This window comes from Heterodontus francisci, unplaced genomic scaffold (genome assembly GCF_036365525.1).
Source record: "Heterodontus francisci isolate sHetFra1 unplaced genomic scaffold, sHetFra1.hap1 HAP1_SCAFFOLD_278, whole genome shotgun sequence".
Classification (NCBI taxonomy): domain Eukaryota; kingdom Metazoa; phylum Chordata; class Chondrichthyes; order Heterodontiformes; family Heterodontidae; genus Heterodontus; species Heterodontus francisci.
The window spans coordinates 1,516,685-1,588,773 of NW_027141343.1; the positions used below are offsets into that span (position 1 = coordinate 1,516,685).

The 72,089-nt window shown below is 44.7% G+C and overlaps 4 non-coding genes across 4 annotated transcripts; 3 read left to right on the top strand and 1 right to left on the bottom strand.

The window, feature by feature from the left end:
- Window positions 1–6,586: 6,586 nt before the first annotated feature.
- trnar-ucu (transfer RNA arginine (anticodon UCU)) lies at window positions 6,587–6,679 on the bottom strand. Its single transcript has 2 exons — window positions 6,643–6,679; window positions 6,587–6,622 (listed from the first exon to the last, which is right to left on the bottom strand). It is a non-coding gene; the product is annotated as a tRNA-Arg (tRNA).
- A 6,351-nt stretch (window positions 6,680–13,030) lies between these two features.
- On the top strand, window positions 13,031–13,104 carry trnas-gga (transfer RNA serine (anticodon GGA)). Its single transcript has one exon. It is a non-coding gene; the product is annotated as a tRNA-Ser (tRNA).
- A 5,150-nt stretch (window positions 13,105–18,254) lies between these two features.
- On the top strand, window positions 18,255–18,327 carry trnac-gca (transfer RNA cysteine (anticodon GCA)). Its single transcript has one exon. It is a non-coding gene; the product is annotated as a tRNA-Cys (tRNA).
- Window positions 18,328–41,179: 22,852 nt separating this feature from the next.
- Window positions 41,180–41,261, top strand: trnas-gcu (transfer RNA serine (anticodon GCU)). The gene has a single exon. It is a non-coding gene; the product is annotated as a tRNA-Ser (tRNA).
- Window positions 41,262–72,089: the final 30,828 nt, after the last annotated feature.

Sequence of the window (72,089 nt, forward strand, 5' to 3'; positions counted from 1 at the left end):
TAAGACAAATGTTAAGCTAACTGGCCTGTCGTTTCCTGCTTTTTGTCTCCCTCCCTTTTTGAATAAATGAGTTACATTCACTCTTTTCCAATCTAACGGAACCTTCTCGAATCTAGGGAATTTTGGAATATTAAAACCAGCGCATCAACTATCTCACTAGCCAATTCAGGACCTGGCGACTTGTCAACCCGCAGCTCCAACAATTTGTTTAGTACCACTTCCCTGGTGATTGTAATTTTCTTGAGTTCCTCCATCCCTTCAATTTCCTGATCGCCGGCGAATACTCGGATGTTATTTGTATACTCAATAGTGAAGACCGATGCAAAGTATCTGTTCAATTCATCTGCCATCTCTTCATTATCCATTATTAATTCCCCAGACACACTTTCTATTGGACCAACAGTCGCTTTGTTAACTCTTTTCTTTTTAAAATATCTATCGAAACTCTTACTAGTTGTCTTGAAATTCCTTGCGAGCTTTCTCTCATACTCTAATTTTACCTTCCTTATCAATCTTTTAGTAATTCTTTGCTTTTTTTTTTATATTCTGTCCAATCTTCTGACCTGCCTCCCACCTTTGCACAATTACAGGCTTTTCCTTTAAGTTTGATAGTATCTTTAACTGTTTTCGTGAACCATGGATGGTGAGTCCCACCTTTGGAACTTTTCTTTCTCGTTGAAATGTATCTATTCTGTGTATTCTGAAATATCCCCTTAAATGGCTGCCACTGCATCTCTATTGACTTATCCCTTAACCTAATTTGCCAGTTCACTTTAGCTAGCTCTGCTTTCATGACATTATAATTGCCCTTATTTACATTTAAAATACTAGTCTGGGACCCACTCTCCTCTCCCTCAAACTGAATGTAAAATTCAATCATATTATAATTGCTACTACCTAGGGGCACCTTAACTATGAGGTCATTAATTAATCCTATCTCGTTGCACAATGCCAGGTCTAGTATAGCCTGCTCTCTGGTTGGCTCCAGAATGTATTGTTCCAAGAAATTATCCCCAAAACATTCTATGTACTCCTCATCTAGGCTACCTCTGCCCATCTGAATTTTCCAATCTATATGTAGATTAAAATCCCCCATAATTATCACAGTACCTTTCTGACAAGCTGCCATTATTCTTCCTTTATATCCCATCCGACAGTGTGGTTAATGTTAGGTGGCCTGTACACCACTCCCACAAGTGACTTCTTGCCTTTATGATTTCTCATTTGTACCCAAACTGCTTCTACATCCTGATCTCCAGAACTCAGGTCATCCCTCTCTATTACGCTAATACCATCATTAATTAACAGAGCTACCCCGCCACCTTTTCCAAGCTTCCTGTCCTTCCAAAATGCCATGTCACCTCCAATATTCACATCCCAATCTATGTCGCCCTGCAGCCATGTCTCTGTAATGACTATCAGATCGTACTTATTTATTCTATTTGTGCTCCCAGTTCATCTGTTTTGTTTCAAATGCTCCATGCGTTCAGATACAGAGCATTTAGTTTTGTCCTTTTATTATTTTTGTCACCTCCAGCCTTATCTGTCGATATACTCTTAGATTTGTACATTCTGTCCCTTCCTGACACAGTCTGTTTATCATTTCCCATATTTATACCTTTCTCTCTTGCCTTGTCTCTCCTCCTTGATTCACCATATCTTCCCAAATTTGATCCCTTGCCCCCACTATTCGGTTTAAAACCGTCTCTACTTCCCTCGTTATGTGGCTCGCAAGAACACCGGCACCAGCACGGTTCAGGTGTAGACCGTCCCAATGGTACAGCCACCTCTTTCCCCAGTACTGGTGCCAACGCCCCATGAACCAGAACCCACTACTACCACACCAGTCTTTCAGCCGCACATTACTTTCTCTAATCTTATTTGTCCTATGCCAATTTGCACATGGCTCAGGTAATAATCCAGAGATGATTAACTTTGAGGTTCTGCTTCTTAATTTGGTACCTAGTTCCTCATACTGACTTTGCAGAACCTCTATCCTTGTCCTGCCTATGTCGCTGGTACCGACATGGAACACGACGACTGGATCCTCCCCCTCCCATTGTATGTTTCGCTCCAGCCCTGAGCAGATGTCCTGAATCCTGGCACCGGCAGGCAACACAGCCGTCTGGACTCTTGCTTTTGCTGCAGAGAACAGAGTCAATCCACCTGACTATACTGTCCCCTACTACCACTACATTCCTTTTTTCTCCCTCTTTGAGCTGCAAACACTTACTGCAGACGTGTTTGCCCTGGATCACACTGGCATCCAGGAACTCCCAGATGCTGCAGCTGTGACACATCACCTGTCCTGTCATCCTTAACGTGTTTCAATTAACTACTTAAATATTTTATTCAATTATTCATTTTATTGCATATTTTATTAAACTTACCACTAGTTTGTTTACTATTTTAAACGTTAGGACTGAAATGGATCTTAATCACTTACCAGATGCGCATCAAACATGCAGCTTTTTCCAAACCAATCAACTACCTGCTTGCCTGTGATGTCACAGCTCAACAGATCCTCACCAAACAGCTCCTTCCACTGCACCGAAGCAAGAACCAAATTCTGTAAGACCGCAATTGTTGACAACGCGATCGGTAGGTGGCGCTGTTTTGGCACATGCGCAGATGCAGCATGTGCCACGAAAACGTCATAGCCAGCGACTGTTGCAGCTGCCAGGACCAAAGATGGCGCTATTCAAAAAATCACAGAGATGAAACCTAACAAACACGTGGCAGAATACAATGGCCGGAGTGAGAGAGTGGAGCGGGCCGGGGAGATCAGCGCGGGGGCCGGGGAGATCAGCGCGGGGGCCGGGAAAGGCAGCGCGGGGGCCGGGGAGATCAGCGCGGGGGCCGGGAAAGGCAGCACGGGGGCCGGGGAGATCAGCGCGGGGGCCGGGAAAGGCAGCACGGGGGCCGTGGAGAGCAGCGCGGGGGCCGGGGAGATCAGCGCGGGGGCCGGGAAAGGCAGCACGGGGGCCGGGGAGATCAGCACGAGGGCCGGGAAAGGCAGCACGGGGGCCGTGGAGAGCAGCGCGGGGGCCGGGGAGAGCAGCGCGGGGGCCGGGGAGAGCAGCGCGGGGAGACCAGCGGTAGCGGTGCCGGGGAGGTGGGGGGGAGAAAGAGGGAGAGGGAGGGGGGGAGAAAGAGGGAGAGGGAGGGGGGGAGAAAGAGGGAGAGGGAGGGGGGGAGAAAGAGGGAGGGGGGAGGGAGAGGGAGGGGGGAGAAAGAGGGAGAGGGAGGGGGGAGAAAGAGGGAGAGGGGGAGAGGGAGGGGGGAGGGGGAGAAAGAGGGAGGGGGGGTGAAAGAGGGAGAGGGAGGGGTAAGGAAGGGGGAGGGGGAGAGCTGGGGGGAGAGGGAGGAAGGGGAGAGAGTGGGGGGGGGAGCAGCGGAACGGAAGAGGAGTGCAGCAAAAGACTTACTGGCCAGTCCCTGGACCCGGTGACACCAAGGTCTTCGCACGCTCGCTCCCCGCGGCTCTCTACGGCCTCTCGCTTCCGGCCCTCTCCATTCAGCCGTTCCCTCCAGCTGCGGATGCGCAATCCAGTTGCTTTCTCCCCTACCCAGTTGCTTTCTCTAAATCTCCTCAGTACTTCAGGCATTGCAACTGTTTGGTCCCTGCATTTTGCATGCTCCCTCTCCCCACCCCTCCCCGCACTCCCCACCCCTCCCCCTCTTCAAACACCCCTCCCTATGCCCCCCCCCCACCATAGTTGAATATCTGAAGTGCAGTTGCAAAGTCGGGGAAATAGCATGCAAAACAAAACCTCAACAATTCTGGGTTTAATTATTGAAAAGTTTTATTAAGTTCATTAAGTATCTGAGGAACTGCTGTGCATGGATACATGAGTGTTGTGTCCAGCATTCCCGTTAGACAGACAGGCCGATTCTCTGCTATGCACAGCTGAAGAGATTGTTCCTGGAGAGCCTTGTGGTGAATAAAAGCTTGGCTCTCTATTCCACTACTGTATTGTCCATGTGAAGAAGGCAAAGTCACAAGAGTCTGAGCTCAATCTATTCTTGGTGAATGTTCCCCAAGTGCATCCCAATGTTCATTCCCAATTCATCCATAAATGCAATGTTCCTTTTCACATCGTGATGAGCTCCGCAGCATGATCCAGTTGCCTTCGTTGCTTGAATGCTGACCGTAAGTCTCGAGGATTGTTTTCTCGACGGCATGTTTTACATGAAAACAAGAAAAGCAAATCAGAGTCAGAGCTTGCCTCCCTCCATCCACTGAAATTACTGTTGCGCACACCTTTTTAAGTTCTGCAGTGAAGGCACCAATTGATAACGTCGCCAATGAAGCACTTATTACCCACCTCAGATGCAGGAATCATCACATCCTTGCGTCCTCTCCCGCACTGCCTCCTTTGCTTGAATGCCGTCCTTAAGTGTCAAGGATTGTTTTCTCAAGGGCACGTTTTACATGAAAGAAAATAAGGAAAGAACATCAGTGTCAGAGCTTCCCTCCCTCCAATGAAATTACTGTTGAGCATGCTTTGTGTTCTGCGGTTAAGGCATGTACTGATAACACCGCCAATGAATCACTTAGTACCCACCTCAGCTGCAGGAGGCAGGATGATGTTACTGCCCCTATCTCGTGATGGTTCAATGCTGCTCTCAGGGAAAACATAAATGATGTGAGGGTGCTGGAAAAGAAGCACATTTCTTTTGGGCTATGAACATAAAGCTGGCCATTTAGCCCAGCAGTTCCCTGCCAGTGGTTATGTTACTCGTGCGTCTTTCCATCCATTCCCATTTAATCCTGCCTACTACTATCACCAGTTGTGTTCACAGCAAGAGCATTCACATTTCTGCTACCACTGGACACGGCATGCTTGTTTCTTTTAGTGCTCAGTCTCTTCTTGCTGAATGTTCCCCAAGTGCTTGACCCCTTTGGACGCCCTCTCTGCTTGACAGGCAGCAACTGGCAATTGCGGAGACTCACAAGGCTCTGCATGGTTGTTTCAACGTCGGATGGGGTAACAGGTGGCTGTGTGTCCATGAGCACTGCCCTGATGGGTGTAGGAGCAGGTAACTGTGTGCCCATGAGCACTGCCCTGATGGGTGTAGGAGCAGGTAACTGTGTGCCCATGAGCACTGCCCTGATGGGTGTAGGAGCAGGTAACTGTGTGTCCATGTGCACTGCCCTGATGGTTGTAGGAGCAGGTGGCTGTGTAACTGAGCAGCAAGGAGAGGGTACCGCAGGTAGGGGAAGTGGAGATTTGAACAGGTAGGCATATGTATGGTCCATCAGATCATTAGGCCAGGGGGTGAGACGCTCAGGATCCAGGGTTTGTGACACGTGACTGATGTCCAGCGCGCGGCCACCTCCATCCGAAGGTGCTTCCGGGCAATTGTTGGGCATAGTAAATGGCTCCATCTCATCAGCCAGTCCTTGCTGCCAGCGGAGAGTCTGTTGCCGCAGCCAGTCCAGTCTCCTCATGAATGCTGCCGTTCCACTCTGCAGAACGGCCTGTTGCAGCTGGTACAATTGATCTGAAAGCAAGCGGTATTTTTCATTGTGGCTGAGGGGCCTTGGCTGTTCCTCTGTAATCACAATGGCAGCAGCCATGCCTGTCGTCGTTGGTGTCTAAGATGCACGCCAGCGACAATTGGGGGCGAGCCTGTCCAAAGGCAGACCCAGATGCCTCTGCACAACAACAGCACGTTTGCAGGGCAACAAAGTCTGAATGGAGAAGATGCAGCTGCAGGTAGCCTGGCCATCATGTATCTGCAGTGTGTACTGTTTGGCGCCAGAAATCACAGTCACTGTGCCTTCATCCTGCTACCTGCAGTGGCCCAGACAATGGAAATGTTTTCAGAGCAACTCTCAACAAGGGCTGGAGAACATGCGGTGGCCCAGACAATGGAAATGTTTTCAGAGCAACTCACAACAGGGACTGGAGAACATGCGGTGGCCCAGACAATGGAAATGTTTTCAGAGCAACTTACAAAGGCAGAGTAACTTACCTTGGAACAATCTCCTGTGTCAAATAAAAATGAAGCAAGTCTCCAAAACGAATAAATAATTCAGATAAGATGCCCGACGAAACCTCCGCTCCTTCCACTTTCAAAAAGTCGCGCCGAAGCTTTGACGCATGCGCAGAGGCCAAACTGGCGCGTCAGGAGGAAGACGAAATAACGCGATGACGTCATCTGCGCATGCGCACAACCTTACCGGCAGGTTGGTCCGCAGCGCATGCGCAGAGATGAATAGACTGTGTGCGCATGCGCGTACCGCGTCCTTTGCGCATGCGCAAATCAGTCCTGGAGAGTCGGACCGCAGCGCATGCGCAAGGGGCATGACACCGTCTGCGCATGTGCGCAACGCGGCGCATCCTGATGACGTTATCCGATGAAGTAGCGTTGTCATGAATTACTTTGATTCTGTAAACTCACCCCAGCGGCTCTCTGTTTCCCTGCTCTCACTCTCCATTGTGATGTCACTCCTTGATTTTTTTACCCCAGCACTGCTCCTGCTGTGCTCCTCTCTCTCTCTGTCTCTGAGTCAGTGCTTTTGACACACTTGTTAACTCTCTGTTCCGTCGTGCTCTTCTGCCTCTGGTCCAAAATCTGACCCTGGTGGGATTTGAACCCACAACCTGTGAATGGCTTTTTTTTATCATTATTTAGAAGTCCAACACGCTATCCATTGCGCCACAGAGCCTCACCCATTTTTATCAACATCACTAAGGCCTTTGATCTTGTCAGCAGAGACGGCCTCTTCAAACTGCAATGGAACACAGGCTGCCCTCCTGACCTCTTGGGCATCATCTCTTCTTTCCACGAGAACATGCACAGTTCCATCAGTTACAATGGAGCAACATCAGACGCTTTCAAGATCAGCAGTGAGGTAAAGCAGGGCTGCGCGCTGGCGCCAACTCTCTTAGGAATAGAGGAACATAGGAGTAAGGTATTCAGCCCGTCGAGCCTGCTCTGTCATTCAATTCGATCATGGCAGATCACCTACCTCAAAGCCCCTTTCCCATGCTATCCCCATATCCCTTGATGTCATGAGTATCAAGATTTCTATCAATTTCTGTCTTGAACATGCTCAATGATTGAGCTGCTGCAGCCCTCTGGGGCACAGTATTCCAATGATTCACCACCGTCTGAGTGAAGAAATTCCACCCATCTCAGTTTTAAATGGCCTACTCCTTATTCTGAGACGATGTCCTTTGGTTTTAGACTCACCAACCAGGGCAAACATCCTATCTACATCCACACTGTCACGCCCTGTAAGAATTTTGTCAGTTTCAATCAGATCACCTCTCATTCTTCGAAACTTTAAGGAATACAGGCCCAGTTTCCTCATAAGACAATCCCACCATCCCAGGGATTAGTCTGGTGACATAAAAACAAGAAATGCTGGAACCACTGAGCAGGTCTGGCAGCATCTGTGAAAAGAGAAGCAGAGTTAACGTTTCAGGTCAGTGACCCATCTTCGGAACTGACATATATTAGAAAGGTCACAGGTTAGAAGCAAGTGGGGTGGGGGTGGGGCAAGAGATAACAAAGGAGAAGGTGTAGATTGGACAAGGCCACATAGCTGACCAAAAGGTCATGCAGCAAAGGCAAACAATATGTTAATGGTGTGTTGAAAGACAAAGCATGAGTACAGATTAGGTGTTAATGGACTGAATATTGAACAGCAGGAAGTACAAACCTGAAAAAAAACAGTAGGTAAGCAAACTGAACAAACTGAGATGAAATGAAATAAATGCAAAAAAAAGATTAGTCTGTTGACCCTCTGTTTCACCCCCTCTATGGCAAGTGTATCCTTCATAAGATGAGGAGACTAAACTGTACACAATACTCCAGTGCGGATTCACCAAGGCTCTAGACAATTGCAGCAAGACATCTTTACTCCTGTACTCATGACCCCTCGTGTGGGTACAACATACCATTTGCCTTCCTAATTGATTGCTGCACCTGCACAAGAGCTTTTAGTGTCTCAGGAACAAGGGCACCCAGGTCCCTTTGGACATCGACACTTCCCAACCTCTCACCATTTAAGAAATACTCTGTCTTTCTGTTTATTCTACCAAAGTGAATAACTTCACACTTATTCACATTATATTCCATGTTCTTGCCCATTCACTTAGCCTCTCCAGGTCCCCTGGAAGCCTCTCTGCATCCTCCTCACAACTCACACTTCACCGAGCTTTGTGTCATCTGCAAACTTGGAAATATTACATTTAATCCCCACATCCAAATCATTTATATAGGTTGTTAACAGCTGTGGCTCCAACACTGATCCTTGCAGTACCCCAATAGTAACAGCCTGCCATCCTGAGAAGGACCCGTTATTCCTGCTCTCTGTTTTCGGTCTGTTAACCAATTCTCAATCCATATCAGTATATTATCCCCAAGCCGATGTGCTCTAATTTTGTTTACTCACCTCCTGTGTGGGACCTTACCAAAGGAAAATACAAATACCACACATCTACTGGTTCTCCTTTATCTGTTTTATAGGTAACATCCTCAAAAATCTCAACAGGTTTTTCAAACCTGTTTTCCTTTTCATAAATCTCTCTTGACTCTGCCCAATCATGTCATCATTTTCGAACTGTCTAGTTATCACATCCTTTATAATTGGCATATTCTTCTCCATGCTGCTATTGTCCACTTTCAATTACTCAGATATAGGTGTTCACCTGCACATCAGAGCTGACGACAAGCTGTTCAAATTGGCAAGACTGTGCGCCAAGACCAAAGTGGGTAAATTCCTAGTCTGTGAGTTGCTATTTGCTGATGATGCTGTGCTGACATCCCATAATGAAGTTCAGTCACAGCAGCTTGTAGATCGGTTCTCCCTGGCCTGCAAAGAGTTTGGACTGACAATCAGCATCAGAAAGATGAAAGTTACGGGCCAGGACGAAGAGACTCCACTTTCCATCAACATCGACAACCTCACTTTGGAGGTTGTCAACAGCTTCACATACCTTGGATCAACAATCACCAGCAATCTGTCCCTTGATGCTGAAATCAGCACCAGGATTGTCAATGCTGCAGCTGTCATGTCAAAGTTGAGAAGAAAAGTGTGAACCGACAGCAAACTGACCGAAAATACAAAGCTCCACGTGTTCCAGGCTTGTGTTCTCAGCACCCTCCTTTATAGTAGAGAAGCATCAACAACTTATACAAGCCAAAAAAAGCGGCTGAACAGCTTCCACCTCCACTGCCGCAGATGGATACTGGGCATCTCCTGGCAGGACAGAGTGCCGAATGCGGAAGTACACCAGAGTGCAGGGATCCGCAGCATGTTTGCCCTCTTGAGTCAGCGGTGACTCTGTTGACTGGGCCAAATGGATGACGGTCACATTGCCAAAAACATGCTCTGTGGTGAACTTGCTATCAGCATGAGATCAACAGGTCAGGGAAAAAAATCAAGTCCTTTGGAGAGGTTTGAGTTAATTCAGGAGAGTGGGCATGGATTTATCAATGGGAGTTCATGCTTGACGAATCTAACTGCATTTGTTGATAAACTATCTGAGAATACTGATGAAGGGAATGCAGTGGATGTTGTTTATATGGATATTACGAAAGCATTTTATAAAGTACCACATAAAAGGGTGGTTAACAAAATTGGGGTTCATGGATTAGGAGGGTCAGTGTCCATTTGGATAGTAAATTGTTTTAAAGACTGAAAACAGCGAGTCTTATTAAATGGTTCTTGGTCAGACCGGAGGATAGTCGACAGTGGTGTTCCCCAAGGGTCAGTGCCAGAACCACTGTTTTTTTTGCTAAAGGTAAGTGACTTGGATCTTGGAATACAGAGTAGAATTTCAAAATAAGCCGATGACACCAAACTTGGAGGAGTGGCAAACAGTGAGGATGATATGAACTGCCTGCAACAGGACAGTGATAGGCTAGCAGAATGGGCAGACAGGTGGCAGATGGAATTTAATAGTGACAAGTGTGAGGTGATGTATTTTGGCATAAGGAATAGGGAGAGGCAATATATACTTAATGGCACAGTTATAAAGAGTGTGCTGGAATAGAGGGACTTGGGGTTCATGTGCACCGATTTTTGAAGGTGGCAAGACATATTGCGAGAGTGGTTCGCAAAGCATATGGGATCTTGGGCTTTATAAATAGAGACATTGAGTACAAAAGCAGGGAAGTTATGCTGAACCATTCTAAAACTCTGGTTAGGCCCCAATTGGAGTGTTGCTTCCAGTTCTGCTCAGCAGACTTTCGAAAGAATGTGAGGGTCCTTGAGAGGATGCAGAGGCGATTTACCAGAATGGATCCAGGGATGGGGGATTTTAGTTACAAGGTTAGGTTGGAAAAGCTAGGATTATTCTGCCTATATCAAAGGAGATTGAGTGGAGAATTGATAGAGGTGTATAACACCTCTAGAGAACAGGCCATCCTGGACTGGGTATTGTGTAATGAGAAAGGATTAGTTAACAATCTTGTTGTGTGGGGTCCCTTGGGGAAGTGCGCCCATAATATGATAAAATTCTTGATTAAGATGGAGAGTGAGAGAGTTGATTCCGAGACTCGGGTCCTGAATCTAAACAAAGAAAACTATGAAGGTATGAGGCGGGAGTTGGCTATGATAGATTGGGGAACGTTACTTAAAGGGTTGACAATGGATAGGCAATGGCTAGCATTTAAAGAGCGCATGGATGAATTACAACGATTGTTCATTCCTGTCTGTGCAAAAGTAAAACAGGAAGGGTGGCTCAACTGTGGCTTACAAAAGAAATTAAGGAAAGTATTAGATCCAAGGAGGAGAAATATAAAATGGCCAGAACAAGCAGCAAACCTGAAGATTGTGAGCAGTTTGGAATTTAGCAGAGGAGGACAAAAGGATTGATTAAGAAGGGGGAAATAGAGTATGAGAGTAAGCTAGCAGAGAACATAAAAACTGACTGTAAAAGCTTCTCTAGATATGTGTCGAGAAAAAGATTAGTGAAGACAAATGTGGGTCCCTTAAAGTCAGAAACGGGGGAATTTATAATGGGGAACAAAGAAATGGCAGACCAATTAAATACATACTTTGGTTCAGTCTTCACAAAGGACGATACAAATTACCTCCCAGAAATGTTGGGGAACATAGGGTCTAATGAGAAGGAGGAACTGTATGAAATCTGTATTCGTAGGGAATGTTTGGGAAATTGATGGGAATGAAGGCCGATAAATCCCCAAGGCCTGATAATCTGCATCCCAGAGTACTTCAGAAGGTGGCCCTTGAAATAGCAGATGCATTTCTGGTCTTTTTTCAAAATTCTATCGACTCTGGAACAGTTCCAATGGATTGGACGGTAGTTAATGTAACTCCACTATTTAAAAAAAGAGGCAGAAAGAAAACAGCGAATTATATACCGGTTAGCCTGACATCAGTCGTGGGGAAAATGCTGGAGTCCATTATAAAAGATGTAATAGCAGAGTGCAATAATAACTCGTCTCCACTCCTAGTATTTCTAAATCCCACACATTCACTATAATGTGAACAATTATTTCCTGTTGTGTCTCTCTCAGATTTGTAAACTTCACTGTATTGGAGTGAGGTGACATCTACTGGCGGGAAGCAAGAACTGCAATCAAGCAGCAGAAACTCCACAGTCTGTCAGGGTTAAAGAAACATTGCAATGTGAGGATCCAGCAAAGTGGTTTGATTGGGTAGATGGAGACATGATTCCACTTCTGGTGGTGTCTGAAGCAAAGGCCAGAAATACAAAATTGTCATTAATAAAAGAAATGAGGAATTCATGAAAAATGTAGCAACGTAGTGAATGGTTAGAATGTGGATAGAATAGAAAGTGAGATTGGATGGACAGAAGCAGTCTGAAAGGATGGCTGAAACAAAAGGTGAGTGCCCAGAAACGTTAACTGTGTTTCTCACAGCACAGATGCTGCCAGAGCTGCTGAACATTTCCAGCACTTTCTGTTTTTATTTCAGCATTTGCAGGATGTTGCTTTGATCTGAAAAAAAAAATGGATGATTGGCTGGGGGGTTCCAGTGAAATTCCACAGCAGCTAAAACAACCTGACTGGTCAGTGGCTCGTTGGTCTAGGGGTATGATTCTCGCTTGGAGAATGTGGTTGATTAACATTTAAGAAATCCAGGGTTCTTATCGCAGATGAGCCCTGGCCTGCTGGCATTTTTAGATTCAGGTTATCTATTGATTTCAGCCTTGCAGAAGGTGGATTTGACTTCCAAACAGAGCTGGCATGAGGACCAGACAACTGGATTCAAAGAGCTTGTCGACAAAATTGCAATAAACTAAATGTACAGATAGCCAAGTGGGAATATCAAGTTGTTGCTGGAATTGTGACCTGACTCCAAAAACAACAGGACTGGGTTCTGGACTGGAATGGAATGGAATTCTTCAGTGTTTCTGTTGTTTGGCTTGCATTGAATCATCGATTTTCTTGTTTTTCACTTTGTCCATGCCTTTGAATAATTGTGGATCCTTCTTCAGGGTGTCTTCTTTCACCAGGTAGTTCTGACCTCTGATGATGTTGATTGTAATCAGCTTCAATTCGCTGATAGTTTTGGAAGTGAGCAGATTTCCTTTGCTTGAGTCTACAACATGGAACTCAGTCTGACATGTGGACCCATGGGAGGATTTGAATGCCATCCCTGCGTTGGAGTTGCATCCATCCAATAAGAGACCGAGTAGAAGTGACACTTCTGTCAGTCGAATATGAGACTTTTAATGGCAGGGTTGTGAGTTTGAGTGCCATTCTGTTATTCCCTTTTTTAAGGCTTCATGAGCAGAGAGTACAGGGAGTGTTTGACATGAGCAAGTCTCGCTTTGATTCAGGACTCTAACCTCTCAGCAGCATCTCACTATGAAAGATTGAATTTGATCTCATTTCATTCTCAGCTCGGGGTCTGTGCGGCTCAGTGGTACTTCTGGCTGTCTCCCGCTTCACAATCCATCAGTAATGAGAAAGCAATGGGAAATATTACTCACATGTTGTGTTCTTTAATTTTTTGGAAAACTTGAATGTATGCATTTTCTTCCAAAACAAGGACACCAAGCTGCTGTTAATGCAGGTTTGAAATAGCTCAGTTTGGAGAGCGTTAGACTGGAAATCTAAAGGTCCCTGGTTCAATCCCGGGTTTGAGCAATTTTGCTTCCTTATGCGTCCCTTGCCTTGGTTCTGATTTTCCAGTTGCACAATTTACTTTGAGATTATTTCCCAAGCACCAGTGGATTGAATTTGAGAAACAACACAGAGTCATTTACAACATAGAAGGTGGTCATTTGGCCTATCACGTCCATGCTGGCTCTCCCCGGAGCAATCTAGTCAGTTCCACTCACCAGCTCGATCCCTTTCCTCCTGCAAGTTTCTTTCCTTCAAGTATCCATCCAATTTCCTTTTCAAATCATTGATTGTCTCTGCTTCCACCACACTCGTGGGCCAAGACATTACCACCCACAACATAAAAAATTCCAACTCATCAAGGATGGGAAATACTTACATCTTCTATATTTGCTTATTCTCTATTTCTATGAGAATAGACTGGCAGTCAACATGAAAGGAAACCCAAAAATCTTCGAGCAGCATGTAAATGATAAGTGGGTAGTAAGAGGTTGAGTCGGGCCTATTAGGGACAAAAAGGATAATATAAGCTGAGAGGTGCAGGGCAATGTTAATCTACTTAATGAGTACTTTGTATCAGTGATCACTAAGGAAGTGGAATTTGACAAAATATCAGTCGAAGTGAAGAGAGTAGAGTCAATGGAGAGGGTACAAATTGAGAGAGGGAGGTACTAAAAAGGCTGGCTGTGCTTAGGGAAGATAAATCACCTGGTCTGGATGGCTGGCATCCCAGGTTGCGAAAGGAAATGCGGATGCAGATAATGGAAGAGTTTGCCATAATCTTCCAATCTTCCCTGGATACGGGGGAGGTGCCAGAGGATTAAACAGCAGCAAATGCGACACCCTTATTCAAGAAAGGGTGTAAGGACAGTCCAGGTAACTACAGGCCAGTTAGATTAACAGCAGCGGTGGGTAAGGTTTTAGAAAGAATAATCAGGGTAAAAAATCAACAGTCACTTGGAGAGGTTCGAGTTAATTAAGGAGAGTGAGCATGGATTTATAAATGGGAGTTCATGCATGACTAATCTAACTGCATTTTTTGATGAACTAACAGAGCAGGTTGATGAAGGGAATGCAGTGGATGTTGTTTATATGGATTTTAAGGAAGCGTTTGACAAGGTACCACATAAAAGGGCGGTTAACAAAATTGAGGTTCGTGGTATAGGAGGGTCAGTGTCCAATTGGATAGAAAATTGGTTTAAGGACAGAAAACAGCGAGTCTTATTAAATGGTTCTTTGTCAGACTGGAGGATAGTCGACAGTGGTGTTCCCCAAGGGTCAGTGCTAGAACCACTGCTTTTTTTGCTCAAGGTAAGTGACTTGGATCTTGGAATACAGAGTAGAATCTCAAAATATGCCGATGACACCAAACCTGGAGGAGCGGCAAACAGTGAAGATGATATGAATTGCCTGCAACAGGACAGTGATAGGCTAGCAGAATGGGCAGACAGGTGGCAGATGGAATTTAATAGTGACAAGTGTGAGGTGATGTATTTTGGCATAAGGAATAGGGAGAGGCAATATATACTTAATGGCACAGTTCTAAAGAGTGTTCTGGAATAGAGGGACTTGGGGTTCATGTGCATCAATCTTTGAAGGAGGCAAGTCATATTGCGAGAGTGGTTCGCAAAGCATATGGGATCTTGGGCTTTATAAATAGAGGCATTGAGTACAAAAGCAGGGAAGTGATGCTGAACCATTATAAAACTCTGGTTAGGCCCCAATTGGAGTGTTGCTTCCAGTTCTGCTCAGCAGACTTTAGAAAGAATGTGAGGGTCCTTGACAGGACGCAGAGGCGATTTACCAGAATGGATCCAGGGATGGGGGATTTTAGTTACAAGGTTAGGTTGGAAAAGCTAGTATTATTCTGCCTTTCTCAAAGGAGATTGAGTGGAGAATTGATAGAGGTGCATAACACCTCTAGAGAACAGGCCATCCTGGACTGGGTATTGTGTAATGAGAAAGGATTAGTTAACAATCTTGTTGTGTGGTGTCCCTTGGGGAAGTGCGCCCATAATATGATAAAATTCTTCATTAAGATGAAGAGAGTTGATTCCGAGACTCGGGTCCTGAATCTAAACAAAGAAAACTATGAAGGTATGAGGCGGGAGTTGGCTATGATAGATTGGGGAACGTTACTTAAAGGGTTGACAGTGGATAGGCAATGGCTAGCATTTAAAGAGCGCATGGATGAATTACAACAATTGTTCATTCCTGTCTGTGTAAAATTAAAACAGGAAAGGTGGCTCAACTGTGGCTTACAAAAGAAATTAAGGAAAGTATTAGATCCAAGGAGGAGAAATATAAAATGGCCAGAACAAGCAGCAAAACTGAAGATTGTGAGCAGTTTGGAATTTAGCAGAGGAGGACAAAAGGATTGATTAAGAAGGGGGAAATAGAGTATGAGAGTAAGCTCGCAGAGAACATAAAAACTGACTGTAAAAGCTTCTATAGATATGTGTAGAGAAAAAGATTAGTGAAGACAAATGTGGGCCCCTTACAGTCAGAAACGGGGGAATTTATAATGGGGAACAAAGAAATGGCAGACCAATTAAATACATACTTTGGATCTGTCTTCACAACGGAGGATACAAATTATCTCCCAGAAATGTTGGGGAACATAGGGTCTAGTGAGAAGGAGGAACTGTATGAAATCAGTATTAGTAGGGAATGTTTGGGAAATTGATGGGATTGAAGGCCGATAAATGCCCAGGGCCTGATAATCTACATCCCAGAGTACTTAAGGAAGTGGCCCTTGAAATAGCAGATGCATTTCTGGTCTTTTTTCAAAATTCTATCGACTCTGGAACAGTTCCAATGGATTGGACGGTAGTTAATGTAACTCCACTATTTAAAAAAAGAGGCAGAAAGAAAACAGCGAATTATATACCGGTTAGCGAGGCCTGGACAAGGTATGCCAGCCAAGAGCGACGTCTCAATTCATTCCATCTTCGCTGCCTTCGGAGAATACTTGGCATCAGGTGGCAGGACCATATCTACAACACAGAAGTCCTTGAAGCGGCCAACACCCCCAGCTTATACACACAACTGAGTCAGCGGCGCTTGAGATGGCTTGGCCATGTGAGCCGCATGGAAGATGGCAGGATCCCCAAAGACACATTGTACAGCGAGCTCGCCACTGGTATCAGACCCACCGGCCGTCCATGTCTCCGCTATAAAGACGTCTGCAAACGCGACATGAAATCGTGTGACGTTGATCACAAGTCGTGGGAGTCAGTTGCCAGCATTCGCCAGAGCTGGCGGGCAGCCATAAAGACAGGGCTAAATTGTGGCGAGTCGAAGAGACTTAGTAGTTGGCAGGAAAAAAGACAGAGGCGCAAGGGGAGAGCCAACTGTGCAACAGCCCCGACAAACAAATTTCTCTGCAGCACCTGTGGAAGAGCCTGTCACTCCAGAATTGGCCTTTATAGCCACTCCAGGCGCTGCTTCACAAACCACTGACCACCTCCAGGCGCGTTTCCATTGTCTCTCGAGATCAGGGGGCCCAAAAGAAGCCTGACTTCAGTCGTGGGGAAAATGCTGGAGTCCATTATAAAAGATGTAATAGCAGAGTGCAATAATAACTCGTCTCCACTCCTAGTATTTCTAAATCCCACACATTCACTATAATGTGAACAATTATTTCCTGTTGTGTCTCTCTCAGATTTGTAAACTTCACTGTATTGGAGTGAGGTGACATCTACTGGCGGGAAGCAAGAACTGCAATCAAGCAGCAGAAACTCCACAGTCTGTCAGGGTAAAAGAAACATTGCAATGTGAGGATACAGCGAAGTGGTTTGATTGGGTAGATAGAGACATGATTCCACTTGTAGTGGTGTCTGAAGCAAAGGCCAGAAATACAAAATTGTCATTAATAAAAGAAATGAGGAATTCATGAAAAATGTAGTAATGTCGTGAATGGTTAGAATGTGGATAGAATAGAAAGTGAGATTGGATGGACAGAAGCCGTCTGAAAGGATGTCTAAACAAAAGGTGAGTGCCCTGAAACGTTAACTGTGTTTCTCACAGCACAGATGCTGCCAGAGCTGCTGAACATTTCCAGCACTTTCTGTTTTTATTTCAGCATTTGCAGGATGTTGCTTTGATCTGAAAAAAATGGATGATTGGCTGGGGGGTTCCAGTGAAATTCCACAGCAGCTCATGAAGCCTGACCTGTCAGCGGCTCTTTGGTCTAGGGGTATGATCCTCGCTTAGAGTGTATGGTTAATTAACATGCGAGAGATCCCGGGTTCAAGTCCTGGGCGAGCCCTGGTCTGCTGCCATTTTTAGATTAAGGTTATCTATTGGTTTCAGCCTTCCAGAAGGTGGAATTGACTTCCATACGGAGCTGGCTTGTGCACGAGACAACTGGATTCAAAGAGCTTGTCGACAAAATTGTAATTAACTAAATGTACAGATCGCCAAGTGGGAATATAAAGTTGTTGCTGGAATTGTGACCTGACTCCAAAAACATCTGGACTGGAATGTAATGGAATTCTTCAGTGTTTCTGTTGTTTGGCTTGCATTGGCTCATCGATTTTCTTGTTTTTCACTTTGTCGATGCCTTTGAATAATTGTGGATCCTTCTTCAGGGTGTCTTCTTTCACCAGGTAGTTCTGACCTCTGATGATGTTGATTGTAATCAGCTTCAATTCGCTGATAGTTTTGGAAGTGAGCAGATTTCCTTTGCTTGAGTCTACAACATGGAACTCAGTCTGACATGTGGACCCATGGGAGGATTTGAATGCCATCCCTGCGTTGGAGTTGCATCCATCCAATAAGAGACCGAGTAGAAGTGACAGTTCTGTCAGTCGAATATGAGACTTTTAATGGCAGGGTTGTGAGTTTGAGTGCCATTCTGTTTTTCCCTTTTTTAAGGCTTCATGAGCAGAGAGTACAGGGAGTGTTTGAAATGAGCAAGTCTCGCTTTGATTCAGGACTCTTACCTCTCAGCAGCATCTCACTATGAACGATTGAATTTGATCTCATTTCATTCTCAGCTCGGGGTCTGTGCGGCTCAGTGGCACTTCTGGCTGTCTCCCGCTTCACAATCCATCAGTACTGAGAAAGCAATGGGGAATATTACTCACATGTTGTGTTCTTTATTTTTTTGGAAAACTTGAATGTATGTATTTTCTTCCAAAACAAGGACAACAAGCCACTGTCAATGCAGGGCTGAAATAGCTCAGTTGGGAAAGCGTTAAACTGCAGATCTAAAGGTTTCTGGTTCAATCCCGGGTTTCAGCAATTTTGCTTCCTTCTGCGTCCCTTGCCTTGGTTCTGATTTTCCAGTTGCACAATTTACTTTGAAATTATTTACCAAGCACCAGTGGATTGAATTTGAGAAACAACACAGAGTCATTTACAGCACAGAAGGTGGTCGTTTGGCCTATCACATCCATGCTGGCTCTCCCCGGAGCAATCTAGTCAGTTCCACTCACCAGCTCGATCCCTTTCCTCCTGCAAGTTTCTTTCCTTCAAGTATCCATCTAATTTCCTTTTCAAATCATCGATTGTCTCTGCTTCCACCACACTCGTGGGCCAAGTCATTACCACCCACAACATAAGAAAGTTCCACCTCATCAAGGATGGGAAATACTTACATCTTCTATATTTGCTTATTCTCCATTTCTATGAGAATAGACTGGCAGTCAACATGAAAGGAAACCCAAAAATCTTCGAGCAGCATGTAAATGATAAGTGGGTAGTAAGAGGTTGAGTCGGGCCTATTAGGGACAAAAAGGATAATTTCAGCTTAGAGGTGCAGGGCAATGTTAATCTACTGAATGAGTACTTTGTATCACTGTATGGGAGTGAAGTGACATCTACTGGCAAGAAACAAGAACTGCCGTGATGAGATCAGCCATGATTGTATTGAACGGCAGAGCAGGCTCGAGTGGCTGACTTGCCGACTCCGGCTCCTCGTTCTTATGTTCGTAGAATCATGCAGCACAGAAGGAGGCCATTCGGCCCCATTGTGCCTCTGCTGACTCTCTGACAAAAAGATGCAATTAGTCCAACCCCCTGCCTATTTCCCCATAATCCTGGAGAATTTCACTTTGAAATATTTGTCCAATTCCTTTATGAAAGTTATAATTGAATCTGTTTCCACCACCCTGTCAGACAATTCATTCCAAATCCGAATCAGTTACTGGGTAAAAAGATCTATCCTCACCTCCCCTTGACATTTTTGGCCAATTATTTTAAATCTGTGTCCTCTGGTTACTGACCCCCAGGACAGTGGAAACAGTTTCTCCCTCTCTACCCTATGAAAATCCTTCATGATTCTGAACACCTCTATTAAATCTTCCCTTAACCTTCTGTACTCTGAGGAGAACAATCCCAGCTTCACCAGCCTGTCCAGAGAACTGACACCCCTCATCTATGGTATCATTCTAGTAAATCTCCTCTGAACTGTCTCAGAAGCTTTGATGTCCTTTCTAAAGCCTGGTGCCGATAACTGGACACATTACTCGAGCTGAGATCGAGCCAGCGACGCCCACATCCCACGAACGAATAAAAAAACGCTCCCGAACCAGTCCCCAATTCTGAAGCATTTATTACGTTCCCTGCCCAGTCCCCAAATCTTATTCATTTAGAAACGCTCCCTGCCCAGTCTCCAACTCTTATTCAATTATCGACACTCCCTGCCCAGTCCCCAATTCTTATCCATTTACAGACGCTTCCTGACCAGTACCCAAATCTTATTCATTTAGAGACGCTCCCTGCCCAGTCCCCCAATTCTTATCCATTTGCAGACGCTCCCTGCCCAGTCCTCAATTCTTATCCATTTACAGACGCTCCCTGACCAGTACCCAAATTTTATTCATTTAGAGACGCTCCCTGACCAGTCCCCAATTCTTATCCATTTATGGACGCCGTTTCGGGAAGCCTCACCGGGAAAAGCTTCACCACCGCCATCCGCAGGGATACAGATGGGATTGTTCCATCTTATTGTGGCCCTGAGGCCCTGCTCCAGCTGTGTGAGCCCGCAAAGTCTTCTCGCACTTTGTGAATATCCCGCTCCAACTCCGAACCCGCAGCTCGAGCTGCTGACAAAGCTCCCTACCGAGCCTGCGCACCCCGCTCCTGTCACAGATAGGGCGGATTCTAGGCCGCTGAGCATTCTGGGTATCACACCTGTCATCAATGCTATTCTTTCAGCTGAAAGGTTTTATTACGTACATTTCATGACCTGGAATCGTCGTGAGTGTTTTCTTTTGCACCTGTCAGTGCCTGGCAGGATAGAGTCAGCTTCACTTTGCAGCCATGAGTTTCTGGAGTGAGAAAGTGGTGTTTAACTCAGTATATTTCAGTTTTTGGTCTGTGACTGTGGGTATTATTCAGTACTTGTTTGTTTCTGCTATCTTTCAACAACTTGTATGTGAGCATCAGCTTTTGTCGATATCTATCAGTTTCTGAGAAGTGAGAAAGGGTTTGATTCTATCCCTATTAGTTTCTGTTACATGCATGTGTCTTTAATCTGCACCTCCTCTGAGTGTGTCTTCGTCTCTGTACTTGTAGGTGAGTATGTGTTTTGCTTTGTATCTCTCAGTCTTTGAAGTGTGAGCCTGGGTTTGTACCTAATTTCCTTTGTACCTTGCAGTTGGGATATGAAAGAAAGATTTTTACACGTTACCTGCCAACTGCTGCTACGTGACTGTGGGTTTCACACTGCATCTGTCAATTTCTTGTCTGGTAATGCGAAGTTTACAGTGTACCTGTCAGTTTCTTGCATGTGAGTGTTGATTTCACTCTGAAAAGAATCATAGATCATAGAATAGTTACAGAACAAAAGGAAGCCATTCAACTCATTGTGCTTGTGCTGCTTCTATGCACGAGCAACTCAGCTCATGCCACAGACTCATGTATTCCATGAAAACATGCAATCTTTCCACTTCAGATATTTATCTTATACCATTTTGAAAGCCATGGTTGAATCAGCCTCCATCACACTCTCAAGCAGTGCATATCAGATCTTAACCACTCGCTGTGCAAAAGAAGTTTTTCCTCATGTTGCCTTTGGTTCTTTTGCCATTCACCTTAAATCGGTGTCCTCAGGTTACAGAGCCGTGAATAATATTCCCCATTGCTTTCTCAGCACTGATGGATTGTGAAGCAGGAGACAGCCAGAAGTCCCACTGAGCCGCACTGACCCCGAGCTGGGAATGAAATGAGATGAAGTTCAATCTTTCACAGCGAGATGCTGCAGAGAGATGAGTCCCGAATCAAAGTGAGACTTTCTCACACTTTTGCTGAATTTCATTTCAAACACTCCTTGTACTCTCTGCTAATGAAGCCTTAAAAAAGGGAAAAACAAAATGGCACTCAAACTCACCACCCTGAAATTAAAAGTTTAATGTTTGACTGACTGAACTGTCACTTCTACTCGGTCTCTTATTGGATGGATGCAACTGTATTCTCCAACGCAGGGGTGGCATTCAAATCCTCCCATGGGTCCACATGTCAGACTGAGTTCCATGTTGTAGACTCAAGCAAAGGAAATCTGTTCAGTTCCAAAACTATCAGTGAGTTGAAGCTCATTACGATCATCATCATCAGAGGTCAGAACTACCTGGTGAAAGATGACAATCTGAAGAAGGATCCACAATTATTCAAAGGCATCGACAAAGTGAAAAACAAGAAAATCGATGAGTCAATGCAAGCCAAACAACAGAAACACAGAAGAATTCCATTCCATTCCAGTCCAGAACCCAGTCCTGTTGTTTTTGGAGTCAGGTCACAATTACTGCAACAACTTTATATTCCCACTTGGCTATCTGTTCATTTAGTTAATCAAGCTCTTTGAATCCAGCTCTCTGGTCCTCAAGCAGGCTCCATATGGAAATCAATTCCGCCTTCTGCAAGGCTGAAACCAATCAATGACCTGAAACTAAAAATGCCAAAGAAGTAGGACTTGTCCAGGATTTGAACCCAGGATCTCTCACACATTAATTAATCACTCACCCTAAGCAAGGATCATACCCCTAGATCAACATGCCACTGATATCAGAACTTCCTTTTAGCTCCTGTGGAATTTCACTGGCAGCCAAAGCCGACCATCCATTTTTTTTTCAGAGCAAAGCAACATCTTGCAAATTCTGAAATAAAAACAGAAAGTGTTGGAAATGTTCAGAAACTCTGGCAGCATCTGTGGAGAGAGAAACAGAGTTCACCTTTCAGGGCGTTTACCTTTTGTTTGAGCCATCCTTTCACACTGCTTCTGTCCACCCAATCTCACTTTCTATTTTATCTAGATTTCACCCACTCACTACCTAAATACATTTATCATGAATTCCTCATATCTTTTAATAATGACAATTTTATATTTCTGGCCTTTGCTTTGGACTCCACCACAAGTGGAACCATGTCTCCACCAACCCAATCAAACCCATTCACTATTTCCTCAAATTGCAATGTTTCTTTCACCCTGACATACGATGGAATTTCTGCTGCTTGATTGCAGTTCTTGCTTCCTGCCAGTAGATGTCACCTCACTCCAGTACAGTGAAGGTGACAAATCTGAGAGCACACAACAAGAAGTAATTGTTCACGTTGTTCATTGTTCAGTGAACAGGTCCCTCTATTCCTGCACACTCTTTAGAACTGTGCCATTAAGTATATATTGCCTCTCCCTATTCCTTCTGCTAAAATGCATCACCTCACACTAGTCACTATTAAAATCCATCTGCACCTGTCTGCCCATTCTGCTAGCCTATCACTGTCTTGTTGCAGGTGGTTCATTTCATCCTCACTGTTTGCCACTTCTCCAAGTTTTGTGTTATCGGCATATTTTGAGATTCTACTCTATATTCCAAGATCCAAGTCATTTATCTGTCGCAAGTAAAAAGCAGTGGTTCCAAACGTGACCCTTGGGGAACAGCACTGTCGACAACCTTCCAGTCTGAGAATGAATCATTTATTGCGACTTGCTGTTTTCTGTCCTTAAGCCAATTTTCTATCCAATTGGACACTGACCCTCCTATTCCATGAACATCAATGTTGTTAATCACCTTTTATGTGTCGTTTCTTAAAATCCATATAAAGAACATCCACTGCATTCCCTTCATAAACCTGCTCTGTTAGTTCATCAAAAAATGCAGTTAGATTAGTCAAGCATGAACTCCCATGTATAAATCCATGCTCACTCTCCTTAATTAACTCAAACCTCTACAAGTGACTGTTGATTTTTTCCCTGATTGTTCTTTCTAAAACCTTACCCACCACTGCTGTTAATCTAACTGGCCTGTTGTTAGCCGGACTGTCCTTACACCCTTTCTTGAATAAGGGTGTCACATTTGCAACTGTTTAATCCTCTGACACCTCCCCCGTATCCAGGGAAGATTGGAAGATTATAGCAAGCCTTTCTGTTATCTGCATCTACATTTCCTTTCGCAATCTGGGATGAAAGCCATCCGGACCAGGTAATTTATCTTCCTGAAGCATAACCAGCCTTTTCAGTACCTCCCTCTCTCAATTTGTACCCTCTCCATTGCCTCTACACTCTCCACTTCTCCTGATATTTTGTCAAATTCCACTTCCTTAGTGATCATTGATACAAGGTACTTATTAACTAGATTAACATTGCCCAGCAGCTCTAAGTATATATTACCCTCTTTGTCCCTAATGGGGCCCACTTCACCGCTGACTACCTGCTTATTATTTATATACTGCTCGAAGATTTTTGGGTTCCCTTTCATGTTGACTGCCATTCTATTCTCGTAGAGATAGGGAATAAGCTAAATAGAGAAGATATAAATATTTCCCATCCTTGGCTGAGGTGGAATTTTTTTATGCTGTGAGTGGTAATGTCCTGACCCACGAGTGTGGTGGAAGTAGAGACAATCAATGATTTGAAAAGGAAATTGGATGGATACCTGAAGCAAAGGAACTTGCAGGAGGAAAGGGATCGAGCAGGTGAGTGGAACTGAGTAGCTGGCTCCGATAATTGCTGCAGTCACTGCGATCCCCCTTAATTTTGTACAAGGTGACAATGTTTGCATCACGCATGTTTTGAGCCCTTGTTGAGCTGGACTATGGTGGGCTCACTGTCCAGTTCCTCCATGACAGGGAAGTCTGGAATGGCACTGAGAGCTACTTCAATGACAATGTTCTCCGTTATGTAGAGTTCAAGATAATGCTCCACTCACCTTTCCATCTGCTTGTTAGGTTCAGTGATGATCACCCCTCTCTTTGTCTTCAACAGGTGCTGATTTAGTTACTACTTGGCCCATTGCTTTCTTAATTCCTTCAAACATAGCATCCCCGGATTCATCAGCAGAGTTTTAACCAGTATTGATTGGTGCAGTGCCGAGCAGTCTGCAGAGACTTGTTTCTGGCAGCTCTGAGAGCATTTAGATGTTGTTTGCTGGGGACTTGTTTGTAGTTCATGAGGGCTCTCCTCTTAGTTGCAGTAACTGACTCCATTTCAGTCCAATAAGCCTCAAACCAGTCAGCATTCCTCCCATCTCTTCTCCTATACACAGTGAGTGCAGAGTTATAGATGGTGGTGTGCAGATGATTCCACTTTGACACTGCACTGAGGCCTTGAGCATTGTTGTCTGAAAGAGCCTGATCGAGGATGTTGAGGAACTCCTGGGTCCTTTCTGGATCAGTGGTTCGGCAAGTGTTGATCAGAAGACGAGCTTTTATCATGGATGGATGAAGCTTCCTTGGCTGAAGCCTGACCTTGTTACACACCAGGGAGTGATCAGTGTCACAGTCAGCGCTGTGATAGCTGCGAGTGATGAGGACACTGCTGAGGGTGTTATGTCTGGTGAAGATAAGGTCTAGCTGGTGCCAATGGCATGATCTCGGATGTCTCCAGGACACCTTGTAGCACAGCTTGACCTGGAAGTAGCTGTTCATCACACAGAATCCATGGTGACAGCATAGCTCCAGCAACCTCTGTCCATTTTCACTCATCTTGCCAATCCCCTGGTGCTCTATGCACATTGGCAAAGCTGTGTAGTCTGTACCCAAGCTTGTGTTGAAGTCTCCTAGAAGGTACAGTCCCTCAGTGCTGGGAATTCTACTGATGGCAGTGTCAAGTGTCACATAGAATTGATCCTTGACATCTGGGGTGGAGGTGAGTGTCGGGACATAGATGCACATGAGATTAACTGGGCCCACACTTGTTGACAAGTAAGAAGTCTCTCTGAGCCTACTGTGGGTGGTTCACTCATTTGAAGTGGCGTGTATTTTACTGTGAAACCCACTCCATGCTCACGAGTTGCCTCTTGGGCTTTCCCCTGCCAGAAGAAGGTGTAGTGTTTCTCTTTGAGGGATCCACTTTGAACGAGTCTAGTTTCTTGCAGCACAGCAATGTCCACATTGAGCATTCACAGCTGTCTTGTGTGTGTCATCAACCTGCAGAAGGTTGTCGGTAAGGCCAGGACACATGGTCCTCACATTCCAGCTTGTGATGCGAAGGACTGGTGTCTTCTTTGTTGAGTTTGTTTTTCTTGGTGCATAGATTATCAATCCGTCTGTTGAGAGATGACTCTCCAAGCTCCAAGCACCCATTGAAGCAAGCAGGTCGTGGCTTCACAGCACCTAACTGACTGGGGGCTGCCCAGCTTGGAGTGAATGGTAGCTATCCAATGAGACACTAAGAGCTCTCCCACTGTCCGAAGTAACCCCTGGCGCTCATACTCTACACCAATTGAATGAGAGCTTATAATCAGTAACTGTTTATTCCCGGGTTGTGCTCATGTTTAACCACGAAGCTGGAGTGTCCTCTCTCGGGCACAGGCCTGGGCAAACAGTATGGAGACCCTGAGCATCAGGACCCCCTCTCAGCATTGCTCGTATCGTCCAAAGGAAAGGAAAATCCAGTACTGTTTGTTACCAGTTCTGTTGCAGGAGTTGCTGGAAAACTGCCTGATAAGTCACAGGTAACCGCCCCCAGGACTCCACTCCGGATTTACTGTCCAGGTTTACTGCCTCAGCCTTCTTATTTATTTATTTAGAGATACAGTACTGAAACAGGTCCTTCCAGCCCACCGAGTCTGTACCAACCATCAACCACCCATTTATACTAATCCGACATTAATCCCATATTCCTACCACATCCCCTCAATTCCCCTACCACCTACCTACACTAGGGGCAATTTACAATGGCCAATTTACCTGTCAACTTGCAAGTCTTTGGCTGTGGGAGGAAACCAGAGCACCCGGCAGAAACTCACGCAGTCACAGGGAGAACTTGTAAACTCTGCACAGGCAGTACCCAGAATCGAACGCGGGTCACTAGAGGTGTGAGGCTGCGGTGCTAACCACTGCGCCACTGTGTCTTCTCCAGACACCCCTTGAGAAGTGAGACTTTTTGCCCAGAGATGGGGCTCTGTTTCTTGGCATCAGGATGGAACCACACACCAGTGGGCCTGTATGACATGCACAAGGATATCACACACTGCCCCATCTCTGGTACAGATCAGAGTCAGACACTGAACAGATTGCAACCCACAAGGACATCACAACATTCCCGTTCTCTGGGACAGGTCAGTGTGATACACCAAACAAACAGCACCCCACAGGGACCTCATAAATGCCACGTCCCTGTGACAGATCAAGGTCAGACACTACAAATATTGCAACCACAGGAACATCACAAATTGCCCCATCCCTCGGACAGCTCGGGGTCTGACATTGAACATATTGCAACAACAAGGACATTACTGTATTACTCCCTCCATTCTGAAAAACAAGCATTCACCCTACTTTTTACCCTGCAGCCAATTTTGGATCCACACTGCCACTGCCCCTTTAATCCCATCTGCTTGAATTTTGTTAGCAAGTCATAGAGAGATGCAAAACTGAAACAGGCCCAACGGCCCACTGAGTCTGTGCTGACCAACCACCACCCATTTATAGTAATCCTACACCATAATCCCATATTCCCTATAACATCCCCACCATTCTCTTACCTACACGAGGAGCAATTTACAACAGCCAGTTTACCTATCAACCTGCAGTCTTTGCTTGTGGGAGGAAACCGGAGCACCCAGCAGAAACACACAGTCACAGGGAGAACTTGCAAACTCTGCACAGGCAGTACCCAGAACTGAACCTGGGTTGCGAGAACTGTGAGGTTGCAGTGCCAACCACTGTGCCATTGTGCTGCCCCAAGTCTAGTTTATTGTACCTTTTCAAACACAATTTTGACGTCCAGACACGTACCATTAACCTCACCACCCTCGTCAACTCTCTCTGAAACTTCATCAAAGAAATTAATTCATTAATTATTTCAGACACAATCTTCTGTTAACCAATCTGTACTGGCTGTCATTTATCAGCCCATGTTCTACCAAGTGACAGTTAATTTCCTCCTGGATAATTGTCTCTAAAAGCTTCCCCACCACCGACATTAGGCTAATTGGTCTGTAGTTCCTGGGTTTATCTCTCTTTTTAAACAGGGCTGTAATATTCACAACCCTTGCAGACTTATCTTTTAATTCTGAAAAGTCTATTGCAGACAATCACTTTGGGCATGACTTTAACCAATTAAAGCAACAGGATACTTGATTAATAAGTCCAGAACTTTTATTGAGAGTAAAATAGTACTTAATAATTGAAAGTAAAATTATACTTAACAAACTTGGGGAATATAACTTTACAGCTCTGGGGACTGGTCGAGCTTGGTCTCAGAGTGTCACGGTCCTCTTTGTCCAGTCTAGATCCCTCGTCAGATGGAGAACTTGGTTGATGATCTGAGTCTTTACCCCTGAGATCTTCTAGTGTTCCTGCACACTGAAACCTTACAAGATCTCTACTTTTAACCCCTGGATGGCCATCACACCACCATGTAAAATAATAATTGGTCCTAGCTGTTGCGAGGTACATTTAATTGGTTCTTAATAATGTCTTCCACTAACAGTCACCTGTCCTCAGAATCTCAGACAAGAGTACAATGGAGTGGTTTCACACTGTCTCCCAATCTGATCTGAAACAAGTTTCCTGTTCATTAAATCTAGACTCTTGAAGGTCACGATGTACCATACCATGGGTTTTATCAGGGGTCCGAGAAAGGTCCATTGTTTGAATACATTTAGCTGAAACTGTCCTTTCCCACACAGACCCAGAAACTCACAGTAATTAGATTGAACTAACTTTAAATGAAAACCCATTCTCTCTAAAATGTTTATTGATTCATTAATTATAACTCAATCAAGGTTCATTACGTTTACAATCATCTGTTTCAGGATGGGTAGCTACTCATTAATTATACAGGATATAAACGTTAGTACTGAACACAAAATGGTTCCTTTGGTCATGTGTTCATTATAAAATGGCTTTCTTAACGTTGTTAGTTATGACAATGGATACATGATAAAAATGGTCAAGTTAAACTGAGATCGAACTACCCAAGCTTACCTCCATCCTCCAGTCCTCTGGCATCATTCCCACATTCAAGGAGGATTGAAAGATTGTGGTTCGAGTCTCTGCTATTTCCACCCTGACTTCCCTCAGCAACCCAGGATGCAGCCCATCCAGACCGGGTGACTTTTCTACTGTGAGCACTGCAAACCTTGTAATTGTCTCCTCTTTAACTATTTTCATCCCCTACAAATTCTCCACTTCCTCCTCCTTTACTGTGACATTTGCAGCACCCGTTTGTTTTGTGATGACAGATGAAATGTACTTAATTAGTACCTCAGCCACACCCTCTGCCTCCACAGGATCTCCTTATTGACCCACCCTTTCATTGACTGTCCATATGTTGGTAAAAGACTTCAGTGTTCCCAGTTATGTGACCTGCTAATCTTTTCTCATACATTCTCTTGCTGATCTCATTTCCTTTTTCAGCTCTCCTCTGTACTTTCTGTATTCTGCTTGTTTCTCTACTGCATATGAGTCCTCACATGATTTTTCAGTGAATGGTTTTTGAACTATTTTGTAAAAGGATTTAGTTTTGTAAATTTCTCCCTCGCTCCCCTCATGGTCAGGCAGAAAGTTGAACTGCTGTGTTTTCAAACAGCAACAGCTTTATTTGAAAAGCCATTGGGACAGGATTCCGGGTTTTAATCCAGTCACAAATCTGGTTCTGATGTCTTGTGGCTCCAGCTGTCACATGACCTGTCAGAGGATGACCTCATAATTGACCCAGTCATGGAGCTGTGGGTTGATGTTTAAATTGCTTCAAAATAATTTTCCAGAAGGACAATCAAAATGAATCGATATATAAAAGGTAGATTTTGTGAATTTGTGCTCCCAGTGGAAATTCCTGCAGAGTCTGCTGGTTTTCATATCCCCAATTCCCCACAGGACGCTCTGTGCTCGGAGTCTGTATTCATTACATCAACATTATACAGAATCATTTCATGGGAGACCCCAGTGTGAATTGTAGACAGGTGGGTCAGTTTCAACTTTCAAAGTAACACAGAAGCAAAATACTGCTGATACTGGAAATCTGAAATAAAAACAGAAAATGCTGGAAATACTCAGCAGGTCTGGCAGCATCTGTGGAGAGAGAGACAGAGTTAACTTTTCAAATCTGTGACCTTTCATCAGAACTGAGCTGAAATTGTCTGAGGGACTGCGATTGTGGAATCAATTTCAGGGTCAAAGACATTGTACTTGGTAAGGATAGGAAGATGGAGATTATTAAGTACAGTGCAAAAATATAGATGCTTTTACATTATTTTAATCAAAATTGATTTAAACTTTGTGCTCATGAATCCTATCTTTTGATCACAATGACACTGATAACAATGGAAAAAGCAAGACTTGCATTTCACGACCACAGAACATGGCAAACCCTTTTACAGCCAATGAAGGAAGGACTTTTAAAGTGTAGTCACTCAACAGTACAATAGAGTACCCTACAATAAAGATGTATAAGATTCTCACCACACAACTGCCAGACAATGACCATCCCAAACAAGAGAGAATCTAACCATCTCCCTTTGACATTCAATGGCATTACCATCGCTGAATCTCCCACTCTCAACAACCTGGGGGTTACCATTGAGCAGAAACTGAACTGCAGTAGCCATATAAATATTATGGCTACAAGAGCAGGTCAGAGACTAGGAATCCTGCGGCAAGTAACTCACCTCCTGACTCCCCAAAGCCTGGACATTAGTCAGGGGTATGATGGAATACTCTCCACTTGTCTGGCTGGGTGCAGCTCCAACAATACTCAAGAAACTCAACAGGACAAAGCAGCCCGCTTGATTGGCACCCCATTTACAACATTCATGCCCTCCATCACTGGCACACAGTGGCAGCAGTGTGTACCATCCACAAGATGCACTGCAGCAATGTGCCAAGGCACCTGAGACAGCACCTTCCAAACCCGCGACCTTTATCACCTAGAAGGACAAGGGCAGCAGATGCATGGGAACACCACAACCTGCAAGTTCCCCTCCAAGCCACACACCATCCTGAATTGTAACTGTATCACCGTTCCTTCACTGTTGCTGGGTCAAAATCCTGGAACTCTCTTCATAACAGCAGCACATGGTCTGCAGTGGTTCAAGAAGGCAGCTCAGCACCACCTTCTCAAGGCAATTAGGGATGGATAATTAATGCTGGCCTAGCCAGCGACACCCACCTCCCATGAATGAATTTAAAAAATGATAATATCCTGTAATCCTCCAAAGTAGAAAATACAGATGGAAATGAAAAATAATAAAACAGTCAGCATGGATTTCATAAAGAAAGACTTGATGAACCTTATCTTTGAAAAAGCAACAGCAAGAGTAATATAGCAGATGTAGAAGAGTTTAAGTTAATAAAGCCTCATCCATTTATGTGCTTGAACCATCAAATTGTGGGTTAACAAACAAACATACTAACTGACAGAGCTGCATGTTGTGCTTTCTAAATTACCCTAAAGTAGGGTGTTAATGAGTTAAAGCTTCAGGTTGCTGCAACCAGAATAGCCATTGTCCACTATCAGTTTTACTGTTATAAATAAAGATGGAACATTCATTGTGAATCTATAGAAACAGTCTGGTCCTGCACACTGCAGACACATCCACGTCATCACCAACCAGCTCTCCTATAATTGGTGCAGTTATTTGACTTTGCCCCATTCGCTCCATGGAATGACTTTTAAAAGATTTTAAATTACAAGCAGTTTTGTTAATGTTCAGCCTTTGAGAAGAAATCATTCCCTGGCCACAGTGGAAACAGCATTGAATATAAAACAGTAGACTACCAGGGAACACAGTGAAAGCTGATCAGCTAATCTATAATTACTTACATTTCTTAATTTTGCTCTTGCTATTCGGTTTTTCATCATTTTCAGCTACTGACTGTGGATATTATTGTGATTAAATGTGAAAAGATTCACTGTGTCTCAGCCCCGGTATATTGGCTCTTTCTCTGTACAGTGCTGTATGCACTCAGATACTGACAGTGTCTCTCCCTCCCTCAACTTTCCAGCCCTGACGGTGCAGAAAGCGCTGCTCAAAGTTACACATTCTGACTGTTTGCAGTTGATTAGTGAGAGATTATTAACGTATCCTTCTGCAGCGCTGCCTCGGTTAATAACAGCAGATCGAAGTCACATTTCAGATACAGAAACAGATGCATCAATTATTCACTCTTTCCCAGAGTTAGTGAGGCCGGGACAAGCAGCAACATTCCGGCCCCACACTCTGCAATTACCCAGCACCAGTGGAAAGCAGTGAATACAGATTCAATCAGTGGGTTAATGTCCATTACAGGGATGCAAGATTCCACAGCCCAGGATAAACATCCCCATACACCGAGAACAAGCTCAGGAAAACCCGGGGGAGTTAATATCCCAGTCACTGAGCATTCCAGCAACATTGAACAAGTTCCTGAACTGAGTGAACCTTTCAAAGTACAGAAGTGCGGACGAGGTCAAAAAGGTCTGAACAGTTGAGGTGACTGAGCGGTTTCAGCTTCTCTGTTCAGGTTGCAGCTTTCACTGGAGGCATGTGTTTAAATTCCACTTCTGACAACTTGATTTTCAGTTACTTTGCAGAGCTTCCTTGAAGGTTTGAGGTAGAGTAAATACTGAGGAACTGTTTCTAACTGCTGAAAGGTCAATAACCGAAGGTTATAGATTTAAGGTGACTCACAAAACCAGAAGGAACTTGAGGAAAAATCGATTTCTGAAACATGTGGTTAGGATTTCAGTTATGTGGATAGATTGGAGAAGCTGGGGTTGTTCTCTTCAGAGAGGAGATTTGAGAGAGGTGTTCACAATCATGAGGGGTCGTGACAGACCCGATAGAAATTGTTGGTAGAAGGATTGAGACTCAGGTAAAAGCTGTGGCTCAGTTGGTCACACTCACCTCGAAATCACAAGCTTCTGGGTTCAGATTTCACAGCTGACACTCCAGTGCAGTACTGAGGGTGTTGAAGGTGCTGCCTTTCAGGTGTGATGTTAAACCAAGACCTGGTCTGCATGTTTGGGTGAATGTAAAAGATCCCATGCTGCAATTTCAAACAAGTGAAGAGCAATTCTCCCTTGTGTTGTGATCAATATTTGCCCCTCAATCAGATCAGTTGGTCATTATCACATTGCTGTTTGTGGGTATTAGCTGCTGCATTTCTGACATTACAACAGTGATAACACTTCAAAAGTATTTCATTGTCTGCAAAGGGCTTTGATATGTCCAGTGGTCTTGAAAGGTGCTATATAAATGCAAGTCTTTTCTTTCTTAATCACAACACCTTGCTGTGTAAACAATGGTTCTTCATGTCACCTCTGGTTCTTCTGCCAATCACCTGATATCTGTGTCCTCTGCTTACTGACCCTTTTACCACTGGAAACAGTTTCTCCTGATTTAAACTATTGAAGAACTTCATGACTTTGAACAAATGTGTCAAATCTTTTCTGAATTTTCTCTGCTGCAAGGAGAACAACCCCAGCTTCTCCAATCTCTCCACATAACTGAAATCCCTCACCCTGCTACCATTGTGGTAACTCTCTTTTTTATTCTTTCATGGGATGTGGGCACTGCTGACACAATGTGATTCCTATCAACGGAGCGGCCCGCTGACATCATCGGACTGTGCCAAGCTGTGCATAGGCACAGCTACATCTTGCCAGGATTAAGTGGCACATGTGGAGGATGATGTCATTGCGCAGCGCCAACATCATCGCATATCCGCGCTTGGTCCATCTTCGCACATGTGCGCTAAAGCGTCATTCAGGTATCCAGCCCCTCACTCAGCTGGAGGAAGCGGCTGAATAGGAGACTTTGAGGCTGGAGCTCTCCCCCGTCGGCAACTCGCTCCAGGCCTCGACGCTTCCTCCCCTCAGCCGCTCGCTGTGCACCTCGATGCTCCCCTGGACAATTGTTCCCCACTCGCGTCATCCAGCTCTATGGCCGCTTGCTCTCTGCCCCCCAACCCCCGCTCCAGCCGCCAGCTCTAGGCCATGCCACTTCCCTCCTCTGGGCCACTCACTACTCACTTCTACGTCACACTTTGCAGCCCACCTTGCTTCTTCGGGCGGCGCGTGGAGACTGGACAAACGTGGGAGCAAGTGGCCGAGAGAAGGGAAGCAGCGCAGCCTAGAGCTAGTGGCTGGAGGGGAGGGGGTGGGGAGGGAGCGAACGACTGGAGAATGGGGTGACATGATCGGGAGACAATCGGCCAGGGAAGTAGGGGGGGAGCAGCGAGGTCTGGAGCGAGCGACTATGGAGGGTGGAAGCGGCCGGTGCAAAGCAGGGGGAGAAAGCGAGTTGTGCCACCTAGTGGTTGCGTTGTCAGCAAACGCAGCCTTTATTGTCCATCCTTAATTGCCCTTGAGAAGGTGGTGGTGAGCTGCCTTTTTGGAGCTGCTGCAGTCCATGTGTTGTACGTAAACCCACAGTGCTGTTAGGAAGGGAGTTCCAAGATTTTGATCCAGTGACAGTGAAGGAATGGTGATACAGTTCCCAGTCAGGACAGTGTGTAACTTGGAGGGGAGCTTGCAGATGGTGGTGTTCCCATTCATCCAATGTCCTTCTAGGTGGTCGAGGTTGGAGGTTTGGAAGGTGCTGTCGAAGGAGGCTTGGTGAGTTGCTGCAGTGCATCTTGTAGATGGTACACACTGCTGCCACTGTTCACTGGTGGTGCAGGAAGTGAATATTTAATGTCGTGGATGGAGTGCTGATCAAGTGATCTGCTTTGTCCTGGATGGTGTTGAGTTTCTTTGGTGTTGTTGGAGCTCCACTCATCCAGGCAAGTGGGGAGTATTACATCACACTCCTGACTTGTGCCTTGTAGATGGTGGACAGGAGGTGAGTTCCTTGCAGCAGAATTCCCAGCCTCTGACCTGCTCTTGTAGCTACGGTATTTATATGACTGATCCAATTCAGTTTCTGCTCATTGGTAACCCCCCCGGATGTTGATTGTGAAGGATTCAGCAATGGTAATGTCATTGACTGTCAAGGGGAGATGGTTAGATTCACTCTTGTTGGAAATGGTCATTGCCTGGCATTTTTGTGGCGTGCATGTTACATGCCACTTATCAGTCCAAGCCCAATCTTGCCCAGGTCTCTCTACATGTGGACACAGACTGCTTCAGTATCTGAGGAGTTACTAATGCAACTGAACATTTTGCAATCGTCAGTGAACATTTCCACTTCTGACCTTATGATGGAAGGAAGTTTATTGATTCTAGACAGATACATGAATGGGCAGGAAGAAAAGAGATACAGACCCTTAGAAAATAGGCGACATGTTTAGATAGAGGATCTGGATCGGCGCAGGCTTGGAGGGCCGAAGGGCCTGTTCCTGTGCTGTAATTTTCTTTGTTCTTTGTTTGTTCTTTGATGAAGCAACTGAAGACGGTTGGGGCCTAGGACACTACCCTGAGGAACTCCTGAGCGATGTCTGGTACTGAGATGATTGGCCACCAACAACCAGCACCATATTCCTTTGCGCAAGGTATGACTCCAACCAGTGGAGATTTTTCTCCTTGATTGCCATTGACTTCAATTTTGCAAGGGCTCCTTGATGCCCTTGGCAAGAGCAGTCACTGTCACCTCACCTCACCTCCTGAATTCAACTCTTCTGTCCATATTTGGGCCAAGGCCATAATGAGGTCAGGAACTAAGTGGCCCTGGCGGAACCCAAAATGAGCATTGGTGAGTAGGTTATGGCTGTGTAAGTGCTGCTTGATAGCACTGTCAACGACACCTTCCATCACTTTACTGATGATCAAGAGGAGGCTGATCGGGCAGGAATTGATCGGGTTGGATTTGTCCTGCCTTTTGTATACAGAACATACCTGGGCAATTTTCCACATTGCTGGGTAGATGCCAGTGTTGTAGCTTGGCGGGCGGTGTGGCTAGTTCTGGAGCACAAGTCTTCAGCACTGCAGCCAGGATGTTGTCAGTATCCAGAGCCTTCAGCCATTTCTTGATATCATGTGGAGTGAAGTGGATTTAGCTGAAGATTGGCACCTGTGATGCTGGGGACCTCAGGAGGAGGCCGAGATTGATCATCTACTTGGCACTTCTGGCTGAAGATGGTTGCAAATGATTCAACCTTGTATTTTGCACTGATATACTGGTCTCCCTTATCATTAAGGATGGGGATATTTGTGGAGCCTCGTCCTCCTGTTAATAGTTTAATTATCCACCACCATTCAGGACTGGATGTGGCAGGACTGCAGAGCTTTGATCTGATCTGTTGGTTGTGAGATCACTCAGCTCAGTCTATTGCATGCTGCTTCCGCTATCTGACATGCAAGTAATCCTGTGTTGTAGCTTCACTCATTTTTAGGTCTGCTTGGTGCTGTTCCTGACATGCCCTCCTGCAAACTTCATTGAACCACTATTGTTCCCCTGGCTTGATGGTAATGGTAAAGTGAGGGATATGCCAGGCCATGAGGTAACATATTGTGTTTAAATACAATTCTGCTGCTGCTGATGACACACAGTGCCTCATGGATGTCCAGTTTTGAGCTGCCAGATCTGTTCATTTCTTCCCTCAGATATAATTGAAAAAAAAATTCTGAAGAAATGCATGAACTAAATAAAAATGAGAGAGAAATAAATACTGACAAAATGGATGGCAGAATTTGGAAGGTAAAAAGATTTCAGTTTTATTATTGATGAGTGAGAGGAATATATCACACTTTGGGGCTTCTGGAAGTGGATTTACTGATAATCTGGGGAATTGATAGGAAACTGCTTCATAGTTGGTGGAACAAATTCCCGCCCTTGGGGTGGAGCCAAAAGCTGCATCCGTCCAATAACAGACAGAGTAGAAGTACTGTATCAGGCCTTGTTAACTCAGTAGGCAGAGCATGGGACTTTTAATCTCAGGGTCTTGGATTTGAGACCCTTGTTGTGTGGTTGTTCTTCCCTTTTTCAGTCTTCATCAGCAGAGAGTTCAAGGAGTGTTTGAAATTAAATTCAACAACATCACCAGATTTCAACTACTCTCATCCCGCCCCCTCCCAGTGTAGTTGGCAGGACTCTCAACCTCTGCCTTCCCCCTTCCCCTCCCTCCCAGATCTGCGACAGGGTTCCCCTTGTCCTCACTTTCCACCCCACCTGCCTCCACATCTAAAGGATCATCCTCCACCATTTCCGCCACCTCCAGCGTGATGCCACCACCAAACGCATCCTCCCCTCCCCTGTCAGCATTCCGAAGGGATTGTTCCCTCCGCGACATCCTGGTCCACTCCTCCATTACCCCCAATACCTCGTCCCTTCCCAAGGCACCTTCCCATGCAATCGCAGGAGATATAATACCTGCCCTTTTCCCTCCTCTCTGCTCATTATCTAAAGCCCCAAACACTCCTTTCAGGTGAAGCAGCGATTTACTTGTACTTCTTTCAATTATGTATACTGTATTCACTGCTCACAATGCGGGCTCCTCTAAACTGGGGAGACCAAACGCAGATTAGATGGAACACCTCTGCTCAGGCCGAAAGCATGATCCTGAGCTTCGGGTTGCTTGCCATTTCAACACTTTCCCCTGCTCTCATGTCAACATTTCTGTCTTTGGCCTGTTCCAGTGTTCCAGTGAAAATCAACCCAAGCTCGAGGAGCAGCACCTGACCTTTTGATTCGGCACTCTACAGCCTTGTGAATTGAACATTGTGTTCAATAACATCAGAGCATGACTGGTGTCAGGCAACCACAAGCATTAACACACTCTTTGCCTTTGTCCCAGGACAGCTTTGTTATTTAATCTCTCCTTCCCTCTGCACTATCAAACACCTTCCCCTTTGTTCTCTCCCACATGCCCCTCCCCGTCACTTGTTTAAAACCTAATTCTTTTCTAACCTGTGTCAGTTCTGATGAAAGGTCACAGACCAGAAACGTTAACTCTGTTTCTCTCACCACAGATGCTGCCAGAGCTATTGAGTATTTCCAGCACTTTTTGTTTTTATTTCAGATTTCCAGCATCTGCAGTATTTTGCTTTTATTGTGTCAGAAAGTCTTTCCTTGATTCAGGACTCTTACCTCTCTCCAGAATCTCTCTGCTAAAGATTGAACTTTATCTCATTTCACTCACAGCTCAGGGTCAGTGTGGCACAGTGGGACTTCTGGCTGTGTCCCACTTCACAATCCCTCAGTACTGAGAAAACAATGGGGAATATTACTCACATGTTGTGTTCTGTAACTTTTTACAAACACTTTCATGTATATATTGACTTCCAAAGCAGTGACAGAATGGTGGCTTTAGTGTGTTGTTGAAATAGCTTTGTTGAGTTCGTGCTGTACTAACAGTTAAACAGTTCTTGGTTCAATACCAGGTTTTGGCACTTTCAACCTCTCCTGTGTCTTTTTCTTTGGCTCCAATTGTCAAGCTGCATGATTTACTCTGAAATTAGCACCAGAGAACCAAGGCACCAGCGAGCACGAGGAGCTGAAATAAGCACAGATCAAATCCACTTAATATTTCTGACTGAAGATGGTTGCAAATGCTTCAGCTTCATCTTTTGCACTGACGTGTTCAGCACCACCATCATTGAGGATGTGAATGTTTTTGGAGCCTCCTCATCTTGTTAGTTATTTAATTATCCACCACCATTCACGACTGGATGTGGCAGGACTGTGGAGCTGTGATCTGATCCTGAGGGAGATATCCGTGTGTGGAGTGGCGGGATGTATGGAGAGTGATCCTGAAGAGGGTGTCCGAGCCTGGAGTGGAAGCTTTCCGTGGAGGGACAGGAGTAGGTCATTCAGCCCCAGTGTTTTATAAAGGTTTAGCATAACTTATTTGCTTTTACTCTATGCCTCTATTAATAAAGCCAAGTGTCCTGTTTGCTCTTAGCAACCTTTTCAAACCTTGATCAAAAAAGATTGGTGTACATTGTCTCATTCTTCCTCCCAAACTGTATCACTTCACAAGTCTCTGTGTAAAATTTTATCTGTTGTGTGAAAGCCCATTTTACCAGTGTGTTTAAGTTCCTCTGAAGTGTGTTACTGTCATTGGCATAGGATGAAATTCACGAGCATTCTTTGATGCTATCTCCGTGGAAAGAGCAATCTTACACACTAGATCAAATTGGGATTTTGTGCGTTCAGTATCTTTCCTCATCCACCAATATAAGCACAAATCTGTCTCATAATGTACGGTCTAAGAATGTGCCAATGTTGCAATGTGGTGATAAATTCTTCAGTGTCACAATGTACTCACCAACTGTTTCACTACTTTTCTGATTTCTGGATCCAAGTCTGTAGCTTTCCGCGATCTCTAGTGGCTTAGGGTTGAGCCTCACTTCAACGAAGAAACGGAAAATTATGATTTAAAGATTACACTGTCAATCATTCACATCTCTGTCTTCTCCTGAACTTCGAGTTCAAATTTGTTTGTGAAGTTGATTCACACGTTAAGACAGCACAGTCTTTGTCTTTGTGAAGGAAGTGATTTGGGAATGGCTGTTTGAAACTGTCCCTTCTTGCACAGAAATTCAGTGCAAATACTTGATCACTCACAATTTCCTTGAGAGAAATTTGTTCACAATCGCATTCGACACAGAAACGGCCTCAGCATTAATCTCACTGAAGCAGAATGTGACCGTGTTGTTTGTTTCAGAATGTTGTTGCCGTTATTTTCGCTTTTAACCAAGACTGGGAGACAGGGCAAGGTTGATCCGAGGTTGGAATATATTATCATTCAGGAGCAAGAAAAATCAAAAGGAACAAAATAAGAAAACCCAGTCTCCGGATTTGAGAATCTGTAGATCCGCTTTGGGAAAGTGAATCAGAGCAGAATGAAGGGTGAACTGTCCAGAAGAGATGAAGACACAGCTCAGTCAACACGTTCCCCTGGTTTATGATGCTGGAACATTCCTCACACAGAAATGATTCAACCCAATGACAAACATTCTTCCAGATGATAATTTATGCTACTGATTTATGGACTGTCTCATGTGGTTACCGAGTGACGACGAGAAGATATTAAACTTTGTTCTATTCAATCTAGCTGTGATAAAGTTTGAATTTTTCTCCCTTTTATAAACAGTATTTGAAGGGTCTCGGTAACAATGTTCAGTGTTGATGAGAGTGGGGTCTGGGTGAGAAGCTGCTGAGTGTGACAGGGTCAGGACTGGATGCAGGAAGTTCTCTGACAGTCTCCCTCTATCTCTCTAATGGGTTTGAGTTGATTTACGACTGGTAGCTTTTATTTTACTTTTCTTATTTAGAGATATAGCCCCTTCGGCCCACCGAGTCTGTGCCAACCAGCAACCACCCATTTATACTAATCCTACATTAATCCCATATTCTCTACCACATCCCCACCATTCTCCTACCACGTACCTACACTAGGGACAATTTACAATGGCCAATTTACCTATCAACCTGCAAGTCTTTTGGAGGTGGGAGGAAACCAGAGCACCCGGCGGAAACCCACACAGACATAGGGAGAACTTGCAAACTCCACACAGGCAGTACCCAGAACTGAATCCTGGTCGCTGGAGCTGTGAGGCTGCGGTGCTGCGGTTCTAACCATTGCGCCACTGTGCTGCTGTTGGTGTTTTGATAAATGAAGGAAGGTCCCTCCACCCATTTTTGTTGGACAGACAGTGTGGTATAAGGATGTAAAGGGTTAATGCTGAAGTTAGTGGGATCAACCCCTCCCACTGTCAGAGTGATGATAGAACAGTCACATGAGATGAAGTTTTGGAGAAGAGAGAGCAGCACCAAGGATGCTAGCTTAGCAGGCTTGATGAGTGTGTATAGAGTATTGTGCAAATTAGAAAAGAGTTCTTAGTTCTTTCAGCAGGAACTGTGTCCAGAAAATATCGAGAAACTCACAATTTTATTATTCAGGAGTCGGAACACAGATATTAATTGCAAGTGACAGTTCTGGGACCAATTAACAAAAAAAGTAGAGAATAATATTGCTCACTGATTGAAATCCCCTAGTGAGGAGACAGTTAAACAGGTGATCTTTTGGGGCATCCTTCGATCCAAGGTTTCAGCAACATTTAATCTCCCTTTTTGGTGAAATTCTCTGTTATTTGCAACTTTTTTTTATCAGCTTTGATGGGCGAGTGAAAAAACTGAAAAGATTGAACAGTTCCATCCTTTCTTTTCTTCCTTCTTCTCTTCTTTCCATCAGTTTCTCTTTTCTGTCCCAGATCAATATAATGATGAGAATGCCAATTTAATCTGCTGTTTCTGGTGTTTTATCCATTCCAATCAAAATTTCAACATTCCAATCAAATCTATTTGTTATTCCACAGTGTCTCTCCATGTGTTTTATTCTGTTGTATTCTCTCACAGTCTGTTTGATGATCAATGTTACATCTCACTCTCTGTTCTGGTGAAGATCAGAAGCAGTGATATCTGTTTACACCACCCGACAAGTCGGCCTGATGCTGTGGCTCGCTGATCATGTGGGGTTAAAGCAATTCTTCCAGTCAGTTAGTTCAGTTTTCATTTCATGAGAAATTCGGTCATCATGACTTCGTCAGTGACCTAATGGTTCAGGTGTCTGAGTGATGTTAATCATGATGTGATGAAATGATTGTATGTTCCAGTCTTTCCGTGGTGGGTTTTCACACTGAGTAGAAACGTGTTGGACATGGTCTGGAAATGTTTCACACTGCTCCATTCCCAACTTCATTTACTGACAGAAGATATATTTCCATCATTCCACAGCTGGCTGCACAGCCAGAAGCTGTGCTGAAGGTGACAGCTATATCTCTGCAACTGACAAGGTGGCCGAGAGGTTAAGGCGATGGACTGCTAATCCATTGTGCTTTGCACACGTGGGTTCGAATCCCATCCTTGTCGCTAGTTTATGAGCTGTTTCGTGTATTGTTTATGTTGGGTGAGCTTATGAATCAAGTCAGCCTCGAAACCTGTTCTTGTCAATGTCCAGACAGTGATTCCAGAATTTGTTATACTTTATTAAAATTGAGACAGACAATTGGAATTCTTCACCCAAACTGCACTGGAATGAAGATCAAATAGGGATCACGAAACGGAGCAAGATTTTTCCTCCCCTCCTTCCTTCCATCATTACTTTCTCTGGATTTGCACCAAGTGAAAGACAAATGGGAAAAGCAAATGGCGAGGGAGCAGATGCAGAAAATTATCCTTTGGCAAGAAATTTATTTTCAAATCTTCTTGATAGATTAAGTGAGTGAGCAATGCTTTGGCAGATGGAGTTTAAAATGAGGGGTCATCTACTACCTACGATAGATCAGAGTGTTTTTTTGTAAGAGGTGAGATGTTAGAAACGGTTGAGGAGCAGAGACCCGAATACTGAATTGATAAAAGCTGGTAGAAAATAATGTGAAAAGTGAACAGAATCTGAAGTTTGGAACTCATGTTGTAGTGATATAAAGCTCTGTGCTCCTGAAGTATATGTCCAAGCCCAGATTGTGGGTAATCTGTGGAGAGTGATTTGGTTTTTATTCATTCTTGGGTGTGAGTATCGCTGATAAGGCTAGCATTTATTACCCATTCCTATTGCCGTTGAGAAGGTGGTGGAGAGCTGCCTTCTTGAACTGATGCAGTCCATATGGTGCAGGAACACCCACAGTGCTACTGGGGAGGGAGTTCCAGGATTGTGACCCAACAACAGTGAAGAAATGGCGATATCATTCCAAGTCAAGATGGTGAGTGACTTGGAGGGGAACCTGCAGGTAGTGAGTTCCCATGCATCTGCTGCCCTTGTCCTTCGAGGTGGTAGTGGTCACGAGTTTGGAAGGTGCTGTTGAAGGATACTTGGCGAGTTGCTGCAGTGCATATGGAGATGGTACACACTGCAGCCACTGTTTACTGGTTGTGGAGGGATTGAATGTTTAAGGTGGCGGGTGAGGTGCCGATCAAGTGCGCTGCTTTGTCCTGGATGGTGTTGAGCTTCTTGAGTGTTGTTGAGTGGGATGTATTCCATCACACTCCTGACTTGTGCCTTGTAGATGGTGGACAGGATTTGGGGTGTCAGGAGGTGAGATACCTGCTGCAGAATTCGTAATCTCTGACCTGCGCTTATAGCCACAGCATAGATGTGACTGGTCTTGTTACGTTTCTGGTCAAGATGTTGATGGTGGGGGATTTAACGATGATAATGCTTCTGAATATCAAAAGGTAGATTTTTTTTCTCTCTCATTGGAGATGTTCACTGCTTGGCACTTGTGTGGCCAGAAGGTTGCTTGTCACTTATCAGCTCAAGCCTGAATGTTGCTCAGGTCTTGCTGCTTGCAGGCACAGACTGCTTCAGTATCTGAAGAGTTGTGAATCATCATCTAACATTCCCACTTCTGACTTATGTTGAAGAGAAAGTCGTCAATGAAACAGCTGGAATGTTTGGGTCTACGACACTACCCTGATAAACTCCTGAGGCAATGTCCTGGGCTGAGATGATTGGCCTCCACTAACCACAACATCTTGTTTTGTGCTAGGTATGACTTCAACAAGTGGAGGGTTTTTCCCCTGATTCCCATTGACTTCAATTTTGCGAGGGATCCTTGATGCCACACTCACTCAAGGGCAATCACCCTCACCTCTCCTCTGGAATTCCAGTCTTTCGTCTCTGTTTGGACCAAGCTGCAATGAGATCATAAGAACAGAAGATCGGAAGAACTCATAGCAGCAGTAGGCCATTAGGCCCCTCGAGCTTGCTCCGCCATTCAATAGGATCATGGCTGACCTGATCATGACCTCAACCCCACTTTCTTACCTGCCCACATAACCCTTGGCTCTCTTGTAGATAAAAATCTTGAAGACATTCAATGACCCAGCCTCCACTGCTCTCTGCGGTAAAGAATTCCAAAGATTAATGACCCTCTGAGAGAGGAAATACCTTCTTAAATGAAAAAGCCCTAAATCTGAAACTGTGTCTCCTAGTTCTAGATTCAACCACGAGAGGAAACATCCTCTCAGCATCTACCCTGTCAAGCCCCCTCAGAATCTTATATGTCTCAATACGTTCTCCTTTCATTTTTCTCAACTCCAATGAGTATCGGTCCAACCTGCTCAACTTTCCTCATGAGACAACACCTTCATCACAGGAATTAATCAAATGAACCTTCTCTGAACTGCCTCCAATGCAAGTATATCACTCCTTAAATAAGGAGACCAAAACTGTACACAGTACTCTAGGTGTGGTTTCACCAGCACCATGTACATTTGTAGCAAGACTTCTCTACTTTTATACTCCACCCCCCTTGCAATAAAGGGTAACATTCCATTTGCCTTCCTAATTATTTGCTGTACCTGCATGGTAACTTTTTGTGATTCATGTACGAGGACACCCAGATACTTCTACACCGCAGCATTCTGTAATCTCTCACAATTTAAATAATATTTTCCTTTTCTATTCTTCCTACCAAAGTGGATAACCTCACATTTTCCCACATTCTACTCTATCTGCCAAATTATTTCCTGGAGTTGAGAGACCCTGGCAGAACCTAAATTGAGCATCGATGAGCAGATTATTGCTAAGTGTGTGGTGCTTGATAGCACTGTTGGTGACATCTTCCATCACTTTGCTGATGCTTGATAGTAGACTGATGGGGCGGCAATTGGTCAGATTGGATTTGTCTTGCATTTTTTTTGTGGAGAGGGCACACTTGGGCAACTTTCCACATTGTCAAGTAGATGCCCGTGTTGTAGCTCTACTGGAACAGCTTGGCTGAGGGCGCAGCTAGTTCTGGAGCACAAGTCTTCAGTACTAGTGTGGAAGTGAGCAGAAAGGCATGGCACTATGCTTAATGGGAAATATAGCCAAGTTAGGAATAGTAGCTTTGCTGAGCTTTGATTTTAAGTAGCAGAAACCACAATGAAATAGTTAAAAGTAAAGGCAGAGCGTGTGAGACTGTAAAGACTAGCCGACACTGGTAATTGCAAAGACATCTGTTCTTTATGGCCTGATTGTGTGACTCCCTGTGGTTTGGAACAAATGGACTCCTGTGAATCAAATGATGTCCATCCCTGTGTGAGTGATAAGGAGTGCTCGGCCCCTCTTATCTTCGTGAACTGCCACTACTTGATGTAGCTGCAGACTGCATGAAACACTCAGGAATGTACACCTAACAGAGATAGCAGGAAGCGCCGCAATTACTTGTCACAAGGTAGAGACAGACTCATGATCCATGTAGGGAGTGAGACTAGAATGATTATTGATGACTCCTATGCTCTTGCTAATTAGCTTGCTTGTCCGCTTTGTTTTATCTTGCTGGTACAAAACAATATTTTATTAGTAACAAGTATGTATTGAAAATGGAGTGTATTGGAACCTCAGTAACAGATGTACTGCATTTCACCACGTGGGTGAAGTCGAATTGTATCGCACTGATTGGTTAAACAAGGGGGTATAGCATGAATCTTAATGTATAAACAGTAGTACCTGTATCAAAAAACTTTACTTACTCTAGTGGACCAGACAGACTCTGGGTGGAGTCAGTGTCGTTGCATTAGAGGAAGTCAGCCGGCTAAATGCGCAAATAAAGTAATTGATTTTACCTACACATCCGACTCAGTATATTTAATGAACCAGACTGAAGCCAAAAAGAACTCAGATTTACACTAGAGCCGGAATGTTGTTCGGGCCCACAGTCTTTGCTGTATCGAGTGCTTTCAGCTATTTCTTGCCATTATGTGGAGTGAAGCAAATTGGCTGAAAACTGGAAGCTGTGATACTGGGGACCTCAAGAGGCCGAGATGAATCATCCACTGAGCAATTTCTGACTGAAGATGGTTTCAAATGCTTCAGCTTCATCTTTTGCACTGACGTGCTCGGCTCCACCAACATTGAGGATAGGGATGTTTTTGGAGCCTCCTCATCTGGTTCGTTATTTAATTGTCCTCCACCTTTCATGACTGGATACCTAGTTTCTCAGGGCAGTGACCAAGGCCCAATCATCCTCAGCTGTTTCATTGATGGCTTTCTCTTCAACAAAAGTCAGAAGTGGGAATGTTCGCTGATGATTCACAACTCATCAGATGCTGAAGCAATCTGTACCTGCAAGCAGCAAGACCTGAACAACATTCAGGCTTGAGCTGATATGTGACAAGCAACATTCTTTGATCTGATCCTGAGGGAGATATCCGTGCGTGGAGTGGCGGGATGTATGGAGAGTGATTCTGAAGAGGATGTCTGAGCCTGGAGGGCAGAATCTGTGGAGAGTGGTCCTCAAAGGATGTCCGTGTCTGGAGATTTAGGATCTCTGAAGAAGGTCTCCGAGCCCATAGTGCTGGGATCAATGGAGAGTGATCCTGAAGTGGGTGTCCGAACCTGGAATGGCGGGATCTGTGGAGAGTGATCCTGAAGTGGGTGTCTGAGCCTGGAGGGCAGAATCTGTGGAGCGTGATCCTGACGAGTGTGTGTAAACCTGGAATGGAAGCTTTCTGTAGAGGTACAGGTGGAGGCCATTCATTCCCAGTATTTTATAAAGGTTTAGCATAACTTATATGCTTTCACTCTATGCCTCTATTAATAAAGCCAAGTGTCCTGTTTGCTCTTAGCTACCTTTTCAATCCTTCTAACATTGGTGTACATTGTCTCTCTGCTCCTGCACCCAGTTTAGAATTGTAACGTTTCATTTATATGGCATTCTTCCTTCCAAATTGTATCACTTCACACTTCTCTGTGTAAAATTTCATCTGTTCTGTGAAAGCCCATTTTACCATTTTTTTTTAAGTTCCCCTGAAGTGTGTTACGATCACTGGCATAGGACAAAATTCCTGAGCATTCTTTGATGCTATCCCCATAGACAGAGCAATCTTTTACGCGAGCTCAAATGTAGGATATTGTGTGTTTAGTATCTTATTTCACCCACCAATATAAGCACAAATATGTCACGTAAATCCTGTTCACTGCAGTCCCTGCTGCTGTTTGCTGCCTATATTTACAGATTTTTATCTCAACCTCGTCACCATGTTCTCTAATATATTCAGGGGGCATCAGCAGAGAAAATGTTCAACAAGCATGGCAAGTGCAATGAAATGTTTATTTATTTCATTATGTCATGAACATAATATACAAATTTTTACATGTGTGAATCATCAATATGTGTCTTCATAAATGGAACCCCGTCACAATAAACACTGCCACCGTTCAATATTTAGCAGACAGGTTTGACGGCCTGATGTGTGTGATTCCCATATTAATGTGTTTGTACAAAGTTCGGGGAAAGATGGAGATACGAATAATTTACAGGGAAATCTTTTAAGCATATTACCACATCTCTCACTCATAAAGATCTGCAAACACATGGATTCCAAAAGAACCTGAGTACAAAATCACCTAAAATAAACACAGCCAGAGAGACTTGCAATAACCTGTAGCTCAGGGAAAGTACATGATGTTATGGAAGGGATTCTGTTTCTTCTGTTGAAATATTTTTTGAAGAAGTCATAATCAAACTGAATAAATGTAGGACCAGTTCTTTTTCAAGAGAGAACCAAAAGAGCCAATTTGGCAACTATGTTTACTGGTTGTCACATGATTCAAGTTAAATATAGAACAGAAACCCTGGTAACCCGGAGAAATATGGTTAGTGAAGTCAGTCATGCCCCTTGATTGGGCAACCTTGGCAGCAGCAGCGCAAACCTAAGACAGCAGAAAACTCACAACCTTTGGTTGTAGCAGTAAGTGTGTTTTACCTGCTGGAGTGAGCAGCTGATAAAGTTAACCTGAAGAATCGTCAAGGAAGGAGAGAAGACCACAACCCAGTTTGTTTTCCAGAAAATCTTTAAAAGACCCTGAGAAGTCCACTGAGTTAATTCATCTTGTCGCATGTCTTTGAAGAAGGCCTGCTAAAATTAATTCTCAATGCCTTCTGAAAAGAACGGATCTAAAATACCCTAGTGACCTGTCTACGTATGCTCGGAAGTTAGACTGTATTCCAGTTTTGGAGCAACATATCTCATCTGATGATTTCTTCAAAAATGAGCAAATAAACAGCCCAAGAGGTTTTTTTTGTCTGCAACAGAGTGCTGAATTAAAAAAAAAATCCCTTTTATTTTTTTCAGCTATCCGGTGTGTGTGTGTGCGTGTGGCTCGAAGATAAAAAAAAGGACTTTAAAAGTTGTTCAAGGTGAAAAAGGAACTTTTAAAATTTCCACCTGTGTGTTTATGCTTTACTTCATGACTAGTTAAAACTTGTTCGACAATAAATGGATAATTTTGTTGTTCATTAAAGAAACCTGGTCAGTGTCTTCTATTCTGGGAAAAATAGAGTATATGATTGACTGTATCAGTATGTGGGAAAAGTTCACATAGATGTTGTGACCTGTGGAGAAGTGGGATGAGAATAAAGAGTGCCCTCCTCTGCCCTTAGTTGTCACAGCACTTGTGATCTGGCTCAGCAGCTTAACTGGTTCGAGTGTTTGTCTAATAATCAGAAAATCATGGATTCATATCATGGCTTCAAAAGTTTAGCTATCAATCATTTACATCCATTTTCTTGTGAACTTTAACTTTTCTTATGAATTTCATTCACAAAAGAAAACAGCTCAGATGTTGCCTTTGTGAAGGATGTGAGTTTGAAATGGCTGTTCCTGCTCGTACAGATGTCCAGTGCTAATATTTCAACGGCAACTCAATCCCGTACAATTTCTTTGAGAGCAATGTGTTTGCATTTGCATTTAACCTGGAAAACAGCTCAACATTAATCTCACTGAAGGAAAGTGTGACCGTGTTGTATGTTTCAGAGTGTTTGTGTCATTTTGTGTCTCTTTTAACCAAGACTATAACACGACGCAAAGGGGAGGGTTGATCCGAGGTTTAGAATATATTATCATTCAGGAGCAAGAAAAATCAAATGGAACAAAATAAGAAAACCCAGTCGCCAGATTTGAGAATCTGTAGATCCGCTTTGGGAAAGTGAATCAGAGCAGAATGAAGGGTGAACTGTCCGACTGCCCAGAAGAGATGAAGACACAGCTCAGTCAGCACGTTCCCCTGGTTTATGATGCTGGAACATTCCTCACACAGAAATTATTCAATCAATATTCATCTGCCAAGTCGGTCTGAGGCTGTGCCTCTCTGATCATGTGGAATTAAAGCAATTCTTCCAGTCAGTTAGTTCAGTTGTCATTTCATGAGAAATTAGAAGTCATCATGACTTTGTCAGTGACCTCATGGTTCAGGTGTCTGAGTGATGTTAATCATGATGTGATGAAATGATTGTATGTTCCAGTCTTTCAGTGGTGGGTTTTCACACTGAGTTGAAACGTGTTGGACATGGTCTGGAAATGTTTCACACCGCTCCATTCCCAACAGGCCATGACATGATGTGATGGAAATTTCATTTACTTACAGAAGCTGCATTTCCATCATTGCACATCTGGCTGCACAGCCAGGATCTGTACTGTCCAAACAGCTGACAAGGTGGTCGAGAGGTTAAGACGGTGGCGTGCTAATGCATTTTGCTTTGCATGTGTGGGTTCGGATCCCAATTTTGTCGTTAGTGTATGTAGTGTCTAGTACATTGTTGTGGGGGAGCTTTTGTGGAAAGTTGGCCTGGAAACATGTTCTTATCAGTATATCGCTGGTGATTCCAGAATTGTTTATACTTTATTAAAATTGAGACAGACAATCGGAATTCTTCACCCAAATTGGACTGGAATGAAGATCAAATAGGGATCACGAAAAGGAGGAAGATTTTTCCCTCCCTCCTTCCTTCCATCTTTACTTTCTCTGGATTTACACCAAATGAAAGACTAACGGGAAAAGCAAACGGCGAGGGAGCAGAAGCAGAACATTATCCTTTGGCAAGAAATTTATTTTCAAATCTTCTTGATAGATTAAGTGAGTGAGCAATGTTTTGGCAGATGGAGTTTAAAATGTGGGGTCATCTAGTACCTACGAAAGATAGATCAGAGTGTTTTTTATAAGTGTTGAGATGTTAGAAACTGGAGAAGCAGAGACCCACGTGCTGAATCACTAAACACTAACGGACTGGTAGAAAATAATGTGAAAGGGGAATGGAATCTGAAGATTGGAAATCACGTTGTAGTTATATAAAGCTCTGTGCTCCTGAAGTAAATGTCCAAGCCTGGATTGTGGGGAATCTGTGGAGAATGATTTGTTTTTTATTTATTCTTGGGTGTGAGTATCGCTGGCAAGGCTGGCATTTATCGTCCATCCCGAATTGCCCTTGAGAATGTGGTGGGGAGCTGCCTTCTTGAACTGCTGCAGTCAATGTGGTGTAGGAACACCCACAGTGCTATTGCAGAGGGAGTTCCAGGATTTTGACCCAACAACAGTGAAGAAATGGTGATATCGTTCCAAGTCATGATGGTGAGTGACTTGGAGGTGAACCTGCAGGTGGTGGTGTTCCCATGCATCTGCTGCCCTTGTCCTTCGAGGTAGTGATCACGGGTTTGGATGGTGCTGTCGAACGTTACTTAGCGAGTTACTGCAGTGCATCTTGTAGGTGGTACACACTGCTGCCACTGTGCTCTGGTGGTGGAGGGAGTGAATGTTTAAGGTGGTGGGTGAGGTACCGATGAAGAGGACTGCTTTGTCCTGGGTGGTATTGAGCTTTTTATGTGTTTTTGGAGCTGCAGCTATCCAGAAAAGTGGAGAGTATTCCATCACACTCCTGACATGTGCCTTGTAGACAATGGAAAGGCTTTGGCATGTCAGGAGGTGAGATACTTGCTGCAGAATTCCCAATTTCTGACCTACGCTAAAAGCCGCAGCATAGATGTGACTAGTCCAGTTTAGTTTATAATCAATGATAACCCCCAAGATGTTGTTGGTGAGGGATTCAGTGATGATAATGCTGCTGAGTATTAAAAGGTAGATGGTTTGATTCTCTCTCATTGGAGATGTTCACTGCGTGGCACTTTTGTGGCAACCAAGTCGCTTGTCACTTATCAGCTCAAGCTGAATGTTGTTCAGGTCTCGCTGCTTGTGGACATGGACTGCTTCAGTATCTGAGGAGTTGTGAATCATCACCTAACATTCCCACTTCTGACTTAAGTTGAGGGGAAACTCATTAATGAAAGAGCTGAGGATGGTTGAGCCTAGGACACTACCCTGAGAAACTCCTGAGGCAATGTCCTGGATTGAGATGATCGGCCTCCAACAACCATAATCATCTTGCTTTGTGCTAGGTATGACTCCAACAAGTGGACAATTTTTCCCTGATTCCCATTGATTTCAATTTTGCGAGGGATCCTTGATGCCACACTCACTCAAGGGTAATTACTCTCACCTCTCCTCTGGAATTCCACTCTTTTGTCTCTATTTGGAACAAGCTGCAATGAGATCACAAGAACAGAAATAGTAGCAGCAGGAGGCCATTTGGCCCCTCGAGCCTTCTCCGGCATTCAATAGGATCATGGCTGATCTGATCATGGCATCAACCCCACTTTCTTGCCTGCCCCCCATAACCCTTGACTTCCTTGTAGATAAAAATCCAAAGATGAACAACTGTCTGAGAGAAGAAATTCCTCCTCATTTCCTTCTTAAATGGAAAATCCCGAATTCTGAAACTGTGTCCCCTAGTTCTAGATTCCACCACGAGGGGAAACATCCTCTCAGCATCTACCCTGTCAAGACCCTTCAGAATCTTATATGTCTCAATACGATCACCTCTCATGTTTCTAAACTCCAATCAGTATAGGTCCAACCTGCTCAATCCTCCTCACAAGACAACCCCTTCATCACAGGAATAAATCCAGTGAACCTTCTCTGAACTTTTTTTTAAATTTCCAACATATACTTTATTCGTTAAAAAAACTATAAAAAGATACATTACAAAACAGTTCAAAAACAGCACCAAGTCAACAATACAAAGATTGCAAAGGAGATCAGTTTCCTTCAGTACAGGAATGAATTGCCTCACAACCCTTCCATTTCATTTTACCTGCCATGTACTTTTTGCAGCAAACAAATATTTTCTGGAATAAAAACAAGAAATACTGGAACCACTCAGCAGGTCTGGCAGCATCTGTGGAAAGAGAAGCAGAGTAAACGTTTCGGGTCACTGACCCTTCTTCGGAACTGACAAATATTAAAAATGTCACAGGTTATAAGCAAGTGAGGTGGGGGTGGGGCAAGAGATAACAAAGGAGAAGGTGCAGGTTGGACAAGGCCACATAGCTGACCAAAAGGTCAGCAATATAAAAGGTTGTAATAAATGTAAAAAAGCAAAAAAGAAGAAAAAAGAAAAAACAACTAAAAATGAAAGTAAAATGGGGGGCCGTCATGCTCTGAAATTATTGAACTCAATGTTCAGTCCGGCAGGCTGTAGTGTGCCTAATCGATAGATGAGATGCTGTTCCTCGAGCTTGCGTTGATGTTCACTGGAACACTGCAGCAATCCCAGGACAGAGATGTGAGCATGAGAGCAGGGGGGAGTGTTGAAATGGCAAGAATCCGGAAGCTCAGGGTCCTGCTTGCAGACCGAGCGGAGGTGTTCCGCAAAACGGTCACCCAGTCTGCGCTTGGTATCCCCAATATGGAGGAGACCACATTGTGAGCAGCGAATACAGTATACTACATCGAAAGAAGTACAGGTAAATCGCTGCTTCACCTGAAAGGAGTATTTGGGGCCTGGGATAGTGAGGAGAGAGGAGGTAAATGGGCAGGTATTACACCTCCTGCGGTTGCAGGGGAAGGTGCCATGGGATGGGGACGAGGTGGTGGGGGTAATGGAGGAGTGGACCAGGTTGTCGTGGAGGGAATGATCCCTTCGGAATGCTGACAGGGGAAGGGAGGGGAAGATGCATTTGGTAGTGGCATCACGCTGGAGGTGGCGAAAATGGCAGAGGATGATCCTTTGGATATGGAGGCTGATGGGGTGGAAAGTGAGGACAAGGGGAACCCTGTCACGGTTCTGGGAGGGAGGGGAAGGGTTGAGGGCAGAAGTACGGGAAATGGGCCGGACACGGTTGAGGGCCCTGTCAACAACAGTGGGGAGGATTCCTCGGTTGAGGAAAAAGGAGGTCATACCAGAAGCACCGTCATGGAAGGTAGCATCATCAGAGCAGATGCGTCGAAGACGGAGAAACTGGGAGAATGGAATGGAGTCCTCACAGGGGGTAGTGTGTGAAGAAGTGTAGTCGAGGTAGCTGTGGGAGCCGATGGGCTTATAATGGATATTGGGAGACAACCTATCCCCAGAGATGGAGACAGAGAAGTCGAGGAAGGGAAGGGAAGTGTCAGAGATGGACCACGTTTGGGTGAGAGAAGAGTGGAAATTGGAAGCAAAGTTGATAAAGTTTTCCAGTTCGGGGCGGGAGCAGGAAATGGCACCGATACAGTCATCAATGTACCGGAAAAAGAGTTGGGGGAGGGGGCCTGAGTAGGGCTGGAACAAAGAATGCTCGACATATCCCACAAAAAGACAGGCATAACTAGGACCCATGCGGGTACCCATAGCGACACCTTTTACTTGAAGTGCGTGGAGTTGAAGGAGAAGTTGTTCAATGTGAGAACAAGTTCAGCCAGGCGGAGGAGGGTGGTGGTGGATGGGGACTGGTTAGGCCTCTGTTCCAGGAAGAAGCGGAGAGCCCTCAAACCATCCTGGCGGGGGATGGAGGTGCAGCGCGATTGGACGTCCATAGTGAAGAGGAGGCGGTTGGGACCAGGAAACTGGAAATTGTCAAAATGACGTAAGGCGTCAGAAGAGTCACGGATGCAGTTGCGAAGAGACTGGACCAGCGGAGAAAAGATAGATTCAAGATAGGAAGAAATAAGTTCAGTGGGGCAGGAGCAGGCTGACACAATGGGTCTGCCGGGACGTACCCGTTTGTGGATTGTGGGAAGGAGGTAGAAGCGGGCTGTCCGGGGTTGCGGGACTATGAGGTTGGAAGCTGTAGAGGGAAGATCTCCAGAGGAGATGAGGTCAGTGACAGTCCTTTGGACGATGGCTTGATGTTCGGTGATGGGGTCATGGTCCAGTGGGAGATAGGAAGAAGTGTCTGTGAGTTGGCACTGAGCCTCTGCAAGGTAGAGGTCGGTACGCCATACAACAACAGCACCACCCTTGTCTGCAGGTTTGATCACCATGTCGGGGTTAGACCTGAGAGAACGGAGTGCCTCAAGATCAGAGGGGGACAGGTTAGAGTGAGTGAGGGGGGCAAAGAAATTGAGATGACAAATGTCCAGCCGACAGTTTTCAATGAAGAGATCAAGAGCGGGTAAGTCGCCGGGGTGGGGGGGGGGTCCAAGTAGAGGGAGAATGCTGGAGGTGGGAGAATGGGTCTGCTGGTCGGTAGGAGGACTCCTGGTCAAAGAAGTGAGCCTGGAGGCGGAGAAATATTTTCTGGATACAGCCCGAGGGGATTTCCATGGATCCAGTCCCTCACTTCACCTTGGTGGTGGTACCTTACACAGTGGTCTTCCCCAGTGAACCTTTGCAGCGGCTGCCCCAAGCTGTAGTGCGTCCCTCAGCACGTAGTCTTGGACCTTGGAATGTGCCTGTCTGCAACATTAGGTCGTGGACAACTCTTTGCGCTGGAAGACCAGCAAGTTTCGGGCAGACCAAAGGGCGTCTTTCACCGAATTGATAGTCCTTCAGCAGCAGTTGATGTTTCTCTCGGTGTGCATCCCTGAGAACAGCCTGTGGAGCACAGACCCCTGTGTTACACAGCTGCTTGGGATGAACCGCAATAAAAACCACTGCATCTTTTTCTACACCTGCTTTGCAAAGACAGACAGGGCAGTCCTCTCTCCTCTGTCTTGTTTGTTTGCTGTATTGAATCCTTTGCTGAGTCTATTAGGAAGGATGCAAGCAGAAGGGGCGGGTTACAATCCGAGGCAGTGGAGTCACTCAGGTTAAAACTTCCCTGTACCTGGATGACGTCGCCGTCTTTTGCTCGGATCTGCTGTCCGTTCGCAGACTGATCAGCATCTGCGACCAGTTCGAACTCACCTCGGGAGCCAAAGTTAACCACGGCAAGTGCGAGTCCATGTTCTTTGGGAACTGGGCTGACCGATCCTTTGTCCCCTTCACCGTCAGGTCAGACTACCTGACGGTGCTGGGGATATGGTTCGGAAGTGCCGGGGCGTGCACCAAAACCTGGAAGTAGCGAGTAGCCAGGATACACCATAAGCTGAGCATGTGGGAGCAGCGATCTCTCTCCATTGTGGGTAAGAACCTGGTGATCAGGTGCGAGGCGCTCACGTTGCTGTACGTGGTGCAGGTCTGGCCCATACGTCACTCCTGCGCTGTGGCGATCACCCGAGCCATTTTCCGCTTCATATGGGGTTCCAAAATGGACCAGGTCTGGAGGGACACGATGTTCAAACCCCTGGATAAGGGCGGGAAAAATGTACCCAACGTCGCCCTCATCCTGATGACTACCTTCGTGTGCGGCTGCATCAAGCTGTGCGCAGATTGCCAGTGCACAATCTCCAAGTGTCACTACGTGCTGAGGTTCTATCTGTCCCCAGCGTTGTGAAGGATGGGCCTGGTCACATTGCCGCGGAATGCTCCATCCAGTTGGACCGTGCCGTACCACCTATCCTTCGTGGGAAAGTTTCTGTGGAAAAATATCTTTGACCACCAATCCTTCAGGTAGTGGTCTGCACGGAATGTCCTCAAGGCCCTACAGGAAAAGGAGATGGTGGATCCAGTCGGATGGTTCCCCGAGCAAACTTCCAAAGTCATTTGGCGGAATGCCTCATCACCAGAACTTTCAAACAAGCACCAAGATGAAACTTGGCTGGTAGTGAGAAGAGCCCTCCCCATCAGATCCTTCCTGCACGCCCGAAGTCTAACCCCCTCCGCACAATGCCCTCGAGGTGGCTGTGGTGAGGAAGAGACAGTTGCCCACCTCTTTCTCTGAATTGCCTCCAATGCAAGTATATCCATCCTTAAATAAGGAGACCAAAACTGTGCACAGTACTCCAGGTGTGGTTTCACCAACACCCTGTACATTTGTAGCAAGACTTCTCTCCTTTTATACTCCATTCCCCTTTGTAATAAAGGGTAACATTCCATTTGCCTTCCTAATTATTTGCTCTAGCTGCATGCTAGCTTTTTATGATTCATGTACGAAGACACCCAGATCCTTCTATACCGCAGCATTCTGTAGTCTCTCGCAATTTAAATAATATTTAATTTATCTGTTCTTACTACCAAAGTGAATAACCTCACATTTTCCCACATTATACTCCAGCTTCCAAATGTTTGCCTGGATCTGAGAGGCCCTGGCGGAATCTAAACTGAGCATCGATGAGCAGATTATTGCTAAATGCGTGGTGATTGATATCACTGTTGATGACATCTTCCATCACTTTGCTGATGATTGATAGTAGACTGATGGGGCGGTAATTGGTCAGATTGGATTTGTCCTGCTTTTCTTTTATGGACAGGACACACCTGGGCAATTTTCCACATTGTCGAGTAGCTGTTTGTGTTGTCGCTCAAAAAAAAATTATCTTAATAAATTATCGGCTGTAAGCACGTTTGTCATCGGGTTGAATAATTTCTGTGTGAGAAATGTTCCAGCATCATAAACCAGGGGAACGTGCTGACTGAGCTGTGTCTTCATCTCTTCTGGGCAGTCGGACAGTTCACCCTTCATTCTGCTCTGATTCACTTTCCGAAAGCAGATCTACAGATTCTCACATCTGGAGACTGGGTTTTCTTGTTAGGTTCCTTTTGATTTTTCTTGCTCCTGAATGATAATATATGCCAACCTTGGATCAACCTTGCGTTGTGTCCCAGTCTTGGTTAAAAGCGACACATAACAGCAGCAACAATCTGAAACAAACAACACAGTCACACTTTCCTTCAGTGAGATTAATGTTGAGGCGGTTTCCATGTCGAATGCAATTGTGAACAAATTTCTCACAAAGAAATTGTGGGTGATTTGAGCATTTGCACTGAATTTCTGTGCAAGGAGGGGCAGTTTCAAACAGCCATTCCGAAATCACTTCCTTCACAAAGACAAAGACTGTGCTGTCTTAACGTGTCACTCAACTTCACAAACAAATTTGAACTCGAAGTTCAGGAGAAGACAGAGTGGTGAATGATTGATCGTGTAATCTTTGGATGAGAAAAGATACTTAACATACAAAATCCAACATTTGAGCTAGCGTGTAAGATTGATCTTTCCATGGAGATGATCACTGGAACACTGGAACAGGCCCAAGACAGAAATGTTGACATGAGAGCAGGGGGGAGTGTTGAAACGGCAAGGAACCAGAAGCTCGGGGTCATGCTTTCGGACTGAGCAGAGGTGTTCGACATAATCTGCGTTTGGTCTCCCCAGCTTGGAGGAGACTGCAATGTGAGCAGCGAATACAGTACACTAAATTGAAAGAAGTACAAGTAAATCGCTGCTTCACCTGAAAGGAGTGTTTGGGCTTTCAATAATGAGCAGAGGAGGGAAAAGGGTAGGTATTATATCTCCTGCGATTGCATGAGAAGATGCCTTGGGAAGGGGACGAGGTGTCAGGGATAATGGAGGAGTGGACCAAGGTGTCGTGGAGGGAACTATCCCTTCAGAATTGTGAGAAATGTAGCCCACTTAATAATAATTTACACCAAGTCAAACTCTGAAGAAGTAAGTTTATTTAACGTTCTTGCAAGATCGGGTGTCCTACAAGCAGGCACACCGATCAACATATTCAGTTCATGTTTATACAATACAAATCCATTTGTCCACGCCTTTATTTTACATTATTTGTTATAACGTATTATGACACTAACCTATCCTATGGTTGCTACAGTCTCCTCCTCTGTTTACTTCTCCCCCTACTCTAACTTTCTAGCCCCTAACTCTTGTTTTTGTTTTACCTTATTTGGCTCTCCATTGTGTGTTTTAACTTGCAGCTGTCAGCCTTTATCTTAGTGGGGCAGTTTCTTATTCACTACATCCTTTGTTCTAACTCTTGCTGTTTCTCTTTTATCTGCCTAAGCACAATTTTTAAGTGATGTACTGTCCCAAGGTCTGTACTTACATTCCCTTATCAGTTCTCTTTTTCAGTGATGTACTGTCTTAAGGTCTCCACTTACATACCCTTATCAGTTGCCTTTGTCAGTGATGTACTGTCTTAAGGTCTCTACTTACATACCCTTATCAGTTCTCTTTTTCAATGATTTCATTATGTTGTGTACAAATGACTTCTTGGTAATTTTCCACAAGCTGTAGAAACAACATTTCAGTATTTCTTATTCTCACAATTCCCCCTTTTCTTTTACTTAATCCTTGTTGTTTTCTACATACTGCGGAGGTTTCTCATATGTCCTCTCAAATCCTCTGAGCATTATTTCAGCCGCCTTTTCAATGTCTGTATTTCCGTTGATACTATCCACTTTGTCATTACCTAACAGGTACATACTCTCTTCCTGGCCTCTTTGTATTGACATCTGCTTCGTCAAAGCTGTCTCAATCAATCGCTGTGTCAGCCCTCTTACACAAGGAATAATACAACACCCGATGGCTATTAGTATTCCGACAACCATGATCAGGGAGGTAAAAACCGAGATTATCATGCCTTTCCATTTTCCAAACCAGGATTCAAGCCACCCCGTCAGGGAAGTGTCTGCTCCTGAATTTTCGGCCATCTCCTCTGCTAAATTTGTTAACCCTTGCAGTGCTCGGGTGATTGAACCATCGGGTGCTGTGTTATTTGGGATAAGTGTGCAACATTTCCCTCCTAACATTATACACACACCTCCTTTTTCTGCGAAGATCATATCTAGAGCCAGTCGATTTTCCCAAGCCATTCTACTAGTGGCGTCTAATTGTTCAGCTATACCTTTTACCGCATCTCTAGTATAATTTATAAATCTTTGTTGGTTGTAATAAATATAATTTATCCAATCTACATTTTTGTTAATAGTGACCCACCAAAACAAAGACTCGAAACCGGCGGTTATTTGGTTTCGGGCCTTGAATTCATCAGGTACCCCTCTTGGGACCCCTATGAAATCCATGTATACCTGGTCGTCAAAAGAGTTCGCTATCGCTTCCCTTTTACCCCTTTCCCTCGTTATTATCTTTTGTTTCTCAAATGCCAAGGTGAATGGTATTGCCAATTGAACAATTGCACACGTCCCCTTCCACTGGGAGGGTAGGGTCTGTCTCAGGATTTTTCCTCCGCAATACCACCATAAATCCGCTCTGGGAACATTCAATGATGAGTAGTTCCCTCCGCTGACTCTTCCAGTTACGTCCACAGTCTCCATGCATGACTTCAACTCTCCCATATTGCTGGTTAGCTCCGCACCGTGTCGACATACGCATGATGTGTGATTCACACTGGTGGCTAAAAATGAAGGGGGAGTCCTTGAATCTTCTTTCTCTAGGGGAGGGAACATTATTGACAAGGATATGCAAGTTTGAATACCCCAAGCCGTCTTATCCTGATATTGGGCTAACATGCATTCCATGCCCTTTCGGTCACGCTCCCACCCCAGCGGGAAAGGTACTACTTGAGCTATCGGTCTACCAGATGCACAAGCATAGCAATTGTTTTTGTTCAAACTTTTTACAGTATATTTTATCCATTCTACCCAGGCATTTGTGTCCCCGTAACCGGTTTCTATCTCAATTGTCTTTCTCAAGTCTTTTACCGCTATTATTTTTACTATGTTAGGATCGTTATGAGAGGTCCCCTTTAGTTTGTTAGCTGGTTTACCAGTCTTATCTATTGTTACCTGAAAACAACATTTTAATTCACCTTTCTTTTTCCCTTCTCTAACTGTTACTCCAAACACCTTGTTGTCTCATTGGAAGTGGGTAATACAAAAACATCCAACCCATTTTATTTCCTGGCTACTTTTGAAAAGAAAGAAAGAAGGCACACAATATTACAGACAGTATTTCCGCGCTCGCGCCGTTATATTAAAAAAAAGTTTGTTACTCAAAATCTTTTTAGCTTTATTTTCAATGGTTCTTCTGTTAATTCGGTTGTCCAAGTTCCTTCCTCGGCCGGGGTTTGTACCGGCCCCTTGATTCTTGTGTAGTGGGTCCAACCTCTTTCTGCCGTTCTTATGGCTGTTTCAGTGGTTAGGAGAGTCTGGTATGGTCTTTCCCAGTTCAGTTGTAGCTTAGTCTCTTTCCACGATTTCACCAGAACCCAATCTCCTGGTTGGATCTTGTGCACTGCAAATTCGAGAGGTGGGGTCTGTGCTAACAGGCCTTGCTTCCTGAGGAATGACAATGAGGAAGACAACGCCAGTATATAGTTCTTTAGAAACCAATCTTTAGTTTCTAAGGTTGGCATCTTGCCCCTGGTTCCCATATAGGGTAATCCGAATAGCATTTCATAGGGGGACAGTCCCACATCTTTTCTAGGGGCTGTCCGAATTCTGAGTATCGCTGTAGGTAAACATTTTGTCCAGGGTAACCTTGTTTCAAGTATCAGTTTGGACAGGTGTTTCTTTAAGGTCTGATTCATTCTTTCCACCCGCCCTGAAGAGGGAGGGTGCCAAGGGGTATGGAAGTCCCATTGGATTCCCAATCCCCTAACTATTTCTTGTTATAGCTTCGAGGTAAAATGGCTTCCTTGGTCTGAAGTGCTGTGGCTGCCACAGCTTGCACACACTCTGGCCATCCCTTTTAGCTATTTCATTGTGGTTTCTGCCACTTAAAATCAAAGCTCAGCAAAGCTACTATTCCAAACTTGGCTATATTTCCCATTAAGCATAGTGCCATGCCTTTCTGCTCACTTCCACATTCCCCCCTTTTATCATTCTATGATAACCTTCTCTCTCTACTGATCAACGTATATATGATTATATATATTCACTAGGATTATATGGATCTATTTGCTCAAATAACATTTAAACAGTATAAGATAAAAGCAAATATAAAAAACTCAGCCACTGCTGAATCAGAAGGGTAGGCTGAGCCACCCTCTAACAAGGGGGTGTGTATTCGCCTGGTCGGTATGTTTTTCATTCTAACTTTTCCCTAGGATTGTCATGTCTGGGTGATAAGAAGAGTGCTGTTGAAATACAATGTCTCTCTCTCTCTCTCTCGCTGTACCAGCTGCAAGGCCAAGTTGCCTCTGCAGCCCTGAAGTTATGAAGTCATTTCTGATAAGCTGTCCCTCCCTGCAGCACTGAAGCTAGCTTGTTAGCAGTACATGACTGATTAATTGTTTCAGGGTAGGCTGAGCCACCCTCTAACAAGGGGGCGTGTATTAGCCTGGTCGGTATGTTTTTTATTCTCGCCTTTCCCTGGGATTGTCATGTCTGGGTGATAAGAAGAGTGATGTTGAAGTACAATGTCTCGCTCTCTCTCTCTCTCGCTGTACCAGCTGCAAGGCCAAGTTGCCTCTGCAGCCCTGAAGTTATGAAGTCAGCTAGCTTGTTAGCAATACATGACTGATTAATTGTTTCATCTTAAACGTTCCCATGTAATTCTGTTCTTAAAAATTCTAAAATCTAAATTCTGTTCTCACAGTCCCCCCTTTTGATTCTTCAAAACATTTTTAAAAATCAATCCCTTGATCCCACCTAGGTGCCTTTAATGGTCTCTATTTGTCTAGAAACAGCCTTCAACACCCAGAGGGGTCGCACTCAATACGTCGCCTGCTTGTGCCATAAGAGGGGCCTGCGGTAACTCTGTAAAGGCATAAGTTTTGCAGGGGCTTCAACTACTTGTTTACAACAATGCCTTTTACTATCAGATTTCTAAGGTCTTTCATCTGGCCCCTATGGCCGATATTATTGTTCTGCCACTGCGGGTCTTGATTAGGGTATTTTTGTTCAGCTGGTTCGTTTCCCCCTACCCCGGGAGGGTTTTCTCTTTCCCAAATTTTCAGGGGTCTTCTACGAGGACTTTCATTTCCTTTTTAAACACTCTTACCTCTCCTGACGTTAATGGTGCACTAACAAATCCAATTTCATTATTTCCTATTGGTACCTCTCTCAAGGGCATCATTGTCTTAGGAGACTCTCTGTCTCTATCGTCGTCGTTATCGTCGGGTTTAGGGGTGGTCCTTCTTGCTGTCCTTAGATCATATTTGGGTCTTTTTCTCCTTGGTTTTTGACTCTAAATCCCAATACTCCAACATCCGTCCCAATGGACTTTCTGGAGGGATGTTGCCGGCAGACTTTCCTTGTCTCCCATCGTCTTCCTTTTTAGACGATTTATTTCCCATGGTTAACTGAAGGGTCTTGTACCCTACGGTATTCACCTCCTAGCTGAAGGGTCTTATACCTTACGGTATTCACCTCCTAACTGAAGGGTCATATACCCGACAGTATTCACCTCCTAACTGAAGGGTCTTGTACCCTACGGTATTCACCTCCTAGCTGAAGGGTCTTATACCTTACGGTATTCACCTCCTAACTGAAGGGTCTTATACCATACAGTACTCACCTCCTAGCTGAAGGGTCTTATACTGCAGGACTGTAAAATTCACTCCTCAAGGACATTTGGTACTTCGAAGGTCTTTTCCTACAGTTAACCATAAGTCACCAAGATAATACTTAAAAGTCGTTTTTCCTACCTTGGTCCGTGCACGGAGTTGCCTGACTTCACATGTGTACCTGCCGCACGAAATACTCGTTCAGAGTGACTTCCCTAGGATCGTTTTCAGTCAATTACTCGGGTCCGCTACCAACGAGAGAAACGAGACCGTTTTTAAATTAACGGGACGCCTCTTCTCGTCTGTCGTCGGCCGCGGTCCCGGCAATGATGAAGAGATCCCGGACGAGCCCCCAATTGTGAGAAACGTAGCCCACTTAATAATAATTTACACCAAGTCAAACTCTGAAGAAGTAAGTTTATTTAACGTTCTTGCAAGATCGGGTGTCCTACAAGCAGGCACACCGATCAACATATTCAGTTCATGTTTATACAATACAAATCCATTTGTCCACGCCTTTATTTTACATTATTGGTTATAACGTATTATGACACTAACCTATCCTATGGTTGCTACAGTCTCCTCCTCTGTTTACTTCTCCCCCTACTCTAACTTTCTAGCCCCTAACTCTTGTTTTTGTTTTACCTTATTTGGCTCTCCATTGTGTGTTTTAACTTGCAGCTGTCAGCCTTTATCTTAGTGGGGCAGTTTCTTATTCACTACATCCTTTGTTCTAACTCTTGCTGTTTCTCTTTTATCTGCCTAAGCACAATTTTTAAGTGATGTACTGTCCCAAGGTCTGTACTTACATACCCTTATCAGTTCTCTTTTTCAGTGATGTACTGTCTTAAGGTCTCCACTTACATACCCTTATCAGTTCTCTTTGTCAGTGATTTCATTATGTTGTGTACAAATGACTTCTTGGTAACTTTCCACAAGCTGTAGAAACAACATTTCAGTATTTCTTATTCTCACAGAATGCTGACAGGGGAGGGGAAGATGAGGTAGGTGGTGGCATCACGCTGGAGGTGGTGGAAATGGTGGAAGATGATCCTTTGGATGTGGAGGCAGGTGGGGTGGAAAGTGAGGACAAGGGGATCCCTGTCGCAGTTCTGGGAGGGAGGGGAAGGGGGAAGGCAGAGGTTGAGGGTCCTGTCAACTACACTGGGAGGGGGGCAAGGGGTGGCGGTTGAAATCTGCTGATGTTGTTGAATTTAATTTCAAACACTCCTTGAACTCTCTGCCGATGAAGACTGAAAAAGGGAAGAGCAACCACACAACAAGGGTCTCAAATCCAAGACCCTGAGATTAAAAGTCTCATGCTCTACCAACTGAGCTAACAAGGCCTGAAACAGTACTTCTACTCTGATACAGTAAATCCACTGACAGAAGCCCCAAAGTGTGAGAAATTCCTCTCACTCATCAATAATAAATCTGAAATCTTTTTACCTTCCAAATGCTGACATCTATTTTTTCAGTATTTATTTCTCTCTCCTTTTTATTTAGTTCATGCATTTCTTCAGATTTTTTTTTTTAATTATATCTGAGGGAAGAAATGAACAGATCTGGCAGCTCAAAACTGGGCATCCATGAGGCACTGTGGGCCATCAGCAGCAGCAGAATTGTATTTAAACACAATATGTTACCTCATGGCCTGGCATATCCCTCACTCTACCATTACCAGCAAGCCAAGGGAGCAATAGTAGTTCAATGAAGTGTGCAGGAGGGCATGTCAGGAGCAGCACCAAGCAGACCTAAAAATGAGGTGTCAACCTGGTGAAGCTACAACACAGAATTACTTGCATGTCATATAGCGGAAGCAGCATGCAATAGACAGAGCTAAGCAATCTCACAATCAACAGATCAGATCAAAGCTCTGCAGTCCTGTCACATCCAGTCCTGAATGGTGGTGGATAATTAAACAATTAACAGGAGTCACAGAGAGTCATAAAGTCGTACAGCATAGAACCAGGCCCTTTGGCCCACCGCGTCCATGCCGACCATAATGCCTATCGAGACTAATCCGACCCGCCTGCATTTATTCCATATCCCTCCATGCCTTGCTCATTCAAGTACCTGTCCAGGTGCCTCTTAAATGTGACTACTGTTCCTGCCTCCACCAGGCAGCTCATTCCAGATACCCACTATTCTTTCTGTGAAAAATTTACCCCTTTGACCCCCTTTAAACCTCCTCCCTCTTAGATTAAATCTATGCCCTCTAGTTTTAGTCACCCCTACCATGGGAAACAGAGTCTGGCTATCTACACTATCTCTGCCTCTCATAAAGCGTGACGTAGGAGTGAAGAACGAGTGACCAAGAGGAGGAAAGTGGCACGGCATAGAGCTAATGGCTGGAGTGGGGGTTGGGGGGCTGGGAGCGAGTGGCAGGAGAGCTGGGTGACGCGAACAGGGAACAATCGGCCAGGGGAGCAGCGAGGTGGAGAGCGAGCAGCTGAGGAGAAGAAGCGTCAAGGCCGAGTGGGGAGAGCTCCAACCTCAAAGTCTCCCATTCAGCCGCTTCCTTCAGCTGAGTGAGAGGCTGGATACCCGATGACACTTTAGCGTGCATGTGCGAAGATGGACCAGGCGCTGATTTGCGATGATGTTGGTGCTGAGCCATGACATCATCCTGTGCATGTGCCACTTAACCCTGGCAAGATGTAGCTGTGCCCATGCGCAGCTTGGCGCTCTCTGATGATGTCAGCAGGCCGCTCCGTTGATAGGAATCACATTGTGTCTGCAGTGCCCACAACCCAGGAAAGAATAAAAAAGAGATTTACCACAATGGTAGCAGGGTGAGGGATTTCAGTTATGTGGAGAGATTGGAGAAGCTGGGGTTGTTCTCCTTGCAGCAGAGAAAATTCAGAAAAGATTTGACACATTTGTTCAAAATCATGGAGGTTTTCAATAGCTTAAATAAGGAGAAACTGTTTCCAAGTGGTAAAAGGGTCAGTAAGCAGAGGACACAGATATCAGGTGATTGGCAGAAGAACCAGAGGTGACATGAGGAACCATTTTTTACACTGCAATGTGTTGTGATAAAGAAAGAAAAGACTTGCATTTATATAGCACCTTTCCTGACCACTGGATATATCAAAGCACTTCGTAAACAATGAAATATTTTTGAAGTGTAATCACTGTTGTAATGTCAGAAATGCAGCAGCTAATACCCACAAACAGCAATGTGTTAATGACCAACTGATCTGATTGAGGGGCAAATATTGATCACAACACCAGGGAGAATTGCTCTTCACTTGTTTGAAATTGCAGCATGGGATCTTTTACATTCACCCAAACATGCAGACCAGGTCTTGGTTTAACATCACACCTGAAAGGCAGCACCTTCAACACCCTCAGTGCTGCACTGGAGTGTCAGCTGTGAAATCTGAACCCAGAAGCTTGTGATTTCGAGGTGAATGTGACCAACTGAGCCACAGCTTTTACCTGAGTCTCAATCCTTCTACCAACAGTTTCTCTCTATCGGATCTGTCACGACCCCTCATGATTGTGAACACCTCTATCAAATCTTCTCTCTGAGGAGAACAACCCCAGCTTCTCCAATCTATCCACATAACTGAAATGCTAACCACATGTTGCAGAAAGGAATTTTTCCTCATGTTCCTTCACTGCTTTCCACTGGTGCTGGGTAATTGCAGAGTGTGGGGCCGGAATGTTGCTGCTTGTCCCGGCCTCACTCACTCTGGGAAAGAGGGAATAATTGATGCATCTGTTTCTGTATCTGAAATGTGACTTCGATCTGCTGTTATTAACCGAGGCAGCGCTGCAGGAGGATACGTTAATAATCTCTCACTAATCAACTGCAAACAGTCAGAATGTGTAACTTTGAGCAGCGCTTTCTGCACCGTCAGGGCTGGAAAGTTGAGGGAGGGAGAGACACTGTCAGTATCTGAGTGTACACAGCACTGTACAGAGAAAGAGCCAATATACCGGGGCTGAGACACAGTGTATCTTTTCACATTTAATCACAATAATATCCGGAGTCAGGAACTGAAAAGGATGAAAAACCGAATAATAAGAGCAAAAGTAAGAAAACTAAGCAATTATAGATTAGCTGATGAGCATTCTCTGTGTTACCTGGTCTACTGTTTTATTTTCAATGCTCTCTCCACTGTGGCCAGGGAAGGATTTCTTCTCAAGGGCTGAATATTCACAAAGCTTCTTGGAATTAAAAATCTTTCAAAATTAATTCCATGGAGCTAATGGGGAAAAGTCAAATAACTGCATCTATTATCGGAGAGCTGGTTGGTGATGACGTGGATGTGTCTGCAGTGTGCAGGACCAGACTGTTTCTATAGATTCACAATGAATGTTCAACCCTTTATTTGTAACAGTAAAACTGATCGTGGACAATGGCTATTCTGGTTGCAGCAACCTGAAGATTTAACTCATTGACACCCTGCTTTCGGGTAATCTAGAAAGCACAACACCCAGCTCTGTCAGTTAGTGTGCTTGTTTGTTAACCCACAATTTGTTGGTTCAGGCACTTAAAAGGATGAGGCTTTATTAACTTAAACTCTTCTACATCTGCTGTATTACTCTTGCTGTTGATTCTTCAAAGATAAGTTTAATCAAGTCTTTCTTTGTGAAATCCATGCTGACTGTGTTTTATTATATTTTCATTTTCATATGTATTTTCCACTTTTGGGGATTACAGGATATTGTCATTTTTTATTGATTTTATTTTTATTTATTGCACTTATTGCCCATCCCTAATTCCCTCGAGAAGGTGGTGGTGAACTGCCTTCTTGAACCACTGCAGTCGATGTGGTGCTGTTCGGAAGGGAGTTCCAGGATTTTGACCCAGCCACAGTGAAGGAACGGTGATATAGTTCCAATTCCAGGATGGTGTGTGGCTCAGAGGGAACTTGCAGGTGATGGTGTTCCCATGCATCTGCTGCCCTTGTCCTTCTAGGTAGTAGAAGTCACGGGTTTGGAAGGTGCTGTGTAAGGAGGCTTGCTGCCTTGCTGCAGTGCATCTTGTGGATGGTACACACTGCTACCACTGTGCGTTGGTGATGGAGAGAGTGAATATAGTGAATGAGGTGCCAATCAAGTGGGCTGCTTTGTCCTGGATGACGTTGAGCTTCTTGAGTGTTGTTGGAGCTGCACCTATCCAGGCAAGTGGAGAGGATTCGATCACACTCCTGACTTGTGCCTTGTGGATAGGGGACAGGCTTTGGGGAGTCAGGAGGTGAGTTACTCGCCGCAGGATTCCTAGTGTCTGACCTGCTCTTGTAGCCATGATATTTATATGACTACTGCAGTTCAGTTTCTGGTCAATGGTAACCCCCAGGATGTTCATCGTGGGGGATTCAGCACTCGTAATGCTGTTGAATGTCAAGGGGAGAGGGTTAGATTCTCTCTTGTTTCAGAAGGTCATTGCCTGGGACTTGCGTGACTCGAATGTGAAATATCCTTATTGTAGGGTATTGTATTGTACTGTACAGTGACTACACTTGGAAAGTACTTCATTGGCTGTAAAAGGCTTTACAAATTCCTGTGGTCGTGAAATGCATGTGTTGCTTTTTCCATTGTTATCAATGTCATTGTGATCAAAAGATAGGTTTCGTGAGCACAAGGTTTAAATCAATGTTGATTCAAATAATGTAAAAGCATCTATATTCTTGCACTATACTTAATAATCACCATCTTCCTATCCTTACAGAGCACAATGTTTTTGACCCTGAAATTGATTCCACAATCTCAGTCCCTCAGACAATTTCAGCCCAGTTCTGATGAAAGATCACAGATCTGAAACGTTAACTCTGTTTCTCTCTCCACAGATGCTGCCAGACCTGCTGAGTATTTCCATCATTTTCAAGAGTCTCGATTTAATGAATAGGAAACTTGTTTCAGATCAGATTGGGAGACAGTGTGAAACCACTCCATTGTACTCATGTCTGAGATTCTGAGGACAGTTGGCTGTTAGTGGAAGACATCATCAATTAAATGTACCTAGCAACAGCTCAGACCAATTATTATTTTACAAGGTGGTGTGATGGCCATCCAGGGGTTAAAAGTAGGGATCTTGTAAGGTTTCAGTGTGCAGGAACACGAGAAGATCTCAGGGGTAAAGGCTCAGATCATCCACCAAGTTCTCCACCTGATGAGGGATCTAGGCTGGACAAAGAGGACCGTGACACTCTGAGACCAAGCTCGACCAGTCCACACACCTGCTAGAGCTGTAAAGTTATATTCCCCAAGTTTGTTCAAGATAATTTTACTTCCAATTATTAAGTACTATTTTACTCTTAATAAAAGTTCTGGACTTATTAATCAAGTATCCTGTTGATTTAATTGGTTAAAGTCATGCCCAAAGAGATTGTCCACAATAGACTTTCCTGAACTGAAAGATAAGTCTGCAAGGATTGCTAATTATACAGCCCTGTTTAAAAAGAGAGATAAACCCAGGAACTACAGACCAGTTCGTCTAATGTCAGTGGTGGGGAAACTTTTAGAAACAATTATCCAGGAGAAAATTAACTGTCACTTGGTAGAACATGGGCTAATAAATGACAGCCAGTACAGATTGGTTAACAGAAGATTGTGTATGAATTAATTAATGAATTAATTTCTTTGATGAAGTTTCAGAGAGAGTTGACCAGGGTGGTGAGGTTGATGGTGTGTGTCTGCACTTCAAAATTGTGTTTGAAAAAGTACCATAAAATAGACTTGTTAACAAAATGTGAGCAGATGGGATTAAAGAGGCAGTGGCAGCGTGGATACAAAATTGGCTGAGAGACGGAAAGCATAAAGTAGGGTGAATGCTTGTTTTTCAGAATGGAGGGACTAATCCAGTAATGTCACTGTTGTCGCAGTGTGTGCAGTGTCTGACCCTGAGCTGTCCTAGGGAGGGGGCTGTTTGTGATTTTCCTGTGGGGTATATTATCATCAGGGTATCTCTCTGAGCTGTCCCAGGGATGGGGCAGTGTGTGATATCCTTGTGCATGTCATGCAGGCCCACTGGCGTGTGGTTCCATCCTGATGCCAAGAAACAGAGCCCCATCTATGGGCAAAAAGTCTCACTTCCCCGTGGGTGTCTTGAGAGAGAAGAAGGCTTAGGGAGTAAACCTGGACAGTAAATCCGGAGTGGAGTCCCATACCTGTTACTTATCAGGTAGTTTTCCAGCAACTCCTACAGCAGAGCTGGTACCAAATAGTACTGGTTTTTTCCTTTCCTTTGGACAATACTAGCAATGCTGAGAGGGGGTCCTGATGCTCAGTGTCTCCATACTATTTTCCCAGGCCTGTGCCCTGGAGAGGACACTCCAGCTTCATGGTTAAACATTAGCAAAACATGGGAAGAAACAGTTACCGATTATAAGCTCTCACTCAATTGGTGTAGAGTATGAGCACTAGGGGCTACTTTTGACAGTGGGAGAGATCATCGCGTCTCAATGGATAACTGCCACCTACTCCAAGCTGTGCAGCCCCCAGTCAGTTAGGTGCTGTCCTGCCACGACCTACTTGCTTCAATGGGTGCTTACAGCTTCGAGAGATATCTCTCAACTGGCGGATTGATAATCTATGCACCAGGCAAGACAAACTCAACAATGAAGACACCAGTGCTTCGCATCACAAGCTGGAATGTAAGGACCATGTGTCCTGGCCTTACCGACAACCTTCTGCAGGTTGATGGCACACACAAGACAGCTGTGATTGACAAGGAACTCACAAGGCTCAATGTGGACATTGCTGTGCTGCAAGAAACTAGACTCATTCAAAGTGGATCCCTCAAATAGAAACACTACACCTTCTTCTGGCAGGGGAAAGCCCAAGAGGCAACTCGTGAGCATGGAGTGGGTTTCACAGTAAATAACATGCTACTTGTGATGAGTGAACCACCCACAGTAGGCTCAGAGAGACTTCTTACCCTTCACTTGTCAACAAGCGCGGGCCCAGTTAATCTCATATGCATCTATGTCCCGACACTCACCTCCACCCCAGATGTCAAGGATCAATTCTATGAGACACTTGACACTGCCATCAGTAGATTTCCCAGCACCGAGGGACTGTATCTTCTAGGGGATTTCGACGCAAGCTTGGGTACTGACGACAGCTTGGCCAACGAGCATAGGGCACCAGGGGATTAGCAAGATGAACGAAAATGGACAGAGGTTTCTGGAGCTATGCTGTCACCATGGACTCTGTGTGACGAACAGCTATTTCCAGGTCAAGCTGTGCCACAAGGTGTCCTGGAGACATCCGCGATCATGCCACTGGCACCAGCTAGACCTTGTCATCACCAGACGTACCACCCTCAGCAGTGTCCTCATCACACGCAGCTATCATAGCGCTGACTGTGACACTGACCACTCCCTGGTGTGTAGCAAGGTCAGGCTTCAGCCAAGAAAGCTTCACCCATCCAAGAAGAAAGGTCGTTCTCGGATCAACACTTGCCGAACCACTGATCCAGAAAGGACCCAGGAGTTCCTCAACATCCTCGATCAGGCTCTTTCAGAAAACGCCCAAGGCCTCAGTGCAGTGTCAAAGTGGAATCATCTGCACGCCACCATCTATAACTCTGCACTCGCTGTGTATGGGAAAAGAGATGGGAGGAATGCTGACTGGTTTGAGGCTTATTGGACTGAAATGGAGTCAGTTACTGCAACTAAGAAGAGAGTCCTCATGAACTACAAACAAGTCTCCAGCAAACAAACTCTAGATGCTCTCAGAGCTGCCAGAAACAAGTCTCTGCAGACTGCTCAGCACTGCACCAATCAATACTGGTTAAAACTCTGCAACAGCATACAAACTGCCACTGAATCTGGGGGATGCTAGAGGGACATATGAAGGAATTCAACACACCAAGGTTCCTTAGACAGCACCTTCCATACCCGCAACCTCTACCAACTAGAAGGACAAGGGCAGCAAATTCATGGGAACACCACCACCTGCAAGTTCCCCTCCAAGCCACACACTATCGTGACTTGGAACTATATCGCCTTTCCTTCACTGTTGCTGGGTCCAAATCCTTGAACTCCCTTCCTAACAGCACTGTGGGTGTACCTACCTCACACAGACTGCAGCGGTTCAAGAAGGCAGCTCACCACCACCTTCTCATGGGAAATGAGGGATGGGCAATAAATGCTGGCTTAGCCAGTGATGATCACATCACATGAATGAATAAAAAAAAAAATTATGAAAGCAATGGGAGCAGCAGTAACTAAATCAACACCTTTGAAGACAAAGACAGGGGTGATCATCACTGAACCTGACAAGCAGATGGAAAGGTGAGTGGAGCATTGCCTTGAACTCTACATAACGGAGAACATTGTCATTGAAGTAGCTCTCAGCACCATTCCAGACTTCCCTGTCATGGAGGAGCTGGACAGCGACACCACCATAGAGCTCAACAACGCCATTGACCGTCTAGCCAGTGGTAAAGCCCTGGGAAATGATGATATTCCACCTGGAATCATCAAAAGTGGAAAAGCAGCTCTGCTGCAGCATCCCCATGAACTTCTGTGTCTCTGTTGGAAGGGGAGATCTGCGCCTCTCAACATGCGTGATGCAAACATTGTCACCTTGTGCAACAATAAAGGCGATCGCAGTGACTGCAGCAATTAGCGAGGCATCTGCTTGCTAAGTATTGTGGGGAAGGTCTTTGCTCGCATTGCTCTGACCAGATTGCAGACCCTGACATCGCATCTATCCTGAGTCTCAGTGCAGCTTCAGAGCTGGTAGATCGACAGTCGACATGATTTTCTCACTTCGGCAGTTACAGGAGAAGTACTGTGAACAGGACAGACCACTCTACATTGTCTTTATAGACATCACCAAGGCCTTCGATCTTGTTTGCAGAGACGGACTCTTCAAACTGCTGTGGAAACTAGGCTGCCCTCCTGAACTCTTGGGTGTCATCTCTTCTTTCCACGAGAACATGCACAGTTCCGTCAGTTACAATGTAGCAACATCAGACACTTTCACGATCAGCAGTGGGGTAAAACAGGGCTGTGTCCTGGTGCAAACTCTCTTCGGAACGTAGGAGGAGGCAGTTTACCCTGTCGAGCCTGATCTGTCATTCAATTACATCCTTGATGATCATCTACCTCAACACCACTTCCCCGCGCTCTCCCCATATCCCTTGATGTCATGAGTATCAAGATTTCTATCAATTTCTGTCCTGAACATGCTCAATGAATGAACTTTCACAAACCCCTGAGGTAGAGAATTCCAAAGATTCACCACCCTCTGAGTGAAGAAATTCCACCCTATCTCAGCTTTTAATGGCCTTTTAAATGAAACTTTAAGGAATACAAGCCCAGTTTCCTCATAAAACAATGCCACCATCCCAGGGATTAGTCTGGTGACCCTCCGTTGCACTCCCTCTGTGGCAAGTATATCCTTCCTTA